Here is a 55,025-nt window from a genome sequence, read left to right as displayed (position 1 = left end):
TTCCAGGAAACTCTTTCCACCCCACCCTCCCTGAACACACAACAGAGCAGCAGTGTTGAGTTCGACAGAGACAGTAATTAAAGAGGGTAAAAATGCAGACTTATAGAACACTTAATACTAAGTTGAAATTGCAATGTCATAACAGCAAGATGGTAATTCATTCAACTTTAACCCATTTGGGAAAGTTACTTTTTTTGTAACTATAACTTCTTTACATTCTCTTAACTGTTCAAGCTAACAACTTTATTGTATACTACTGCTTCTTATAAGAAGTAAATCCAGGGACCATTCCATTTTATCTTAGACATATCATTTACTAGTTTTCCAAGCATGACAGAAATGGAAAAATATATATATTAGAACAAGAACAATTTTTGTTAATTTACATAATTTGTGTTCTTCCTGTGCCTGATTCTATTAAAATTAACAAATTTAAGTTTAGTCTTATGCTTAAGGAAAAAAAAAAACCTAGTGAGACTCATTTACAAAGTATACAAGAATATAATTTTATAAATCTTTCCAGTGTTTGCTATAACTACGTTACATGAAATGTTTCCCTTCAAAGAAACTCAGAAGGATAGCGCTTACAAAATGAAACAAAACTTTCCGTGTTCATCTCTGGCAAGCAATGAACAAATACAATTTGCTTAGGAAAGATCTAGAACTGCTGCCTCCGGAGCAGAAACTACCACTAACATGCTGCTGTATAAAAGAGTCTTGGTGAGTGGCTCCTATCTGGGACTTCTTCCTCTCTTCTCATACCAGTGAATCCATTTCATATAAAGCATAAGAGAAACCTAAAGCTTTGCAGAAGTGAAACTCAGCATGCTCCACCCAAATACTTCTAAGGTAACCACTCTAAAGCAAAAATGGCAGAAGTCATTTCTTTTATCCCTGCCTCCCAAAAAACAAACCCCACAAAAGAACAAAACAACCCAAAACCCAAAGGCAAATGCTGTTGCTCAATCAATCATCACATGGATTTAGAGGCAAAAAACATGACAACAGCAATAATTCAAGTAAAGTATATGAGAAAATTTAAACACGCCACTTTCAAGTTAAGACAGAAGTGAAGGGGAGCTATGATCTTTATATCAGAGTCAAAAAGCTTAGGCATTATCACCAAATGTTAATTCACTTTACAGTCATCAATGAGACTATTGTATATATTTTTGCACCTTGCACTTGTAAAAGCAGATAAAATATTTAATATGTAATTTACATTGTATTTTACCAGCTCAGCATACAGGATGTATATAGATTATATCAAAGTGTAGTAGACAGTTAGGGGCCTGTGCAAACCCTGCAAAAATAGTACTTCAGGTATCTGCTAATTAAAAAAAAGAAGAAGAAAACAAGACATTTTGCCATTTAGAAGGGATACAATTCAAACTACCACAAAATACAAAGGACTGCAAAAATGTATACCATTCCAACAACATATATAAGTTATTAAATAAAGATTTGATTTAAAAGAATATAAATGAAGCCTTTAAGTAGGTCTTTTCTACATGCATATTATTTCTTATTAAAGAAAAAAATATGTAAAAAGGCCATTGGTAATTGCTTTGTTAACATTTGTAGAAAATGCCAATTCTCTGGTCACAAACTCCACTAGGTTTAGCACTTAAGGTCTCTGCAGTTATAAACGTAATTTAAAATACTGTTAATTCTGTAACTCCATCGGTAAAATAATGTGACTTGGAATATGGCAGTCTTCATGTTGAGGGCAATGATCCACAGTTTGTTTTTTTTTTACTTTCTTAGGGGTGAACAGTTATCCAGAAGAACAACACCCTCCGCCAACGCTCTGGGCTTGAGGTTCATCATCAATGATCTGTACACCTCGCCTTGCAGCTCCCGGCTGACTGGAGCCATTGCCTTTTGCCCTCTCATCCATTTGTGCAGTTTCTATCATTCCTAAGAGAGGGAGAAAGCAGACATCATTTAGGACCACAACTGGAGTCTTCTGTTTCTCTAATTTCCGTTTACTATCATGATAGCGGACTTTCAACCAACAAGGAAACTAAGTAATAGCAAGGGTATTTGTCCAGCTGCATCACAGCCACAGTGACATCACCAGAGAAAACAGGTTTTTGATCCGAACAAATGACTGTATACAAGGGCCATCCTTAAGATTTTCCAAGTATACTTAGAAATATGTCAGCTCAGTTCAGTTCAGTCGCCTAGTCATGTCTGACTCTTTGCAACCCTATGGACTGCAGCACACCAGGCCTCCCTGTCCATCACCAACTCCCTGAGTTTATTCAAACTCACTTCCATTGAGTTGGTGATGCCATCCAACCATCTCATCCTCTGTCGTCCCCTCTCCCCGCCTTCAAAATATGTCAAAGAAGGTCAAATTGTTCCAAGTACAAGCAATATTTAGGGTACAAGATTATTCTTCAATTAATGTAAAACTTTTAAGCAAATAACATTTGAAAGAACCAGAGTTTAGGATGAAGGAGGAAGAAGCTGGAGGACTCACACTATCTGGTTTAAAGATACAATAGAAAGTTGCTCTAATGATGACAATGAGATACTGGTGAAAAAAGAAATACAGAGTCAACAAAACAGGTCCAGAAACAGACTCCCATACATATGGTCACTTGATTTTTAACACATGTGCCAAGTTTACTGAATGAAAACAATCATCTTTTCAAGAAATAGTACTAGAACTGGACATTTACATGTAAAAAAAATGAAAGTTCAATCTGTATCTCCCACCATATGTGAACATTAGTAAGAAATTAATTTCAGATCTAAATGTAAAACAAAATGTCTAGAAGAAAACACAGCAGGAGGGGCTTCCCTGGTGGCTCACTGGTAAAGAAGTAGATCCCAACGCAGGAGATCAATCCTTGATCCAGGAGGATCCCGCCCGACTCAGAGCAACTGAGGCCACGCAGCACAACTACCGAGCCTGAGCTCCATAAAGCCCGGAGCCACAGCTACTGCAGCCTGCGGGCCCCTGAGCTGGTGCTCCACAACGCACAGAGCCACTGCCGTGGGAAGCCCGCAGAGCCCAACTAGAGAGTGGCCTCTGCTCTCCGCAGCTGAAGAAAAGCCCACACCCAGTGAAGAGCCAGCATGGCCAAAAATAAATTAACTAATTTAAAAAAAGGAAAAAATAGGAGGGAATCTCTGTAGAAGAAAATCTTTATGACTTTGAGTTAGCAAAGATTTCTCATGTAAGACACACAAAAAATGACTCAAAAGAAAAACTGACAAATCAGACCTCATTAAAATTTAGATCTTTTGCTCTTTGAGAAACAGTTAAGAAAAATGAGAATACAAGACACAGACTAGGAGTAAATAGTTGCAAAATACATTTCTGAAAAGATGAGCAAAGAAAAGAGAGTCCTTAGAACAGAATAAGGGTTCTAAACTTGGGTCCAGAGACCAATCTTGAACAATGGTTTCCAAATTGAGGTATATGGGACAATTCATTGAGATGAAATTAGAAAACAGTTTCCCCCAACCTTTCAAAATTTCTATTTTTTTAATATGTTTTACAATATACAAAATACATAAGCACTTGTATATGTTCTGTAATTTTAAAATAACATATGGAGAATATTCAATCTTTTTATATAAAGATGTCATATAAAACATTTACAAGCCACTGATCTAGAACCTCAGTACTCAAAGTATGGTCTGTGGACAAGTGTCATTAATCCTTGGCTGTCTGTTAGAAAACAGAAGTTCAGGCCTACATGAGACCAGCTTTATCAAATTACAATTTTAACAAGATCTCCTAGTGACTGATATGTACAGCAGTGGTTCTCATATTTTAGTATAAATCAGAATCGTAAGGAGGAATGATTAAAACACACATTTGGAGAACCACCTCCTAGAATTTCGATTCAGTAGGTTTGGGGTAAAGCCCAAGAATTTGCACTTCTAATACATTCTCAAATGATGCTAATGCTGCTAATTAGGAGACTACATTTAGAGAATTACTATCCCAGGTGAACTACGAATGATCTTCAGGTTTACATAAAACTAGTATTTACTCCAAAGTTTGTGTATATGTACATTTTTCTAGAGAGAAAACCATCATTTCATCATGTTCTCAAAAGAGTCTGTGATTTCAAGGAATGTAATTTGACAAAATCATCTCAATCCATTATTCTACAGACTAGGGTTTTCCTAAGTATAGTATGTGTTCTATTGGTGATATGAGAAATGACTTTCAGGTTGTATATGATAAACATTTTCCTTTCTCTCTCTTTTTTTTAATATGAAAAAGCACAAACATACATAAAAGAAAAACATAATGAAAATCTATTATGTCCATCACACACTTTCATCCATACTTGGCAATCATCACTACCATTATTTTTAAATCAAATTTATGCGCCAGACATATAAATTTCATTCATAAATTATGATTTCTAAAGATAAAAACTTTAAAAAAATAAAAATTATTTTCAGGCATAATCACAACACTATAATTATGCCTAACAAAATTTACAATATTTCTTAAGATCATCAATAGTCCCAATCGTTTCATAAATGTTCTTTTTCACTAGTTTGTCAAATTAGGATACAAATAACGTCCATCCACTGCAACATGTTGTTACATCTCTTAAATCTTTTATTCTGTATATTCCCCTTCCATTTTTATTTTTAATGGTATTGCATTTATTTTAATATGTTTAGCAAACACAACACATCCATACACCTACTTTTACAAAGGTCAAGAAAGAGTTCCTCAATTCCTTTGTTCTGTTTGGCTGAAGTGTGATAATGTTTTGCTCCCACAGATTCTGCATACCTTAAAAAGAAAAGTAACATCAGTAATTGCTGTAAAAAAATGTTTCAAGTTTTTGACACAACTGCTATTTGAACTTTCTTTTTTTACAGTAGCACTTTTGGTACTTATTACCAATTAACTCAGGTATAGTGAAATTAAAATTATATACTGGTTAATATCTCTATATATTGAACCAACTTTTAAATAAGAATATATTGCAAGACTTGAAATTTTTATAAATTAATTTGCAACCCAAATATTTGTTTTTGTGACTCGCTATTTGGCCATGGAAGTTTCCTTTTGCATCACTTTTATATTTTTTACTGAAACCAGAAAAAGAATTGAAAGTGAAATATCTTTAAATGTCATGAAAAGTCTAGAAACTGCCAATGTAAACACACTTCATTGAATCCAATAGCTCAATCTATATTAAAAGATTTGAGTAATAACTAAATGGTAAAGAACACGGTGCAAGGATGAAGACTTCTTACAGAGAGTGACTGATGGAAGGAAGAGAAAGAAAACACTTACGATTCTGCTTCTTGAATGGAAACATGTCTCTCCTTCTCCAAGTCTACTTTATTACCTAATTGGAAAAGTAAATGCCAGTGTTTAACACTGATTCATTTTTATAATGAAATTAAGCTAATTCTAAACATACAAATTCTATTTTGATCCCATAGAAAAATAATGCAAATCCCCACCAGACTTCTCAAAGTGTCTTGAAACTATCAAGTGAACTCCTATGACATGAGGGTTGATCTTGACTGTCAAGGTGAATGCCTCAACCTCCCTCAGATGGCTCAATGAATATCCCTCCTGAAGCTGTGGCCTCGGAGAGAAAAGACCTCGCCCAAGGAGATGAGCATTCTTTTTGATTTAGAGTATAAACGGGATTAAGATTTACTAGGGAACTCTAAGAAAAAAATCTATGATTTTTATCCAAGTCTAAGTAAAGTCGCTCAGTCGTGTATGACTTTTTGCAACCCCGTGGACTGTAGCCTACCAGGCTCCTCCGTCCATGGGATTCTCCAGGCAAGAATACTGGAGTCAGTTGCCATTTCCTTCTCCAAGGGATCTTCCCAACCCAGGGATCGAACCCAGATCTCCTGCATTGCAGGCAGACGCTTTAACCTCTGAGCCAGCAGGGAAGCCCCGAGTCTAAGTGGTCCCCAATCAACTCAGAGATGCTCAGTAATTAAATAAGGCCACCTTATTGCTCATGAAAATATATTAGGCTAGCCTTTGGGATCCTAAGAATACTTTGGTTTTCTGGATGATATGAACTGATTAAAGAAAGCATTAAAATGTATGGCTTTTGAAGTACTTCATCAGTGCAAGGGAACAAACTGTACTGTTTGTTTTAAAACCATCAGAGAACTTAGTATATGAACACCATGCAGATTTTAAATTACTGAAAACAAGTTTGGCTTTCCCTAAGCAATGGAACCAAACTCAAACTATGCTACAAAGCAACCAGAATAAAAGTGAAGAAACTTCAAAATGCAGATTCCTTATTATATACAGGCTAGAGATGAAGGTAAGAAGGCTGGACTGAGTGCTAAAGCCAAGGGAAATAACAGACAGGAAAGGGAGAAATACACTAAGAAAGGACACGTTAAAGAAATATTTTCATTTCTATTATGACCTGTAGAGGTAAAAAAATCGGAGAAGGCAATGGCACCCCACTCCAGTACTCCTGGCCTGGAAAATCCCATGGACAGAGGAGCCTGGAAGGCTGCAGTCCATGGGGTCACTGAGGGTCGGACACGACTGAGCGACTTCACTTTCACTTTCATTCACTGCAGAAAGAAATAGCAACCCATTCCAGTGTTCTCACCTGGAGAATCCCAGGGACGGGGGAGCCCGGTGGGCTGCCCTCTGTGGGGTCACACAGAGTCGGACATGACTGAAGTGACTTAGCAGCAGAGGTAAAAAGGGAAATCCTGTAAATAAGGTCATTTTTTTCTTGGAACTTTAGAGCATCAAGAAGACAATTTCAGATAAAGCACTGAACTAAGCTCCCAATGAAAGATGCAATGCTTAGACCTGAGAGGTACAGGCCCAGAGGTTTTGTATATAGAAGACCTCAAATAATCTGAGCCCCTAATTATGTGCAGCCTCAAGCAACATCTGACATGGTAGCCTAAGGCTGAGAGGGAAGCACATATGCTAAAGCTCAAAAGGTCCTAACAAATTCAGTACTGAACTCTTCCTTGTTTGAACAGTTATCAGTCTATCCCAGCAAGAAAACACATATTAGTTCTGATCTCCCACATTATTCTGTCAATAAAATTTTTAAGCTGCTAAATATTACAGCCAATATATCCAACAGTCACCAGCAGAGTAAGTTGTTCTATGCCATGAAGAATGCAAAAGGCACCACCTAGTGGCAGATGGTTCCAACAAACAGGAACAAGATTCTGCCACAGTAAAAAGGTAAAGTTGGCTTAAAGCTCAACATTCAAAAAACGAAGATCATGGCATCTCGGTCCCATCACTTCATGGGAAATAGATGGGGAAACAGTGAAAACAGTGTCAGACTTTATTTTGGGGGGCTCCAAAATCACTGCAGATGGTGATTGCAGCCATGAAATTAAAAGATGCTTACTCCTCAGAAGGAAAGTTATGACCAAACTAGATAGCATATTCAAAAGCAGAGACATTACTTGTCCAACAAAGGTCCGTCTAGTCAAGGTTATGGTTTTTCCTGTGGTCATGTATGGATGTGAGAGTTGGACTGTGAAGAAAGCTGAGCGAACTGATGCTTTTGAACTGTGGTATTGGAGAAGACTCTTGAGAGTCCCATTGACTACAAGGAGATCCAACCAGTCCATTCTAAAGGAGATCAGTCCTGGGTGTTCTTTGGAAGGAATGATGCTAAAGCTGAAACTCCAATACTTTGGCCACCTCATGCGAAGAGTTAACACATTGGAAAAGACTCTGATGCTGGGAGGGATTGGGGGCAGGAGGAGAAGGGGACGAACAGAGGATGAGATGGCTGGATGGCATCACTGACTTAGATGGATGTGAGTTTGAGTGAACTCCGGGAGTTGGTGATGGACAGGGAGGCCTGGCGTGCTGCAATTCATGGGGTCGCAAAGAGTCGGACACAACTGAGCGACTGAACTGAACTGAACTGAACTGAAAAAGGTAAACCGTCTCCTATAGAAAAAGGAAACTTTTGTTGAAATTAATGAAAACCCTCTGAGTTGGTTTGATAGAGCTTAAATGTCTTTTTTTTTCTTCCAAAATCTGCCAGAATTACTAACATCTACTTTTTAAAAATGAGGCTAGGGAAAGTAGACAATCACCTTATTGCCTCAAATGAATATTCAGGGAAAACTGAGACACTGCTTTATTATTTAATAACATTTAGACTTAACCAACTTTAATAAAGCCGGTTATTTTCTTTTTAAATTTTCTGCCTCGCCACCGTGGCTTGAAGTATCTTGGTTACCCAGCCAGAGACTGAACCTGGGCCACAGCAGGCAAAGCGCCAAGTCCTAAACACTGGGCCACCAGGGAATTCCCTAAAATCGGTTACTATTATAATTGCTAACTATTTTAATAACACAATTAATATTTTAAACAAAAAAAAATCCTTCTACTAAATAACTACTGTTTCTCTGAACAGTTAAGTGCTCATGATGGATTAACAGCACAGGCTAAGTCACAAGACTGCCTGTCAGTGACTGATAAGTTCAAGACCTTTGTAGCTCCTACATTCTTTTGAAGGCAAGAGAGCTAAAGTTGGCAGTTTTGAGGCTTATCTCCCTGGTAGCTCAGATGATAAAGAGTCTGTTTGCAGTGCTGGAGACCCAGGTTCGATCCCCAGGTCAGGGAGATCCCCTAGAGAAGGAAATGGCAACCCACTCCAGTATTCTTGCCTGGAGAATCCCATGGATGGAGGAACCTGACAGGCTACAGTCCACGGGGTCGCAAAGAGTCAGACACGACTAAGCGACTTCACTTCACTTCTGTTTCAATACTATTCTGTGGCCACATTGGGAACTTTCCAATAGGCTTAAAACACCTGAAAACAAGAATAACCACCAAAATAAGCACCTACTTGAAAGCACTATATACTTTCTGAGGGCTGAAGCCACTGGAGAGGAAAAGGCTATCCTGCTAAGAACACTAAAAACTTTTTCTTCTTTTAAAATACCCATTTTAATAAAGAACATGGAAGGGATATACCCATTACTAAGAGCAGATGGCTAATAGCAATAAAGAGAATTTTATTTTGGTTAGACTGGATGGAATGTGGCGTAGTGGAAACTTAAATCTGATAAACTTTGCTTTAACTTCTGGCTCATTTCAAAACTATATGATTTGGGGCATATTACTTCACCCCTCTTAGTTTCACTTTGTACAAATGTAGCTAATAAACTTTCCAAGGTTAATGTGAAAATAAGATATAATGTAAAAGGCCTAGTAAATAGTACACATGCAATGGAGAGTAGTTATTAAAATCAGCCATATCCATCAGTGGATGATCAAGTGAAAAATCAATAGTTATGAGAGACTTAAAGCCCATGATAATTAATATGTCTTATCACAATCCTGACTGGCTTACATAATCCTTTACCCACCCCACCCCCCAATTTAGTTAGGTTTCCTTTTGCGTTATCCCAGCACCCTCTCCTTACCTCTTCACAGCTTTTACCATAATATACAATAAGAACTTGTTTTTCCTCTCTCACCCTACATGATAAGCTCTGGGACTACAAGGACCGTATCTATTTTTTAACTTATTCACTGTATTACTCTCAAAGCATGGTACATGGCAGCAAGTAATACATACTGCTGGTTAAGGATATGGGCCTGAAGCAGCAGACAGGCCTGAATTAAAATCCCAGGCCTATCTCTAAGTACTATGTAGTCTGGGAAGTGTCACGCTCTCTAGGTCCATTTTCTCATGTGTAAAATGGCAATGGCAACAATACCTTCTTGCAGTGTTGTCAGGAGGCTTAAATGAAATAATAAGGATGTTCTTAGAACAGTACCTGGCATTCAATAAGTGGTAAGTAGTTATTAAAAACTATATGTTTAACAAACATACAAATGTTGAGAACAGACTATTAACAACATATTCTATTAAATAGAGCAACCATAGCCAAGAGTGCTGATCAATGGATTAACTAAAACTAGAGGGAAAAGTCTCTACTAGCAAAGTATGGAGTTCTCTATTCCTGATTTACATATTATCAGTGGTTTAGATAAGGACCGAGAAGGTTATCTAATTTACACATGGAAAAAGCTAGTAGATTACAAATATGTCAAACATAAACATTCAGAAACATATGGCAAGTTGAAATTCTGACACTTAGGTTTATATAACAGTTATGCAGGAAGACAGGGAAAGCCTAACAGAAGAGCAATACTTATAAAAACGGAATTCTGATTTTTGTTATAATCTACGTAAAAGACAAATTAAGCTGACATGACTGCTAAAAACCATATGCAATCTTAGAGATAATAATCTAAAGAAAAAAGGAACCAGAAAGAAATGCCAGAAGTCCACAGAGAGAGTTCTAGAGTTCTTTTACTTTACCCATTAAGAATATTCCTCCACTGTAGTGAATCATGGTCTACTTTCATCTTTGGAGTCAAAGTTACCTTTGGAGTCCTTAACTCAAAAATATGTATAGTTAAATGTAACAAGAATAGATTCAAGGGATTAGATCTGGTAGACAGAATGTCTGAAGAACTATGGATGTAGGTTTGTAACACTGTACAGGAACCAGTAACCAAAATCATCCCAAAGAAAAAGAAATGCAAGAAGGCAAAGCGGTTGTCTGAGGAGGATTTACAAATAGCCGAGGAAAGAAAAGAAGCAAAAGGCAAGGAAGAAAGAAAGATAATCCCAAATGAATGCAGAGTTCCACAGAATAGCAAAGAGAGATAAGAAGGCCTTCTTAAATGAACAAGGCAAAGAAATAGAGGAAAACAATAGAATAGGAAAGACTAGAGATCGCTTCAAGAAAACTGGAGCTATCAAGGAAACATCTCATAAAAGAATGGGCACGATAAAGGACATAAATGGTAAACACCTAACAGAAGCAGAAGAGACTAAGAAGAGGTGGCAAGAATACACACAAAAACTGTACAAAAAAGGTCTTAATGACCCCGATAACTAGAACTGGACATCCTGGAGTGTTAAGTCAAGTGGGCTTTCAGAAGCATGACTATGAGCAAAGCTAGTCGAGGTGACGGAATTCCAGCTTAGCTATTTAAAACCCTAATAGATGATGCTGTTAAACTGCTGCACTCAGTATGTCTGTAAATTTGGAAAATCCAGCAGTGGCCACAGGACTGGAAACGGTCAGTTTTCATTCCAATCCCAAAGAAAGGCAATGTCAAAGAATGTTCAAACTACTGCACAATTGCACTCATTTCGCATGCTAGTAAGGTAATGCTCAAAATCCTTCAAGACAGGCTTCAATCGTACGTGAACCGCTAACTTCCAGGTGTGCAAGGTGGGTTTTGAAGAGGCAGAGGAAGCCAGAGCAAACTGCCAACATTTGTTGAATGATGGAGAAAGCAAGGAAGTTCCAGAAAAACATCTACTTCTGCTTCATTGACTATGCTAAAGCTTTTGACTGGGTAGATCACAAGAAACTGGAAAATTCTTAGAGATGGGACTAGCAGACCACCTTACCCGTCTCCTGAGAAACCTGTCTGCAGGTCAAGAAGCAACACAGCCGGACATGGAACAATAGACTGGTTCCAAATTGGAAAAGGAGTACGACAAGGCTGTATTCTGTCACCCTGCTTTTAACTTATATGCAGAGTAAATCATGCAAAATGCCAGGCTGAATGAAGCACAAGCTGGAATCAAGATTGCTGGGAGGAAATATCAACAACCTCAGATATGCAGATGATACCCCTCTAATAGCAAAAAGTGAAGAGGAACTAAAGAACCTCTTGATTAGGGTGAAAAAGAGTGAAAAAGATGGTTTAAAACTCAACATTCAAAAAACTAAAATCATAGCATCTGGCCCCATCACTTCATGGCAAATAGATGGGGGAAAAGTAGAAACACTGACAGATTTTCTTTTGCTGGGCTCCAAAATCACTGTGGATAGTGACTGCCAACACAAAATAAAAAGACACTTGTTCCTTGGAAGGTAAGCAATGACAAACCTAGACAGTGTATTAAAAACTAGTGACATCAATTTGCTGACAAAGATCTATGTAGTCAAAGCTATGGTTTTTCCAATAGTCAGGTATGGATGTGAGTTGAAACATAAAGAAAGCAGACTGCTGAACAATTGATGCTTTTGACTTGTGCTCTTCAAGACTTTTGAGAGTCCCTTGGATAGCAAGATCAAACTAGTCAATCCTAAAATAAATCAACCCTGAATATTCATTGGAAGGACTGATGCTGAAGCTGACACTCTTAATACTTTAGCCAACTGAGTGAAAAGCCAACTCGCTGGCAAAGCCCCTGATGCTGGGAAAGACTGAAGACAAAAGGAGAAGGGAGTGGCAGAGAATGAGATGATTAGATAGCATCACCCATTTAATGGACATGAATTTGAGCAAACTCTGGGAGATAGTGGAGAACAGAAGAGACTGGCGTGCTGCAGTCCGTGGGGTTGTAAAGTTGCTTAGCGACTGAACAATAATATGACAAAAACACAGCTTAAGTCACTGATTTTAATTACACTGTAGTTGCCAAACTCTTTTATTTTCTAAAATAATCTTATGATGAAAAACTAAAGGTCAAGTTGAAGGAAGGCTGGGAGACTCAAAAGCCCTACATGTTCAGGGTTTCCCCGCTGCTCCCCAAGGGCATTCCTTGAATTACAGATGTTTGAATCTCCTGAAAGATCCCTTCCAAATTCTAAATTACTCTAAAATATTAAATACTAAAATACCATTCTTTTCTCATGTAACTTTAAAATGAAAATTATTCATTTACTATTTTTTAATAAAGTATTAAAGAAACAAAGGACATTTTAAAAAATTAATGACACTTACCTACTATACATAAACAGATCTCATTTCCCAACATTTTCCGTAATTCTTTCACCCAGTTTTTAACCTGTGTATACAAGCGTAAATATTAAAAGAAATCCTGTTACAATGACTACAATTACAACACCCCAAAATGCAATGTTGTGAAAGTACCTCAAAATTCTGTCTAATGGTCCACAAATTTAGTTATTAGGAATGATTCACTATCAGTTCAGTTGCTCAGTCGTGTCCGACTCTTTGCGACCCCATGAATCACAGCATGCCAGGCCTCCCTGTCCATCACCAACTCCCGGAGTTCACTCAGACTTGCGTCCATCGAGTCAGCGATGCCATCCAGCCTTCTCATCCTCGGTCGTCCCCTTCTTCTGCCCCCAATCCCTCCCAGCATCAGAGTCTTTTCCAATGAGTCCACAGCTGGGTATTGTTTTTGCTTTGGCTCCATCCCTTCATTCTTTCTGGATTTATTTCTCCACTGACCTCCAGTAGCCTATTGGGCTCCTACTGACCTGGGGAGTTCCTCTTTCAGTATCCTATCATTTTGCCTTTTCATACTGTTCATGGGGTTCTCAAGGCAAGAATACGGAAGTGGTTTGCCATTCCCTTCTCCAGTGGACCATATTCTGTCAGACCTCTCCACCATGACCCGCCCGTCTTGGGTTCCCCTGTGGGCATGGCTTAGTTTCATTGAGTTAGACAAGGCTGTGGTCCTAGTGTGATTAGATTGACTATACAGGATCATTTATATTGCAAATCACACTCACTCACTCACTCACACACACACACACACACACACACACACACACACACCCACCCACCCACCCAATAGAAAGATTTCTCTCTCCATCTACATGTAAGTATAAAGAGAAGCACCTCTAATTACAATCTTTCATCAATCATCCACAAATCTAAGCAAAGCTGTTCACCAGAGCAAAAGCATGTCAACTCTAGCATCTGATAATAGATGCTTGTATAGAATCACATTGGATTGAAGAAAATATGGGCTTGGGAATTCCCTAGTGGTCCAGAGGCTAGAATTCAGTGCTTTATTCTCAGGGTCAGGGTTCAATCCCTGGTCAGGAAACTAAGATCCCACAAGCCACAAGATGCGACCAAAAAAAACAAAACAAAACTAAAAAACACACACATACACGAGCTTAATTAAGTCTTTTATACCCCAGCTGGTTCCAAAAGAGAGGGCACGGGAGCTTCTGTGACAAACATTTAGAGGAAAAACAAAACGTACAGGAGTAGAAAAAGAGCAAAATAAGTTTTATCCTTTGGTGTGTGGTAGGTTTCTTCACTCGGCACCTCTGGTATTTGGGCCTCGACAGCCCTCTGCTGGGAGGGGCTGTCCTGTGCAGTGAATGCTGTTTGGTGGCACCCCTGGACTTCCACCGACTAGACCCAGTGTCACTGCCAGGTGCGACCACCAAGGATGCCTCTAGAGATCGCTATCACCCATGGATAACCACTGGACTGCAAGGGAATCCCTAAATCTAACCAATATTCTTTTTAATTGTTATTCATCTGCGGTCAGATTCCCCTCCACAGGTATTCTATTGATTAACCCATACACTCTGTGATGAGTTAAAGAGGGTCAGAAATTCTCTGCCAAGAGTCTATTTCTCCTCTCTCTGACTCTGTTCTAGCCTAGTCTCTTGCTTTGACCAAGAGAAGGTGGCAGCACTAATGCCATGCCAATTCCAGACTAAAGACTTAGGAAGGTCTGGCAGCTCTCTCTTGGGATCTGGTTGTCATATAAGGTTTGGCTGGAATACAGAATGAGAGCATGTGGACAGAGTACTGGAGAACAAGACACCAAATGGAGTGAGAAGGCACACAGAGGAAAACCAGGCCCTCTTGGATCCAGGTCCCCACCAAGCCAACCCCCAGCTCATGCAGCTGTCTGAGTGACTCCACTGACACCACATGGAGCAAAGGATTTGTCCAGAAAAAAAAGAGAGTAAAAATCACTCAGTCCTGTCCGACTCTTTGCGACCCCATGGACTACACAGTCCATGGAATTCTCCAGGCCAGAATACTGGAGTGGGTAGCCTTTCCCTTCTCCAGGGGATCTTACCAACCCAGGGATCGAACCCAGGTCTCCTGCATTGCAGGTAGATTCCTTACCAACTGAGCCACAAGGGAAGCCCAAGAATACTGGAATGGGTAGCCTATCTCTTCTCCAGGAGATTTTCCAGACCCAGGAATTGAACCAGGGTCTCCTGCATTGCAGGCAGATTCTTTACCAACTATCAGAGAAGCTCAGGCAACCCTCAAAACCGTGGGAAATAATATGTTGTTGTTTTAAGCCATCAAATTTGGGGTGTTTTGTTATGTAGCAAGAGATAACTGGTCACTTTTCAACCTAAATGACTCCACTTTCTTTTAATCAATAAAATACTTAAACCATTTCTTTTCATGCAAAAAAGGCAAGAAGGGATAGAAGGGATAACAAACAGCATCCCAAAGATAAAACATTGTAAAATATCATTAAATCTGAAAGCTACCTATTTTCATTTTTCTACTCCTTGGCCTAACTTTTGCAACATGGTATTAATAATCCAAAGGCTAACTTGTATATCTGCTTCATCCATTAAATGCTAGGAAATAAATAAAAATAAAGAAACAAAAAGGGCAAGTAATTTCAAGAAGTACAAACCTGTAACTCAAGGCAAGAAAAGCTTCGCCTTGGAATTACCCCCTTGAGTTACATATCCTTTCTTATTCCCAGAAAGGGTTTCAAAAGATCAAATAAGTAAACTGTCACAATCCTAACTGTGATGAGTATTCAGAGGTAAGTTTAATGGTCACTCGTTTTTGGTCCCAAAAACTTTATAAAAATGGAAGTGCTTTAAAATAAACACTGCGTAGATTTTCCTTTTAAAATCAGTACTGAATACTCCAGGATACCTAGTGAGGAGAAGAGCTTAACCTTGACTTAGTTCTTCTTTTACCTCCCCATAATTATGGACCCCACCTGTGCAGCCACACCAAGTTTTCAGGTGCCCAGTGTGTACAGAAAAAAAAGTTCGTGATTTTTCTTTAATAAGGAGAAAAAGAAGGCGTCTATATTTTTCTGAAGCTTTACTTCAGATTATTTCCCTTTCCTAATATCTGAGAAAACCATATAATAAACTATTAATAGATGATATCCATATTGTTAATATGAATTAAATATGCCATTAAAAAATATGACTGGTCATCATTTATGCACAAACTAGAAAATCCCATGGACGGAGGAGCCTGGTAGGCTGCAGTCCATGAGGTCGCTAAGAGTCAGAGATGACTGAGCGACTTCCCTTTCACTTTTCACTTTCCTGCATTGGAGAAGGAAATGGCAACCCACTCCAGTGTTCTTGCCTGGAGAATCCCAGGGACAGGGGAGCCTGGTGGGCTGCCGTCTATGGTGTCGCACAGAGTCAGACACGACTGAAGTGACTTAGCAGTAGCAGCAGTATACTTTTAAAGCCAAGGCTAATCACAGACATGTTAATGCAGACCTGACCAATCATTATTGCTCTATTAAGTCATTCACCCATAAGTAAGCAAGATACCTTCTGGAAAGAATCTTCATCTGTTATATCATAAACTAAAATAGCTCCATTTGAATCTCTGTAGTAAATTGGACCCAATGCGTGGAATCTCTCTTGACCTGCTGTATCCTAAATAAAGCAACGAACGTTTATTAGACCAGAAGAAAAAATATATCTATTATTTAAACTACAGTGAGCTTCTGATTAATTATACACTAGGGTATAAAGTTATAGATAACCCCAAAACACTGTTAAAAGAAACAAGGTAAAAAAATTTTTAAGTAAAGTTATAATTAATATTTAATGTTTTACTGTTTTGTAAAGGTTACTTCTCCTCTCCCCAACCCTCCTCCTCAGCAATCTTTCCCACCCTCGCTAAAAAGCCAGTTCAGTTGCCAAAGGGCTGGAATGACCACAATGCAGTGATGCCTTACTGCATTATCCTTGCTCTAGTCTCCACCAGCCACTCCCTTGGAAGATTAGGACATAGAGACGGGGGGATAAAGGCCAGACAGCCTGTCCACCTCTTTTTCTGAAATGGAATCCCTTGAGTTCACCCTTCTCCAGTGGAAAAGTTATGACAGCACTATTCATGTATAACAAGTGTATTCAAGATAAAATTCTTAGCCAGATTTTAGGGGGAAAAGATGTTTAATTAAAAAAAAAAGATTTTGGCTAACCCTGAGTTAACTAAAAAAATAAAAATCCAGAAATTCAAATTCCTATTTCTTAAGCCAATTAGTTATTAGAGTATGAAGAATAGGTAAAGGCCTTCACTCATACAGCTGAAAATGTTAACTTACCCATATAGCAAGATTTACTCTCTTCCCACCAATATTTAACTTCTTTGTTAAGAATGATGCCTAAGAAAACAGAGATATACATTAAATGATGTTTCACATAAAACTTATCCTAAAAAATATAGATGAATGAATCACATCATATGAAACAAGTTATCTGGGAGAAAAAGTAATTATTGAGTTTTTATTAATAACTAAACACTGTTTCCACTAAAAACAGAACATTATTTTTATTCTAAGAAAAAGATATTTTGTTTTATGAACACAAGTTATAAAAAGTACCCAAGAGCTGGTAATTAAATGTTTTCTTAGTTTTTTTCCCCTCATTAAAACATTTTCTTAGCATTTAATTTGATGCCACCTTACCTACTCATTATAGAAAGAGTCTAAGATTTCTAAGATGAGATAAAAGAAATATTTACTGGTGTTTACTTAGCTGTATGAATACCATTACTACTGGAAAGTTTCCTGCCATTATTTTGCAATTCAATTATTTAAACTAAAGCTAATAACTGTACCAGGTACTATCACAGAAATGAAAGAGAACAGTTCCAGCTTTCAAAGAGCTTATAGTTCCACTGCAAATATTAAAATGTAAAGATAATGGTTAAAATGGAGGGTCTTGCTAAGTACACTATAAAGAAAATGCTGAGAAAGGAGTGTAAAGCTTGCCTGGGTAAGTCACAGAAGGCTTCAGAAAGAAAGTAATGAGCTCCTCTTTATGAGTAGTAAGGGTTTTTCGTGACAGACAAGTGAAACCACTGAAGCCTGAAATATGTTAACTCCCCACGCCACAGGAAACTCCAAGTTGGTCTGGTGTATGCCAGAGATGAATCTCTAAAGTTAGGAAAAGGTTGAATCAAAAAAACCTGAAACTCCGTATCTAAAGGTATGGACTTAACCTTGTGGGTCTCAATAAAAGCTGTTTCAAGACTGGCACCCCACTCCAGTACTCTTGCCTGGAAAATCCCATGGACGGAGGAGCCTGGTAGGCTGCCGTCCATGGGGTCGCTAAGAGTTGCACATGACTGATTAATTTCACTTTCATGCACTGGAGAAAGAAATGGCAACCCACTCCAGTATTCTTGCCTGGAGAATCCCAGGGACGGGGGGAGCCTGATGGGCTGCCGTCTATGGGGTCGCACAGAGTCGAACACAACTGAAGCGACTTAGCAGCAGCAGCAGCAGCAGCAAGACTCTAGACAAGGTTTTTACTTTTTCTTTTTAATGTATACTACAGTCAGGTATATTTGTGGACGGCTGTGTATTGCTCGGAGAAGGTGATGGCACCCCCACTCCAGGATCTTGCCTGGAAAACCCCATGGGCGGAGGAGCCTGATAGGCTGCAGTCGATGGGGTCGCAAAGAGTCAGACACGACTGAGTGACTTCACTTTCACTTTTTACTTTCATGCACTGGAGAAGGAAATGGCAACCCACTCCAGTGTTCTTGGCTGGAGAATCCCAAGGACAGCGGAGCCTGGTGGGCTGCTGTCTATGGGGTCGCACAGAGTTAAGACACGACTGAAGCGACTTAGCAGCAGCAGCAGTGTATTGCTCTGTATCCCCTTTGTGTATTCACAGTGCACACTAAAGAGTCCGCCAAAAGAAAGACTGGCGAATTGTATTTATACAAGTATTTCCCAAACTCATTTGACTTCTTTTTCCCTAAAGAAACACCTAACTCATCCAAAGAAGTAAATGTTAGGAAATAATATTGTTGACAATGAACAATCAATGAAGGGTTTTTAAGCAGTGAGAACATATAAAATCTGTATTTTTAAGAGAATGACTATGACAGGAAGAAAAGACAGGACTACACTTGGAAGACAGGAGGCTATTTTAAAGCTGGAAAGAAAGGCATAAAGGGCCTGAATTAAATGCATGAAGATAGAAAAGAAGCGGATAAAATCAAGACTAATTGAAGACGGAATATAATCAGAAACCTGAGTCAGTTGACATGTTTAAAAAAGGAACAAAGAGCCAAGTTCAAAGCTATGCAGAGATGATCACATTTAAGTGTATCAATACAAAAGAAAGTGCAGAGATGGAAAGTAAAACAGATAAAAAGGCTAGGATGGTCAATTCTTGATAACTGAAGGAGAAAGAACGTAGATTTCAGGAAGGACTTTCTACTGTATATATACCAAGGAAAATTAAAAACTAAGAAAAGGCCACTAGATTGAATGATTAACTAAGGAATCCAGATACAAAGGAATCACAAACAGCAGAGGTCAAATCCAGGAATGTCTACCTTCAAGATATTTTATTAAATAAAACATAGGTTATATAGAAAAGGGCATAATATTTAATTCAACGGCAAAACAACAAAGGAAATAACTTAGAAAATGAGAAGACCAAATACATGTTATATACAATAAATATGAATGAAGGAATTTTTCCCACTCACAGCTTAAGGGTTAAGAATATCAACTTTGAAGCAGAACTTTGGATTTTAATCTCAGCTTTGCCACTTATCAGTTGTGTAACTTATTTGAACTCAACCATCTGCCCTATTTCACTATCAATGTTATATAAAGAAACTCAAAATCTGACTCCTATACAAATGTTTAAAGTAAACTTAAATGCCTCTCTCTCTTCTTTCAAACATATTTAAAGTTAAACTGATCTTCCCTCCAAAATTGGCTTTCCATTTTAACATTAGTATTTTGATCACATTCTCCAAGTCACTGAGGTTTAGCATCTCAGGAATATCATCATTGAATATTCTTCCTTCCCTGTCATCCCATAATCCAAAAAACTGATCAACTCTTGTCTTCATATTTCCTCTGGAGTTCTATGACCACCAGTCTCATATTAAGTCATAATATAAATACCTTTGGTCTCACCTCACACTCTGGTTCTCTAGTCTACACGCCACATTATCTTGCTCAAACCCTAAATATTCTATTAAAAACAAAAACAAGCAAACAAACAAACAAAAACAAAAAGCCCTTACCACATCCACACCTGAGTTCTCCAATAGTTATCACTTTACATTAGTATACTTGAACTATATCCTGCTGGCAGCTAATACCATAAAAGCCTTTTGTCAGGAGTTTTGTGGGGATTTCTCCGCAGTGGGGAGTGAATTATAGCTGGGAAAGCTCCATCATTTCCTTTCTACCATTCCTTCTGAAACTTACCATCACTTTCCACAGTGAGTTGAGAGACAGTGCTAAGTCTCTCCTAAGGAACCATGTATGTATAGAACAATTTTATGGAAAGAGTGCTCATCAGAGTATTGATTCTTTAGAAAAAGAAAGAAAATGGAAAGAAATAACCTAAGTGTCCATCACTAGGCAATTCTTTAAAAAATATACAAGTGTACCCCATCGATATGGTGAGACACTACACAGTCACTTCTAGTGCTATTGCTAATACCAGCTAACAGTGAATGCTTACCTGTCACCAAGTACTGTGCAATGCACTTTTCACAGTCATTCATAAGCTTCTCCTTTATGAAAGTCAGGGAGCCCTATTACAGAAATAAAAATCTCAAACCCTTATCTTTGTATCCAAGGACCTCTACCATTTGTCCACACCTATCTTTCTAGAAAGCTTCCAGTATTCATAGAGTCTATACTATATATTCCCTCCAATCCTGTTTGTTCATAAAATTCCTCTCTATCTTGGGCCTATTCTTTATTCTCTATCTTAATCTCATCTCTCCAAGACCAGTTCATAGACCTATAATCTTTGAATTTTTAAATTGTCTCATACCACCCATACAGCCCACACTGGATTTCTCCATGCAGCAGAACTTTAGGGAACCTAATCTTACAATATACAGCACATACCACCTCATAAAAGTTATTTTTTCATGGGTATAAGTATTCTGTTAACTAGATTACATATTTTTATTTATTTAACACTTTCACACTGCTTACAATGGAATGGGCAGTGTTTTAAATACTTTTCAGTATTAATTCACTTCTTGTAAAACTCTGTGATTAGATATGGTTATTATCCAAATATTATAGAAGTGGAAACAGAGACAAAGGAACATTAAGTATCTTGTTCAAGGTCACAAGCGACAGAGCAGGATTTGCACTCTAGGCGGTCTGGCTCCAGACATGACTCATACTCACTGTGCTGTGGTGCCTCTCAGACTGGGAGGTGAACGAACACTTCTCTAACAGAGGGGGCGGGGGGAAGCACAGTGCTGCCCACAGCAGACTTGCAAATGTTGTTACTGGAGATAAATTCATCTACACTCTGCCTGGTAGAATTCAATTTACATAAAAGATATTTTTCAAAAGTTTCCCTATAAACCAAATTATTTTAACTCAAATATGTGATGCACCAGGAAAGCAAATTATAATACGGTACTCACTAAATCTTTTTTTTCTGCCTTCATAACAAAAAAACTTAAATCCCTCTCTATGGAAAGAGTCCTTCTGTAATACAAATCATCTCATTTTATATAAATCCTAAATTCTTAATATTTCATAGATATTTTCTTAAAGAACAAACATCTTCTGTTTTAAAAACAATTATAGGTAGGTGAGAATAAAGCTGAAAGATTTTACATGACATCAAGATAGCAGCCAACGATCAGAAGGTTGAAACCTCTTTTTTCTCCCCCCAACTACCTCCATGAGGCATACTTAATTTGGCCAAGCTACTGAGATACCACTCGTGGTTATGTAACAGAGGTTCTTAATTCTGTTACATGGTAGTAAAAATGGGAGGGAGGTATAATCATGGACTGCTTTCAGAATCAGATAAAAGCCATGAACCCACTCAACACTCAAGAAAACTGTTTATATGCACTTATCAAAATATCCAAAAAAAATTTTTTTTCACACACTTTCCTAAGGCAACATCTCAGTGAAAGAACCCCATTGAGAAAGAGAAGGGGAGAGTGGCATAAACAATGTCAATTCAAAGGTTTCGAGGAATATGGGAAGGAAAAAAATAGTACATACCATGTGTCACCACGCTTCATCTTTCTCATTTTATCTTTGTATTAATAACAACCCTGTGAAGTAGGCAATTAGCCCTATTTCACAGGTGTGAATCCGAGACTTAAAGAAATACAGTGACTCCCCCAAGGTCAGACAACTGAGTCAGGTACCGCAGTGGGCGGAAGGCTGGCTGACTCCATAGTGCTTTTACCACTGCACAAAGCTGCCCATTCTAGAACACAAACACGTTCTTAACCTGGCTTTCCTCCACTCGGACTAAGTGCTCCTAGACACCAACTCATCTCCCAAAATACTCTCAGGGTAGCCACAAACAATGAGAATCAAAGCAATGGTACATTTCTCACTTTAATCCTGCAAACTCTGAGTTGTATGTGTTTGTGTGTGTGCGTGCACTCAGCGTGCTCAGTTGCTCAGTCATGTCCGACTTTGCGACCCCTGCAGGACTGCAGCCTGCCAGGGTCCTCTGTCTACAGAATTGTCACCAACAAGAATACTGGAGCAGGCTGTCATTTCCTACTCCAGGGGCTCTTCCAGACCCTGAGATCAAACCCATCTCTCTTGCACTTTCTGCACTGGCAGGTGGATTCTTTACCAGTGCACCACCTGAAAACCCTGAGTTACAGCATCACTATTTCTTCTAATTCCAAAGATTTCATCTTCCACATTTTCAGTGCATTAAGAGACTTACCAATCTTATTAGACATCTGTCATTCGCACCTGATGCTTATTTACCCAGCACTTTATTTGAAGTCACGGTGGTTATTTTTTTAATCTGTATTTTTAAAAAATGCTTATAGGTGAGATATAATAAGAATAAATTGCATTTGCCAAATGAAAGTCTTTCCATAACTGGTTTCATTGAAGTTTTAATGTTTTTTTGTTTTTGTTGGCCAAACTACTTGTTCTTTTGGCAAAACAAAATACCTAGTGCAGTACAGTAACAACTGTAGACAAATACTCGACTGTCTTTATCTAAATTCAATAGACTTTCCAGTTACATTATTTTTGCTACAGTTACAAACACTGTTTCCAGCTTAAGGATTTAAAGTATCTATTGGGAGTTCCCTAGTGGTCCAGGGGTTAAGACTTGGTGCTTTCATTGCCAGGGTCCTTCCCTGATCAGGGACTAAGATTATGCAAGTGGGGCTGGGAGGGGCGGGGCTAATCCACGACTACTTTCAACTGAAGCCAGGGACATGAAAGAGTTCAGTCAGATAACTCATAAAATGAGTCCTCTGTAGCAAGGCAATAAAAATGAGCTACCAGAAGAACAAGATGAATTTCTACAAGGTCAAAATCATGTTACAGCATATAAAGGTAACAAATCAATATGTTATACAACTTAAGCTTATAAAATGCTATATATCAAATATTTTTAATTTAAAGAAACAAAGAAAACTAAGCTGGGTTCTTGAATATCTCATTTATCTTTAGCTTCTATAAAGAGATATTATAATCAGTTTAGAGTCCAAGTAAATACTTTGAAGAGTCAAAAAGTCACTTCTAAGGATTAGCTCAAAACATAACAGCAGAAAATAAAAGTTAGATATAGAATAGCTATATGTTAGACATTCAAAGCAATAATTCAGAAAAACTCTTCTTTAAAAAAAAAAATCATCCACCCTTCCATAGCCCACATATATCTAGTAAAATACTGAGAGGAAAAAGGAAAGATATCTACTATGGTATTTTATAAAGATATTGTAAACAAATTGGCTGAATCTTCTCAGTGGTTTCCAGTACTACCTTAGAAGGTCTTTCAGACATTTGAAACATTAATCTTATAAACAAGGAAATTAAGATTCCTAGCTGAGTATAAAGCTAACTGCTAGAATCTGAACGCCAAGTGTTGCTCTGGAGGTTAAGGTGTATGAATAATTTTTTAAAAAGTAGCTGACTTAGCTTAAGAAAAAAACAGTACACTATCACTATACATAGGACCTCAGAAATCTAACCTACATGTTCGTTTTCTCACTTACAGCACTGCTTTGCTAATCAAATGGCAGGCACCTCCCTAGACTTCAGGAGGCAGACAGGTGGAATTCCAGTTAGAGTTCTAAAAGGAAAAATGATGAATGGTTCTGATTATGAAAAATGTTACTTTTTACACACAAGACTAGTTCAAAGTGGTAAAAGGCATTTAAGTCAGAGTGCACAGTCTTACAATAAGGGGGAAAGGGAGTTTCAGCTGAAGAAAAGGAAGTGACTACCCAAGAGCACAAGTACAGAGAGAAACAAAGACAACTGAAATCACACAACCATTTAAGAATAAAGAAGAAAGTTAATAGATGGTAAAAATATCTTTCTCATCTTTACTTTCCCCGGCTGGCACAATGACATGTAACAGGTATGAAATAACAATTCTTGAATTTAACTGCTTAGGTTCAACAATTCCAGAGACAAAGCAATAAGTCCCTCACTCCAACTGTCTTTCTTGTCTATGTCAAGTTTAACACAGCCCAAAACAATGAAGAAATCACAGAAGGACACTTGGGGACTTTATATAAGCTCAAGCTTTCTTGGTAAGGCAGCTAAAGGATCTTGAGTCCTCGGAGAGCTCACCTACAACATTACTTCATAATTATCAATAACCTAGGAGGAGGTCTTTGACCTCTATTTGTGTAGATCACAATAAACTGTGGAAAATTCTTCAAGAGATGGGAATACCAGACTACCTGACCTGCCTCCTGAGAAACCTATATGCAGGTCAGAAAGCAACAGTTAGAACTGGACATGGAACAACAGACTGGTTCCAAATAGGAAAAGGAGTACGTCAAGGCTGTATATCATCACCCTGCTTATTTAACTTATATGCAGAGTACATCATGAAAAATGCTGGGCTGGAAGAAGCACAAGCTGGAATCAAGATTGCCAGGAAAAATATCAATAACCTCAGATACGCAGATGACACCACCCTTATGGCAGAAAGTGAAGAGGAACTAAAGAGCCTCTTGATGAAAGTGAAAGAGGAGAGTGAAAAAGTTGGTTTACAGCTCAACATTCAGAAAACGAAGATCATGGCATCTGGTCCCATCACTTCATGGGAAATAGATGGGTAAACAGTGGAAACAGTGTCAGACTTTATTTGGGGGGGGGGCTCCAAAATCACCGCAGATGGTGACTGCAGCCATGAAATTAAAAGACGCTTGCTCCTTGGAAGGAAAGTTATGACCAACCTAGATAGCATATTCCAAAGCAGAGGTATTACTTTGCCAACAAAAGTCTGTCTAGTCAAGGCTGTGGTTTTTCCAGTGGTCATGTATGGATGTGAGAGTTGGACGTGAACAAAGCTGAGCGCCGAAGAATTGATGCTTTTGAACTGTGGTGTTGGAGAAGACTCTTGCGAGTCCCTTGGACTGCAAGGAGATCCAACCAGTCCATCCTAAAGATCAGTCCTGGGTGTTCATTGGAAGGACTGATGCTGAAGCTGAAACTCCAATACTTTGGCCTTCTCATGTGAAGAGTTGGCTCATTGGAACAGACCTTGATGCTGGGAGGGACTGGGGGTAGGAGGAGAAGAGGACGACAGAGTATGAGATGGCTGGATGGCATCACCAACTCGATGGACATGAGTTTGAGTAAACTCTGGGAGTTGGTGATGGACAAGGAGGCCTGGGGTGCTGCAATTCATGGGGTCGCAAAGAGTTGTACACAACTGAGCTACTGAACTGAGGAGGAGGTCTGCAAAAAAGGAACAGTACTAAAAACACCAAAGCACGGCAAATGTTACAATTTTTAAAAATAAAAAAAGTGACCTTCCAGAAATGTCAAGCCTAAACAAACTCCAGAATGGATAATAAACAAATATATATGTATGTATAAAAATATAAAAGCGAGCAGTCCCTCAGACTGCATGAGTTCTCAAAATAATTCATGTCAAATTAATCCCATTACCTTTCTGTCTGCGTTACCCTGAAAGAAACCAACAGAAATTAAGCACCATTTATTCATTCCCAGGTGTTGCCAGTGTGAAAGAATCTGTGTTGCAGTGAAGGAGGCACAACAGACACCAAGTTCAATCCATGGGTGGGGAAGATCCCCTGGAGGAGGAAAATGGCAACCCACTCCAGTATTCTTGCCTTAAAAATTCCATGGGCAGAAGACCCTTGTGGGCCACAGCCCATGGGGTCACAAAGAGTCCGACATGACTGAGCAACCGAGCACACACACACACAATTCACTCAACAGCTAACATTCATTAAACACTGTGCCAGGAGGTTTACATACTGTGGTTCTCTAACCCATATAAAAATCTTATCGTTGAGATTCTACAATTTCATAGATAAAGACCTAGCTTACAAACATTAGAATACCCTGCCAAAATCATGATAGCTAAAAGGCAGAAGCCAAAACTTCAAACTACCTTCAAAGTCCTGTTCCTTTTTACCATATCAGATAGTCTCGTACTGCAGAAAAAAAAAAAAAAGCATCTTGTCTTCTGCAAGCATTTGACAAAGTATCTCATGATATCCCCTACAGGCAAGACTGATGTAGCAAGGGGAAAAAAAAACAGTTGTAATGCTAGAATAGCCATTTTCATTGAAAGTTTCATGTCCGCTAGGCAGTAGCCCATAGCAGTCAGTCTTGTTTTCTGTTTCCATCATCATTAGTATGTATTAACACTCCATTTGAGACTGTTGCGCAGTCACAAGGAAGGAAGGCTGTGGTCTGTGTTTGGTCTGGGAAAAGCCCCACCCTTAAAAGCAGAGACATTACTTTGCCAACAAAGGTCCATCTAGTCAAGGCTATGGTTTTTCCAGTGGTCATGTATGGATGTGAGAGTTGGGCTGTGAAGAAAGTTGAGTGCTGAAGAATTGATGCTTTTGAACTGTGGTGTTGGAGAAGACTCTTGCGAGTCCCTTGGACTGCAAGGAGATCCAACCAGTCCATCCTAAAGGAGATCAGTCCTGGTGTTCATTGGAAGGACTGATGTTGAAGCTGAAACTCCAGTACTTTGGCCACCTCATACGAAGAGTTGACTCCTTGGAAAAGACCTTGATGCTGGGAGGGATTGGGGGCAGGAGGAGAAGGGGACGACAGAGGATGAGATGGCTGGATAGCATCACCGACTCGATGGACATGAGTTTGGGTGAACTCCGGGAGTTGGTTGATGGACAGGGAGGCCTGGCGTGCTGTGATTCATGGGGTCCCAAACGCTCAGAGTTGGACACGACTGAGCGACTGATTGAACTAGACTGCGAGTCTAAAGAGAAACCCACCTCTGGCCCTGTGTCACTAGATTATAGAGACTTGTGAAAGGCTTTGTGCTTGGTCCCAGCTCACCCTTTTCTTTCAGTCTATTAATGACTGATGAGAACACTGAAAACAATCTTACCAAATCTTCAGGTGAAAAGTTAAAATGGGTGCCTAATACAGCAGTAGAGATCATGCCTTATTTTTATGGGCACGGCCAGGACCCAATCTAGTGCCTGACCCACAGTAGCTCCATCAATGTTTCTTGAGCTACAGAATCAAAATTCAAAAGCATATTAACAGGCATTAAGCACTGGAGCAAACCTATCAAAGCCGACTTTAATGGGTCAAATACATTGGAGGCTGGCAAGGAAGAGAACTACACAATGAAAGTAAAATGAATTTGAGGTATGTAGTCTTCCTTCCTCACTCTCTCCCTGTAACTCTCTTCCTTCCTTTAGGCAAAAAATCTAAGACAGCAGGCCCAATATTAACCAGTGTGGCAGCCCCAAAACTCATAGGATCTTTTCAACTTCAGAGTTAGAAAAGGATTCTCCACAGGGGAGGTGATAGCCTGCACTTCTTTGCACAGTTCAAACCACACTAAGAGTAATTTCTACAGCTTAAGCTATCAAATTTTAAGAAAAGAAGGGAATGATTAAATACCAAGTATCCAGAAGAGATGTCAAAATAATGATATGACTTAGAGGAGATCTAGTAAAAGGAACCAGAACTGTTTACCAAGAGAAGACAAAACTCAAGGGGATGTATAGCCATCTTCAACTATCAGAAGGGATGCCATGTATGACTAAGATTCAGAGAGCAGGGAAACAGATTTTGTCTCTAGACGCAGGAAAACGCAGGAAAGTAATCTGTCCAAAAATGAAACACGCTATCTCAGGATACATTGTTTTCTACCTTCTGGATCAGTTCATCTCACTTCCAAGCTGTTCAGACTGAAGTAGAAAATCACTTGACTGAAATATTAAACGAAAGACTGAAATAGTAACCATGAACTATCTTAGGTTCCTTTCAGTCTTTAAAACAGGAATGTTTGAGAGTGTACTTTGCAAGCAAAACACAAAGTATTTTACAAAGATAAGTAGTAGATAGTTCCTTTTGCTAAGTAAAAAGGGAAATTTTCTCTCTCACATCTTATGATGCATTAGTTCCTCTCCATTTGGAATGAAAGGCATACAAGAATCTCTATGGGTCTCATTGAAATAAAATTTCTCTGAAAAGATTGTTTAAAAAGATGAACTGATATCCAAGAGAAGGAGACTGTATATAATGCTATTTCCATATGTTGGTACACAGCAAAAGCCTCAATTCTAGAACACAATCCAGATAATGTTTGTGATAAGAGTTACATGCTATGCTTTGATACTAGAGATCTATGTAGATTGCAGAGGTTTCCTCTCAGATATTTAAAAAACCTTACCCAGCTAAAAGCTTTGAGGATATTTTTGGAATGTATAATGTAATTTTTAGGCTGAAGGGCTAAATTATCTTTCTAAAAAATTAAGAGCTCAATTAAAATGGTCTTCTCTTTTCTCTAAGATCTGTAGCACAAAAGAAATCACTAAGGGGTGGTTTACCAACATCCAGAAACAGTGCTCCAAAATTTTAAATCTAAACTGGATTCAAATTTCAGCTTGAGAACCAAAACTTGTAGCAATATGATGACCAACAAGTTACTCAACTTAACCATGCCTGTTTCAGCATCTGTATAATGAGGCTAATAAAACTATCCACCTCACAGGCTGTTATAAGAATAGAAGAAAAGTAAAATACTCAGCACAGTAAGAACTCACTAAATGTTAGCTATTATTATTACTTTACCTTAGTAAATTTTTAAATTTCCAACTGATCACAGGTATTTACCCTACAAATTTCCTTTATCTCTCTAGTAACACTCAACCATAATTATTAAAATTGTGTTAAGTGATCTTGTACAAAAATGCAAGGAAAAAAAAGCAAAAACCCACCCAGGTTCCTGACATTCACTTTTTCAGATCGTATGCTTTATAAAGAAGTAAAAACAGAGGAGTAAAAATAGAACATGGGATCAGAGCATCTTTGGAAATTGTAGAGTCAGTAGTTTAATAATAGTATCAAACATCTAAAGTCACAATAATTAAAAAACTGCATTCTATCAAATAGTGTCCATGGACTTACACACTACACAATCACTAATTAAGATCTATTGTGGGGTAGTAATTATAAAGATGGAGAGCTTACACTGGGCCAGGTCCTACGTGTTATGTATATTTGTCCTGACAACCGTACGAACTATATACTATTATTATGGCCATTTCAGCAGATCTAGAAACACGGGCACAGATAGGTTAATTAACTTGCCCCAAATCACAGCTAGTTAAACGAATAGAGGTGAAGGCAGATCAGGGCGGACTCATTGGGTATTTCTGTTCTAACACGTGCAAACTGATTTCATGCCCAATTAATGATTACATTTTAACACTTTTCTGACTAACAATGATGTATCTGCAAATGAAAGCTGGCCGTACATTTACAAGCAAAGAAAATAAACAGCAGCAGTAAAGCTGTTAGCTTCAGGACCAATTGTTGCCCAGTATTCATATGAGGTTTCCATGTGAATATGGGTCGACCTGCATCGGTGAATATAAGTGACCCACAAGTCAGACCCACGCAGGCTGCAATGGAACTGCGTAACCCTCACCAGCAAGCGGTCGTTTCAAAATCCCTCCAGAGCGAAGAGTCTTGCTAACCGGCACCTTGTTCGAAGACAGCACAAAATGGAAGTTGCCCAAACACTTAGTCATCAGTAAGTGTTTAAAGTTACACATCACCTAGTTCGCAAAATCAAACCGGCAGCTAAGTTCCTAATTCCGAAAGAAAGAAAAAGGGCTGACGCCCGGTTGACTGACTGCAGGGTGAAGGCACCTAGGGCTCAAGCGGAAGCGAGTCAGAGAGGAAACACTAGCCCCCCGACGGGGACCCCACCACATGCGCAGCCACTCTGGGGACCCCGGGGACTTTTCAGGGCCCTTCCACTTCTCTCCCGAGGGCCTGTCCCGTCTCCGGGCTGCCCCGACGACGCGTGTTCCCAGGGCGAGACCGCAAAGGCAATGCGCAGGCGGAGGGGACAGGCCTGGGATCTGGGCGCCCCGACCCAAGGACCGCGGTAGCAAAGTCTCCTGAGGCGCGGAGGCGCCGGGCCCCAGAAGCGCCGCCCCCGCGCCCCGCGGCCCGCACCTGCAGGGTGGTGATGTGCTTGTCGTTGAACTTGTTCTCACAGTAGCGCAGCACCAGCGACGTCTTCCCCACGCAGCCTTCCCCCAGCAGCACCACCTTGAACGAGTAGGCTCGGCCCGCCGCCGCCCCGCCGCCGCCGGCCGCAGCCATCCCGTCGCGTCCCCGCCGCCCGAGCCCTAGCGCCGCGCCGAGGTCCCCACAGCCGCCGCGGCACCTTCACAGCCGCGGCCCGCGCAGCCACTCCGCACCGGCGCCCCCCGCCCCGGGCGCCGTCCCCACTGCCGCCTCCGGGCGAGGCCTGGAAGCGCCGAGGGAAAAGTCCGATAGTGAAGGGCCCCGGGCACCACGTCAGGAACCTGGGGAGAGGTTAGGAGCGCCCGCTCTCCGCCTCCCTCTAATGGCGTCTCCTTCCTCCTACGTCACACGTCGGGTCACGTGACGGCCGCGGCGGGGGCGGGCCCCGGAGCGCGCCTGGGCCTGGGCGGGGCCTGCGGGCCCCAGCAGGACCCCGCGGGCCAGCTCCTGCGGAGCTCGGCTGTCTGCAGGCCGCCGGCTGTCTGCGGGCCGCCACCTCTCTGCAGTTCGTGGGAGCCTGCGTGCAATGAGGAATGAGGAATTTGAGGCGAGCCCAGCTCAGGTGAAATGTTCAAGTACACAATATTCTCATTCTTGCCCAGGGATGTTCACGAGGCTAATGACCTCATCCTTCCGGAGGTCCCGGTAAAACGATTTTGCCAAGGTGCCCCCTCAGTATCTTGACAGTCTTTCTCTGCGGGATCCCAAATCCTAACTATTGAATGTCTTTCAGTTCCCTAGACCACCTGGACTCCTTAAATTTCAGTGTCTCACCTTAAACCAGAAGGTTTCCCGGACCACCCATCTTTTTCTCTGTCATTTCATCTCTCTCCCCACCGGTGTATCTTCTCTAGCTCAGCTTACCATACTTCGTGGAAATTACTATGTTCAGTATTTGTCTTTCCTTATTAGGCTATAGACTTCTTAAAGGCAAGCACTGTGTGAAACTTGCCCACCCTTGAGTTTTTGACCCCAGGTGCGAGACACATTACTAGTATTCTATAAATATTTGGGAAGGAATGAATAAATGATACTTCTTAGGTCGTTATGCCTTGGTTTCCCATTTTTTCCTGTCTTTCATGAAGCTTTTTCCCCCATGAAACTGACATTCCATGTTGACTCCGCCTTAACAAACCTGTCTGATTTGATGATTTCCTCCTGTGCCTCCCCTTTCTTTCATGAAATAAGTTCTTCCGAGATACCATAGCAGTGTTTCTAAAAGTTTACAACCAGAAACCTGATGTCATCAAACATTGTTTTTCATGAGACTCCTCTTCCACTTCAAACCAGATAATCCATTCATTGATTCAATGTAAATATTTGAAGGTGCCGCCCATATGCCAGGCACTGTGTTGAATAAGATACAATGCCTTGTCATTAAGAACTTACTGTTTAGCAGGAAAAACGGAAACGGTCATTATTCAATTGAATGGTTTCATCTTTATAAAGCAGTTCTGAGTATTTGCAAATGTATATGGGGACCCAGGGGGTTTCCAGGTGGCGCTAGTGGTAAAGAAACTGCCTGCCAATGCGGGAGAGGCTAGAAATGCCGGTTAGATCCCTGGGTGGGGAAGATACCCTGGAGTGTGAACTGGCACCCCACTCCAGTATTCCTGCCTGGAAAATTCCATGGGCAGAGCAACCTGGTGAGCTGCAAAGAGTTGGACACGACTGAGCACACCACAAATGATGGGGACCCAGCTGGTTTAGCCTACTATGGAAAGCTGCTACCATTGGAAAGGTGTAATCTGTGTTAAGAAGGGAGGCGAGCTCTGCAAGCAGAAAGAATAGCATGACCTACAGCCTTGAGGTACAGATGAAACACAAGTAAGATAAGAATGCAGATAACTTCAGAGGAGACTAGTACAGAACCCAAGAATCAATACTGAAAGGACCTTTCAGCAAATGAAGGGTTTTAATTAAAGAGGTTGATATAATCAGATTTGATGTTTAAAGGATCTCTCTGGCTATAATTTGAAAAATGGATTGGAGAAAGATAATACTGCTTCAATTTATTTAGAATCAGCCAATAAAGAAACCTTATGTTTTTATAAAATATCCTCATCCTTGCCTCTAAGGATGTATTCTCTACTTCTCTCCACATTCCTGCTCTCAGAGTCTTTGGATATTCATGAGTTGTTCCAGAATTTGGAAGAGACTTCATTTTCAAGGGATGGATTCCATTGTACATTCTGAATTTTTAATATTGAATTGAAATTTACCTCTCACTGCCTACAATAAATTGTTCCTCATTCAACCTACACAACATGTATCTATTCTCTGTGAAACATCTTATATTAATACACGTGAAGAAAGTTGCATGATCTTCCTTTAAGCCTTCTCTTTTCAGTATAGCCAATTGTTTCAACTACTGTTCAAATAATATGGATCCCATATCATTTAATAGCTTAATCATCTTGGAATCTAAACACAGTAGTTTGTATTCATCACTGAAAAACAATGAAAACTTTATTGTGAAATAATTTGTCTAAAAATAATTTGCCAGTTTTAGCTTACAGTGGGGTTTCAGGAATGTTCCCAGATTGCGATAAGTCAGTTTGGCACAATTTTGAGCACAGAGTAGGGAAATATAGATGTAAATTGTGGCAGGTTGGTCATGGCCCTTCGAAGATATCAGGTTTGAATACCTTGCGCCTGGAAATGTTACCTTGTTTGGACATTGTCAGGTGCTACAAATGTAATCCAGTAAGACATGAGTTCTGCCCTCATCGAGTTTACAGCCTACTGGAAACCACAAATAACTGAAACAGTTACAGTAAACTTTGGTAAGTGCTCTATGGGACAAGTGCATGGAGCTATGGAACCATAGGAACACTGACTAACCCAGCTGTTCCACAAATAAGTCAGATCAAACGGGCACATCCTTTATCCTCGGTTTTCTCAGTATTTCGGAACTTTGACTCAGCTGGCCACTCTTTTTTGTGGCGTTTGTGCCCCCGGTGTCTTCCAGGTTATCACAATCTTCCAGTTTCCCCTGGTTGATTAGCTGCATCTTTTCCATCCTTTTGCTTGCTTCTCCACCTATGTGCGAGGGCATGCTCTGTCACTTCAGTGTGTCTGAGTCTCTGTGCCAGTCTCTAAGTGTTAGTGGGCTTCCAGACTCAGTTCTCGCCAATAAAACTCTCTCTCTAGTGACCTCACCCAGTCCTTTGGCTTGAAATATCTACTGCATATTCATTACTCTTCCATGTACGTCTACCACTCCTGATCACTCCCTTGTGCGCTTGACATGTATGTAGGCAACTCCCATTTAACATCGTCCCTCAAATGTCAAATAGACATATCAAACACCATATGTTTAAAATAGATCCCTCAATTTCTCTCCAAAAGTTGTTTCTTCCCTGGTTTTTCCTGTCTTGGTAAATAATTTTATTTACTACAGCTAAAAGCTAGTTAATATCTTTCTGTTTTCTCTTAATCTTCGCATCCATCCACTATACCTCGAAAAACAGATTTTTTGCTTCTTTTTTTTTTTAAATTGGAGGATAATTTCTTTATAATGTTGTATTGGTTTCTGCCATGCAACAACATGAATCAGCCTATATATATAGCCTCCCTCTAGAGCCTTCCTCCCTATCCCACCCCTCTAGGTCATCTTAGAGCATCTGGCTGGGCTCCCTGTGTGAAACAGATCTTGCATTCATCAATTCTCCATCTCTACCACCCTAGTGAAACTGACAATCAACTCTTTTTGTGTGTGTGTGACTACTACAATAGCCCTCTAACATGTCTCCCTGCTTTTGGTTGTTGTTTAGTGTGTTCGACCTCATGGACTGTAGCATGCCAGCCTCCTCTGTCCATGAGATTTCCCAAGCAGGAATACTGGAGTGGGCTGACATTTCCTTCTCCAGGGGATCTGCCCAACCCAGGGATCAAACCCACAGCTCCTGCATTGGCAGGTGGTTTCCTTAGCACTGAGCCACCAAGGAAGCCCCTCCCTGCCACTGCTTTTTGCCCTGTTACCCACTGCAATATATTCTTCAAACAGCTGCCAGAGTAATTTAAACAATAAACTGAGACTTCCCTTGGGGCACAGTGGAGAAGAGTCCACCTGCCAGTTCAGGGGACAAGGGTTCAGTGCCTGGTCTGGGGAGACTCCACAGGCCTGTGCAGCTAAGCCTGTGTGCCGCACTACAGGGTCTGTGCTCGAGAGCACACGTGCTGCAACTGCTACACCCTGTGCCCCTAGAGCCTGTGCTCCACGAGAGAAGCCACTGCAATGAGAAGTCCTCGTACTGCAACTAGAGAGCAGCCCTGATCGCCACAACTGGAGAGAGCCTGCGTGCAGCAACGGAGACCCAGTGCAGCAAAAATGCGAACACAAAAATAAACAAAAACCGCCCTTGACTGAAAAATAAAACTTACACAACTTAAAAATAAACAGACTCAAATTCTTTACCATGACCTATAAAGTCCCCGCGTGATCAGGATGTTGCCTGACTTTCCACCTTCATCTCATACCATCTGCTCTTCCTATCATTATGGTAGGAGGGTCTCAAGTGCTTCCATTCTGATCTTCTTACAGGCCTAGTCCTCATCTGCCTCCAGGTTCTCGTTTGGAGCAGAGAAAGATTTATTGCAGGGCTGAGCAAGGAGAATGGTTGACTCATGGTCAAAAACCCCCAAACTTCCCGGTGGTTTTCAGGGAAGTGTTTATAGGCAAATTTGGAGTAAGGGCTGCAGGATGTGTGACTTTCTTCTGATTGGTTGACGAGGTAACAGGGCACTACTCCAGGAATCTTGTCATGAGCCGAAAGGTGCCATCCTCCACCTGGGTGGGAGCCTTAGTTCCTGGTTCTTTACCAGTAGCGCCACCTGGGAAGCCCTTAGTTCTGGCAAAAGAACTCAAAGATATATACATGTATGGCACCCCACTCCAGTACTCTTGCCTGGAAAATCCCATGGACGGCAGAGTCTGGTACGCCATGGTCCACGGGGTTGCTAAGAGTCGGACAGGACTGAGCGACTTGACTTTCACGTTTCACTTTCATGCATTGGAGAAGGAAATGGCAACCTTCTCCAGTGTTCTTGCCTGGAGAATCCCAGGGACCGGGGAGCCTGGTGGGCTGCCGTTTATGGGGTCACACAGAGACACGACTGAAGCGACTTAGCAGCGTGTGTGTGTGTGTGTGTGTGTGTGTGTGTGTGTGTGTGTGTGTGTGTGTACTATATATATATATATATATCCCTTGATGAGGAACCAGGACACTGACCATCCTGCATTTTTTTTTTTTGGTTGACTGCTTCTTTTTTGCTTCTGCGTTCCCTCACTTCTCTCACCAGTAACTGTTTGAATCTGCTTTGGAACTCAAAGAAGGTCTAGGAGGCTGAAGCCTTTTTTCCTGCAAACAAGAAACAGGGGACACAGAAAGGATCTGCACCCAAGAGGACCACACAGCTCAGCTTCAGTACTTTTGTCACACTCCTAACATTTATTTGTGTCCATGTTTATAAGCTCCATGAGAACAGATACCTTGATGATTGGCACACCACTGAGTCTCTGGGGCCTAGCACTGTGCCCAGAATGTAACAGTCACTCAATAAACATTCGCTGCATGAATTGAGGTAGGATAAAATTGTGATACTTTAATCTGTGGGAATTTCCCTCTAGTATTTCCATGAGCCATGAGGCATCCTAGGTACCAAGGAAAGATATAGACAGCAGAACATAGTACAACAAAGATTTTAATTTTAAAAATCATTTATTTATTTGATTATTTTCGGCTGTGTTGAGTTTTCATTGCTGCATGCAGGCTTTCTCTAGGTGCGGTGGGTGGGATCTACTCTTCTTTGTGGTGTGAGGGCTTCTCATTGTAGTGGCCTCTCTTGTTGTAAAGCATAGGCATATGTGCCCTGCATTACGGGTGGATTCTTATCTACCGTATCACCAGGGAACTCTGGTTTTCATTTTTCGATTTTGATTTTCAGAAGACCAAGCCACTGTTATTTAAAGAGATCTTTTTTAGTAGAATATATAAGCAATTAGAGTAACTGCTTGTGTTTGTTGCTTAGTTGTGTCCAACTATTTGCAACCCCATGGATTCCAGCCCACCAACTCCTCTGTCCATGGGGATTGTCCAGGCAAGAATACTGGAATGGGGAAAAAAAAGAATACTAGAATGGGTCGCCATGTCCTCCTCCAGGGGATCTTCCCAACCCAGGGACTGAACCCAGGTCTCCCACACTGCAGGCAGATTCTTTACTACCTGAGTCACCAGGGAAAGCCAGGAATATTAGAGAGGATAGCCTATCCCTTCTCCAGGAGATCTCCCTAACCAAGGAATCAAACTGGGGTCTCCTGCATTGCAGGTGGATTCTTTACTAGCTGAGCTACCAGGGAAGCCCAGAGTAATGGCTTGATTAGTAATTATTAGTGAAGGACAATCAGAGGAAAAGCAAGGGAGTTAGACATTGGTGAGTATTCCTGTGGCAGATACCGATGTTTCTCAAATATCCCAACCCCTTCTGTCTTGCCTTCCTCTACTATAGATATAAAAGAGAAACACTTGAATTAATAGTCTTTGAGTTATAATAGTTATACTACACCTATGAGACTCAAAATCATATACTAAAAATTGCAGAGCAGTAAGTTAGAAAGAGTCTTGAATAAGCATTCTGATCTTGAATTTCCTATCTCTGGACTTCTTCTTGAAGAAGACAAATACGTAATTTATATAATCCACTGTGGTATGATTATTATTTGTGACTCAATATATTCATAAGGATAGCATCCCAAAGAATTTTTGGAAATCCAAGAGCAAAGAAAACAAATTTCTCCCTTCCTAAAAAAAGCCAAGAAGGTAACAAGCTTTTTAAAGTTCACCTGTGTCTAGGATGGACCAGGAGCTGTAGAATAGAGGTGGTTGTATCCAGTGTCTAGACAGAAAGCCTGAAATAGACGTATCCTTAATGCCAGGTTTAAGAGAGTCTTCAAATGTTTCTATGAGCTACAGAGAAAAATTGACAAAGAATTGGACTTGGAGACAGGGTGATTGGTCATCCCAGTTTGCCCCAGATTCAAGCACTGAGAGTCCCACATCCTGGGAAACCCCTTATTCCTGGACCAACTGGAATGGTTGGTCACCCTACTTGAAGACACCCTGTGGCTAAGACAAGGAGGACACAGCAGCACTTGAGGGCCAAGTGGCTATGAGAATGTGGACGGGTGACAAATGGCTGCATGTCTGGCTGATGATAACTGAGACCCTGATGCCCAGCATCTCCAGAGTTCATAGTGTTACCGAAGCTGTTGCCCCAGAACCATACCTTGCCCCTCCCTTGGATGGAAACCAATTACTCTTACCTAAATGTCAGGAGGAGCCTACAAAAAGAAAAACAAGGATTGGTTGCAACCAATGACAGCATATTTGACTTCCGGTAGACCTTGATCTTCATTATACACTCACTGTAATAGCATGCTAAATGACACACCCACCAGCACCATGACAGTTGACAATTGTCATAACAATAACCAGAAAAGTCCAAAGACTGAAAAGGAGTGTTGCATCAGTTCCAGATTCCAACCACACCTGTGTTCACAGGTAAGTCATGAATATTCCTCCCTCTCTTTCCAATGCACTCCCTTTTACCTCGACTCTCCTGTACAGATGGTGTCTCTGCCCACATTGTGTTGAGAAGTTGATTTGCAAACTAAGTTCCTGCTTCTCCATTCTTTGGCTATAGCATAAAGCTTCTGCTGCTCCAGTTTCAGCATCAGTTTTTCATTTTGGCTGGACTGGGTCTTTGTTGCTATGCACAGACTTTCTGTATTTCAGCATCAGTTTCTTTGTTGGCTATGCAAACCCAAGCAGAAAAAGAAGCCGAGACAGTGGCTCTCAGCTTGGGCTTGTTGTTGTTCAGTCACTCAGTCAAGTCCAACTCTTTGCAACCCCATGGACTACAGCACACCAGGCCTCCCTGTCCAGCACCAACTCCCGGAACTTGCTCAAACTCATGTCCATTGAGTCGGTGATGCCATCCAACCATCTCATCCTCTGTCGTCCCCTTCTCCCACCTTCAGTCTTACCCAGCATCAGGGTCTTTTCAAATGAGTCAGTTCTTTGCATAAGTTAGCCAAAGTATCAGAGTATCAGCTTCAGCATCAGTCCTTCCAATGAATATTCAGGACTGATCTTTAGGATGGACTGGTTGGATCTCCTTGCAGTCCAAGGAATTCTCAAGAGTCTTCTCCAACACCACAGTTCAAAAGCATCAATTCTTTGGCACTCAGCCTTCATTATGGTCCAACTCTCACATGACTACTGGAAAAACCATAGCTTTGACTATATGGACCTTTGTTGACAAAGTAATGTTTCTGCTTTTTAACATGCTGTCCAGGTTTGTCAAAAATTTTCTTCCAAGGAGCAAGTGCTTAATTTCATGGCTGCAGTCACTATCTGCTTTGATTTTGGAGCCCAAGAAAATAAAGTCTGTCACTGTTTCCATTGTTTCCCCAACAATTTGCAATGAAGTGATGAATGCCATGAACTTAGTTTTCTGAATGTTGAGTTTTAAGCCAGCTTTTTCACTCTCCTCTTTCACTTTCATCAAGAGGCACTTCAGTTCCTCTTTGCTTTCTGCCATAAGGGTGGTGTCATCTGCGTATCTGAGGTTATTGATATATATCTCCCTGCAATCTTGATTCCAGCTTGTGCTTCATCCAGCCTAGAACTTCACATGATGTGCCCTGCAAATAAGTTAAATAAACAGGGTGACAATATACAGCCTTGATGCACTCCTTTCCCTGTTTGGAACCATCTGTTGCTCCATGTCCGATTCTAACTGTTGCTTCTTGATGTGCATAGAAGTTTCACAGGAGGCAGGTTGGGTGGTCTGGTATTCCCATCTCTAAGAATTTTTCACACTTTGCTGTGATCCACACAGCCAAAGGCTTTAATGTAGTCAATGAAGCAGAAGTAGATGTTTTTCTGGAATTCTTTTGCCTTTTCTATGATCCAGCGGATGTTGGCAATTTGATCTCTGGCTCCTCTGCCTTTTCTAAATCCAGCTTGAACATCTAGAAGTTCACAGTTCACATACTGTTGAAGTCTGGCTTGGAGAATTTTGAGCATTACTTTACTAGTGTGTGAGATGAGTACAACCGTGTGGTAGTTTGAGCATTCTTTGGCATTGCCTTTCTTTGGGATTGGAAAGAAAACTGACCTTTTCCAGTCCTGTGGCCACTGCTGAGTTTTCCAAATGTGCTGGCATATTGAGTGCAGCACTTACACAGCATCATCTTTTAGGATTTGAAATAACTCAGCTGAAATTCCATCACCTCCACTAGCTTTGTTCGTAGTGATGCTTCCTAAGGCCCCTTGACTTTGCACTCCAGGATGTCTGGCTCTAGGTGAGTGATCAAACCATTGTGGTTATCTGGGTTATTCAGATCTTTTTGTATAGTTCTTCTGTGTATTCTTACCACCTCTTCTTAATATCTTCTTCTTCTGTTAGGTCCATACCGTTTCTGTCCTTTATTGTGCCCATCTTTGCATGGAATGTTCCCTTGGTATCTCTAATTTTCTTGAAGACATCTCTAATCTTTCCCATTCTATTATTTTCCTCTATTTCTTTGAACTGATCACTTAGGAAGGCTTTCTTATCCCTCCTTGCTATTCTTTGGAACTCTGCATTCAGATGGGTACATCTTTCCTTTTCTTCTTTGCCTTTAGCTTCTCTTCTCAGGTATTTGTAAGGCCTTCTCAGACAACCGTTTTTACCTTTTTGCATTTCTTTTTCTTGGGGATGGTTTTGATCCACCTCCTGTACAGTGTTACGAATCTCCATCCATAGTTCTTCAGGCACTCTATCAGATCTAATTCTTTGAATCTATTTGTCACTTGAATCTATTTGTCGATCCCTGTATAATTGTAAGGGATTTGATTTAGGCCATACCTTAATAGCCTAGTGGTTTTCCCTACCTTCTTCAATTTAAATCTGAATTTGGCAATAATGAGTTCATGATCTGAGCCACAGTCAAATCTGACTACAAATCTGAGTGGAAAAAAGCTGAGACAATGAGTCTCAACCTGGGCTAGGTCCCCAGTATTGGCCCAATCAATGAATTTGGTAAAAATAGGTCCCCTCAAATACTGATACAACCCAGGCAACCCAGGCAGAATGTGAAGGACAGTCTGAATTGATCAAGATTACTAATAGTGATATTCCATTTCTATTATCTAGAAGTCAAACAAGTAAGTTCAATTTTAGAAAAATAAAATTTCTTGTTTGTGGGCAAAAACTTTGTACCCTCTGTAGAATAAATGACTAATCTGAATACAAAGAGAGGAGTAAGAATCAGCCAAGGAATGAAATAAATATTCAGATCTCAAGACACAGCATGCCATTAAACAAGCACCAGGAATCAGATGAGCATGGTGAGAAATGAATGTAAAGAACTAAATAAAATCATATAGAACCTGGAACTTCATGCTAAAAATGTGGGGCTTTATCATAAAAAACACTGAGAAGTTCTTTAGGACAATGTGACACAAAATGTAGTCTGCAGACCATCAGGGTCATCTGGAAGCCTGTTGGAAATGCAGATTCTCAGATTTTCAGTCCCCACTTTTGTGACCCCCTGGACTGTACAGTCCATGGAATCCTCCACGCCAGAATATTGGAGTGGGTAGCCTTTCCCTTCTCCAGGGGATCTTCCCAACCCAGGGATCAAATCCAGCTCTCTTGCATTGCAGGTGAATTCTTTACCAGCTGGGCCACAAGGGAAGCCCAAGAATACTGGAGTGCATAGCCTATCCCTTCTCCAGGGGATCTTCCCAACCCAGGGATCAAATCCAGCTCTCCTGCATTGCAGGCGAATTCTTTACCAGCTGAGCCACAACGGAAGTCCAAGAATACTGGAGTGGGTAGCCTATCCCTTCTCCAGGGGATCTTCCTGACCCAGGAATTGAACCAGGGTCTCCTGCATTGCAGGCTGATTCTTTACCAACTGAGCTATCAGTTGGAAGCCCAGAGCATGCTAAACCATTGCTCACTCCCACCCCCAACCTCCATTAATTCAGAATTTCTGGGGGAATCTGAGTTTTAACAAATCCTCCTCATGATTCTTATTCATACTAAAGTTTATACAGCACTGATTTTAGGAGACAAGGTTAAGCAAAGTGAGAGAGACAAGAAGCGATTGAAGTCTTGTATTTCTGGCTTAGGCAATTGGAAAATGGTGATACCTTTCACCGAAATAAGGAACATACTGGAAGAAAAAAATGTCATATTCTTTTGGTTTGGGGCATTTTTATTTTGAAGGCTTGAGAAGTTCCCAAATAGAAATACCCCTACCTGCTAGCATAGGAGAGAGATCTGGGCCTGAGGCAAGGATGAGTGAGTCATCTATACAAACAGGGAAATTGACCACCGGAGTGAATGAGATCCTGCAGGGGGAGTGTGTAAAAATCAGCAGCCCCAGGGCCTAGGACCAAACCCTGAAATCAGACTTATTTTTGGCTGCACTGGGTCTTCATTGCTGTGCACGAGCTGTCTCTAGTTGCAACGAATGGAGGTTACTCTCTAGTTGCGGTACTCAGGCCTCTCATTGCAGTGGCTTCTCATGGTACAGAGCATGAGCTTTGGGGCACACAGACTTCAGCAGGTGTGGCACATAGGGCTTAGTTGCACGTGGAATCTTCCCGGACCAGGGGTTGAACCCATGTCCGCTGCATTGGCAGGAAGATTCTGAACCACTGGACCACTGGGAAAGTCCTGAAAGTATTGACTTTTTTTCTTTTTTTTTTAGAGCTTGGGCTCAGTAGTTGTGATACACAAGCTTAGTTGCCCCATAGCATGTGGGATCTTCCTGGTGTGTGTGTGTGCTAAGTCACTTCAGTCGTGTCCTACTCTGTGCGACTCCACGAACTGTAGCCCGCTGGGCTCCTCTATCCATGGGATTCTCCAGGCAAGAATGGAGTGGGTTGCCATGCCCTCCTTCAGAGGATCTTCCCAACCCAGAGATCGATCCCACGTCTCTTACTTCTGCTGCACTGGCAGGCAGATTCTTTACCACTAGCGCCACTGGGAAGCCCTGAAAGTATTGACTTTTAAGGGGTGGGCAAAGGGCTTCCCAGGTGGCTTAGTGGTGAAAAATCAGCCTGCAGTTCGGGAGACACAGGTTTGATCCCTGGGTCGGGAAGATCCCCTGGAGAAGGAAATGGCAACCCACTCCAGTATTCTCGCCCAGAGAATCCCATGGACAGAGGAGCCTGGCGCACTACAGTCCATGGGGTCACAAAGAGTCAGACATTACTCAGCAACTAAACAATAGCAAAGAGGAGCCTCAAGGGATAGCCAAAGGAGTAAAGGCAAACTAGGAATCAATGTTAAGGAGAAGAGAATGTCTTAAGAAAGAAAGAATCTTTAAATGCCTTGAAGAATTCAAGTTAAATAAGGACCTGCAAATGTCTACTGGTTTCTGTGCGTGTGTGTATGTGTGCTCTCTCAGTCACTAGCTCCAAGGTAGCAATTAGAGAGCTTGGTTTAACAGTTTCAGTAGAATGGTAGGGGTTGAATTAAACTTGTAATGCTCAGAAACAAACTAAAAATGGTGGACATAGTTCAGCAGTTCTCAACCAGAGGTAATTATGCTCTCCAGGGGACATTGGCAACATCTGGTGACATTTTCACTACTGATATTTAGTGAGAAGAGGCTAGAAATGAGACTAAACCTTCTAAAATGCACAGCACAACTCCCCTTCCCTGTCCCAATGAAGAATTATCCTGCCAAGGTTAATTGGCAGGATAATTATAATAATGCCAAAGGTCGAGAAACCCTGCTTTAGCCTAATAAAGTCTATATACTTTTGTGGCCTATCATAATTAGAAATCTCCTGGGTGTATCAGGGACTTCCTAGGTGGCACTAGTCATAAAGAATCCACCTGCCAATGTAGGAGATGCAGGTTCAATCCCTGGGTCTGGAAGGTCCTCTGGAGTAGGAAATGGCAACCCGCTCCAGTATCCTTGCCCAGAAAATTCCATGGACAGAGGAGCCTGGTGGGCTACAGTCCTCAGGGTCACAAACAGTCAGACGCAACTGAGCACACACACATGCATGAACGCTGGGTGTATTAATATTATTGAGGCAAACACAGCATTCCTGAACAAGCAGTAAAAGGATGAGAAACTCGGGACTTCCCTAGTGATCCAGTGGTTAAGACTGTGTGCTTACAGTGCAGGGGGCAAGGCTTCAATCCCTGGTCAGCAAACTGAATTCCCAAATGCTCTGTGGCAAAAAAAAAAAAAAAAAAAAAAACACAAAGAAAGAAAAAGAAAAGAGAGAGAAACTCAAGAGTTCAGAAAACTCTTTCCAATGTTGCCACTATTATCTATTGTCTTTAAAATCATCATTTAAGTGTTTTCTCAGCTCCATTTCTTCATGTAGAATCATCTTATATACCCAAGGTATTTATAATCCTCCATGAACATATTTTCCTTTAAGCAAGTGTTACAGGGACTACATTCTTATTCTAATGAGGTTTCTCCTTAGGGACAAAAAGGGAATTCAAACGCACCTTTATAACCGATTATAGAAATTCTGGTATAGATGCATGTTTCTGTATAGCTGAATTTCTACAAGTGCAAAAAATCTGAGTTTATTGTGCAATCATTTGACAAAGAATAAGTTGAGTATGAGGAGATAAAGTGGAGAGAAAACAGGAATACAAATAGAAAATAAAGGAAATGGAGGAAACAAAGTAGAGAGATTATTCCTGCAGCTGCCAGAGCTGAGGGAGCTGAAATTTGGAATGTGGCAGCAACATAGGGATTTTCAATATAGCCGTCTGACGTCCTCTCCTCTAGGGGCTAGAATTGTGTTTATCACATTTTTTATCTCCAGATCCTGGAATGTAGTGCTTAATTCATATTTACTAATTAAAACAAGTGAATAAAAAAAGCTAAGCTTATAAAATACTGAGGTTGGGAAATGCTCTTGGACATATGGGGATTTGTTAAATAAAACTGTCAAAAAATTTTTCATTTTAAGAATCTGTTAAGAATAAGCAGGGCTTACCTGATGGCTCAGCAGTAAAGAATCTACCTGCCATGCAGGAAAAACCAGTTCAATGCCTGGGTCAGGAAGATCCTCTGGAGAAGGAAATGGCAACTCACTCTAGCATTCTTGCCTGGGAAATCCCATGGACAGAGGAGCCTGGCAGGCTACAGTCCATAGGTTCACAAAGAGACGGACAGGACTTAGGGACTAAACAAAAACAACAAAGAATAATTAATCATACAAAGAAAAATAGCGATCATCTACCGCGAAATTTCTGTGAATTAAACGCTTTTGTTTCTCTCCTTGCTCAGTCGTTAAACAACCTTTGTTGAATGCCAGGCAAGCATTTTTGCCTTCATAGCGCTTGTATGTGTGGCAGGCAACACAGAAAACTACCATAAGGTGTAGTGGCCAACTCGGCATTCACACTTTCTTCTCCTTTTAATGAGAGTCTGTTCCTTGTTCTTGTATCCGCTCTCTCCTGTGCAGCCCCTGAGCCTCTAGCTTCCAGTTGGTCCTCATCTCATTTCTCTACGGTTCTTTCTAGCTTTTAGAGGCCATAGTTATGCATGTGAAGCAGCAATTCACATGCCTCTTCCTAGCAAACAGAAACTGAGCTATAATTGTAAGCACTGGGCACAAGAGGGCACTAGCAGCTCAGTGAGATTTACCAGGTTGGCCGAGTCCTGTCAAGACTGATTTTGAAGTCAATTTTCTCCTGAGTTGTAGAAAACAAGAAAATTCCAAGGGACATATGGGCTAGGGGAGGGAGAAGAAACAGTTTCCAAGCCATTTATCCCTCAGATGCCAATGGTGAGTAAGTGTCAAGAAATTTTACATATTCCTGTCAAAGAAGGAATTTAAACCAAAACTTTCAGATTCTCAGAACTTATCAATTTATAGTAAAAATATGTAATCTCAATAGTGAAAAAGGGAGAGCAAACAAAGAAGCCAAACAATTTAAAAGTAATGTGCTTTTTATTTTTCCATTTATAAATTCTACATGTATTTTGAAATAAACAGAGCATGCTGCTGCTGCTGCTGCTAAGTCGCTTCAGTCATGTCCGACTCTGTGCGACCCCATAGATGGCAGCCCACCAGCTCCCCCGTCCCTGGGATTCTCCAGGCAAGAACACTGGAGTGGGCTGCCATTTCCTTCTCCAATGCATGAAAGTGAAACGTGAAAGTGAAGTCGCTCAGTCATGTCCAACTCTTAGCGACCCCATGGACTGCAGCCCACCAAGCTTCTCTGTCCATGGGATTTTCCAGGCAAGAGTACTGGAGTGGGGTGTCATTGCCTTCTCCAAACAGAGCATGACGTTGTATCAAATGGAAATTCATGTTCAACATACTTGGCAATAGAACTATGTTCTAGCAATGTGTACGAAGGTATCTAACTGAAAAGGTTCAGTTAGAATGGTAGCAGTTTGAGTCAGTCTCACTTTTTAAAACTAAATATCAGTAGTTAAATGGAACTGGAAATTCTAGAGATTTGTCCACTTGAACTAGGCCTAAATGACTATTCTATCTTGAGAAATAAATCAGTGTAGAGATAGAAAAGCCTCTTAGAGAAAGTGTTTTGTCCTGGTGAAATAATTTGGCTGAGAGTTCTTATGGGAGTTTTGTGTTGTTGAGTTTGGAGAGCTTTTTGATAGGTGCAGACTGTCTAATAGGAAGTTTGTAAGTAGTACAGATGTATACGGAGGATTATAGCACTCAGTACTACTTGCTTGAGTGTTTTCTCCTCTTGGCCATTCATTCCTGCTTTGTATGGTCTCATTTAAAATTTCATCATTCCTCCACACCATTTCTAAATGCCTCCTAGTGTGTATCATTGAAGATCACAATTGCCCATTTGCCTATCAGCACTTAAGCTGTAAGCTCTATGGTAGGAAATACCTGTCTGCCTTGCTCTCCATTATCTTTTGTGACCAGATTAATGTCTGGAACATGAGAGATACAAAGAAAGCCTGACCAAATCTCCCAAAGACCAACTCTCTCAGGCCTTCCTTTTCAATATATATATTTTTTGCATTTGCACAAACCTCTAACTCCTTGAACCTCTGTCTGCTGCCAACCCCCAACCTCCATTTGCATAGAGGTCTCTCTCTTAAATCTTTTAGATTAAATTCCAATCATGTGGATGGAGGGTAGAATTCCATGAGAGAGGGCAAAGAACAACTGCTGAGGAGGGAAGAGAAGCTATACTGCAGAAAAACTCACCCTCATCCCTGCCATCTCTCTGTCAGCCTGATCTTGGTCTCTTCATCCCCCTACTTCTAGCTCCCTCATATCCCCAGACTCCTCCAATATGTTTGGACTTCTCTTTGAGCATCTAGATTCTCTCTGACCAGCATTCTTGGTTCTCTTATATCCTTATTTTGGGTTGGCAAAGAAGTTCGTTCGAGTCTTCCGTAACATCTCACAAAAAACATGAAAGAACTTTTTGGCCAACTCAATATTCCCACTGCGTCATCATAGAACACTAACCTTCAAGTTAACTTCTAGGAAAATTTTCTGAGCCACCTAGACTTTGTGCATTAATACAAAATCATAGGCATCAAGTTCATCTTGGGCTACCTGTCAGTTTCTTTGCTTTTCTGGATTCAGCTTCTTCCCATCCTCTTTTACTACTGTTGCAAACTCTCCTCAGACTACCTCTGGCTTTAATTTAAATTGTCCACAGTATCTCCTTAATATCTTCTTAGTGTTAATGGATACATAGTGATCTCTCTTCTTTTATTCCTGATACTGGTTATTGTACATTCTGTTTTTTTTTTTTTTTCCCCTTGGTCAGTCTGGCAAGAAATGTATTAATTATTTATTTATCTTTCTAAGAATCAGTTTTGATTTCATTGATTTTCTCAGTTATTTTTCAGTTCTTAATTTTACTGAATTCTAATCTTTGTTATTTCCTGCCTTGTGCTGAATTTGCTCTTTTTTCTCCAGTTTCTTAAGGTAGAAGCTTAGATTACTGATTTAAGATCTTTATTTATTTATTTTCTTTATTTTTCAGAATTTTGGTTGTGCTAGGTCTTCTTTGTGGTATATGGACTCCTCTAGTTGAGGAGCTCAAGTTTACTTGTCCCAAGGCATGTGGGAACTTACTAGCTCCCTGACCAGGGATTGAACTCATGTTCCCTGTACTGCAAGGTGGATTCTTAACCACTGGACCACCAGAAAAATCTCTTTATTCTTTTCTAAGTATTTATTATAGCCACATTCACAAATTTTAACACCATATATTTTCAATTTCACTCTGTTAAAATATATGCTGTGCTGTGCTTAGTTGCTCAGGTGTGTCTGTCTCTTTTGCGACGTCATGGACTGTAGCCCGCCAGGCTCCTCTGTCCATGGGATTCTCCAGGCAAGAATACTGGAGTGGGTTGCCATGCCCTCCTCCAGGGGATCTTCCCAACTCAGGGATTGAACCCAGGTCTCCCACGTCGCAGGCAGATTCTTTACCAGCTGAGCTACCAGGGAAGCTGCATTAAAAAAAATTATTTCCCTCGTGAGATTTCCTCTTTGATTCATAGGCTATTGTGGAAGGCAGAATAATGTCCAACCTCTCCCTGTCCCCAACCTCCGAGATGTCTATATCCTAATTTCTGGATCCTGTGAATATCTTAGGTTACATGACAAGGGAATTAAAGTTGCAGATGGAACTAAGGTAGCTAAACATCTGACCTTAAAATAATGAGATTATTCTGAATTATCCAGGGAGGCCCAGTGTAACCACTGTGCTGTGCTTAATCACTCAGTCGTGTCCAGCTCTTTGTGACCCAACAGACTGTAGGCTCCTCTGTCCATGGGATTTCCTAGGCAAGAATACTGCAGTGGGTTGCCTGCCCTTCTCCAGGGGATCTTCCCAGCCAGGAATCAAACCCAGGTGTTCCGCATTGCAGGTGGATTCTTTACTGTCTGAGCCACCAGGGGAGCCCTGTAACCACAATTCTTAAAAACTTCTTAAATTCTTAAACCTGTAACCACAACAATTCTTAGAAGTGGAAACAGGAAGCAGAAAATGAGATGTGATGAGAAAAACAAGATCAGAGTGATATGACCCACCACTACCAGCTTTAAGATGTAGGAAGGGGGATCAAGAATCAAGGAATGCATCCAGCACCTCCTCTCCATGCTCCCGCGGTGCTCTGTTTACATTCATAATTTTGTGGTTATATAAGGTACGGACCTAACAGAAGCAGAAGATATTAAGAAGAGGTGGCAAGAATACAGAAGAACTGTATCATTCATGACCCAGATAATCACAATGATGTGATCACTCATCTAGAGCCAGACACCCTGGAATGTGAAGTCAAGTGGGCCTTAGAAAGTATCACTACGAACAAAGCTAGTGGAGATGATGGAATTCCAGTTGAGCTATTTCAAATCCTGAAAGATGATGCTGTGAAAATGCTGCACTCATTATGCCAGCAAATTTGGAAAATTCAGCAGTGGCCACAGGACTGGAAAAGGTCAGTTTTCATTCCAATCCCAAAGAAAGGCAATGCCAAAGAATGTTCAAACTACCGCACAATTGCACTCATCTCACACGCTAGTAAAGTAATGCTCAAAATTCTTCAAGCCAGGCTTCAGCAATACATGATCCATGAACTTCCAGATGTTCAAGCTCGTTTTAGAAAAGGCAGAGAATCCAGAGATCAAATTGCCGGCATCCGCTGGATCATTGAAAAAGCAAGAGAGTTCCAGAAAAACATCTATTTCTGCTTTATTGACCATGCCAAAGCCTTTGACTGTGTAGATTACAATAAACTGTGGAAAATTCTGAAAGAGATGGGAATACCAGACCACTTGACCTGCCTCTTAAGAAACCTATATGTAGGTCAGGAAGCAACAGTTAGAACTGGACATGGAACAACAGACTAAATAGGAAAAGGAGTACATCAAGGCTGTATATTGTCACCCTGCTTATTTAACTTATATGCAGAGTACATCATGAGAAACACTAGGTTGGAAGAAGCACAAGCTGGAATCAAGATTGCCGGGAGAAATCTCAATAACCTCAGATATGCAGATGACACCACCCTTATGGTAGAAAGTGAAGAGGAACTAAAAAGCCTCTTGATGAAAGTGAAAGAGGAGAGTTAAAAAGTTGGCTTAAAGCTCAACATTCAGAAAACGAAGATCATGGCATCTCGTCCCATCACTTCATGGCAAATAGATGGGGAAACAGTGGAAACAGTGTCAGACTTTATTTTGGGGGGCTCCAAAATCACTGCAGATTGTGACTGCAGCTATGAAATTAAAAGACGCTTACTCCTTAGAAGAAAAGTTATAACCAACCTAGATAGCATATACAAAAGCAAAGATATTACTTTGCCAACAAAGGTCCACCTAGTCAAGGCTATGGTTTTTCCAGTGGTCATGTATGGATGTGAGAGTTGGACTGTGAAGAAAGCTGAGCACCGAAGAATTGATGCTCTTGAACTGTGGTGTAGGAGAAGACTCTTGCGAGTCCCTTGGACTGCAAGGAGATCCAACCAGTCCATCCTGAAGGAGGCCAGTCCTGGGTGTTCATTGGAAGGACTGATGCTGAAGCTGAAACTCCAATACTTTGGCCACCTGATGTGAAGAGCTGACTCTTTGGAAAAGACTCTGATGCTGGGTGGGATTGGGGGCAGGAGAAGGGGACGACAGAGGATGAGATGGCTGGATGGCATCACCGACTCAATGGACGTGAGTTTGAGTGAACTCCAGGAGTTGGTGATGGACAGGGAGGCCTGGTGTGCTGTGATTCATGGGGTCACAAAGAGTCAGACATGACTGAGTGACTGAACAGAACTGAACTGAAGGCACCGTAATTAAATGCTCAGGAGCTTGTCTACTCACTATCCCATAAGCCTCCTGACATCAGAGGCTGTTTCTTATTTATTTTTTATGCCCAGTGACTATGATAGTGCCTGGCACACTGTAGGCATTTAAAACTATCTTGTTAAATCAACAAATAATTGAAAACCATTTACTGATAATGTGTATATTGTTTGTTTCACCTCTTCACAGGGAGACAAAAATCTTTCACAGGCACAGATTTTATGAGCTACGTTAGTTATTATGATTGAATAAGAAGGAGGTGAATCTTGGCTCAAAGTTAACCATTCTCTTTTTCAATGGGATCCCTTAAGATGCTCTGAAGACATCCTAAAAAGATGTCTTTTCCATGTACCTATAATTGACCCCAGCGTGGTTTTCATTTGGAAAACAACTTGAAGTAAACTGTGGGGTTGATATCAGTAATAGAATCTTTACTTCTTCCATCCTTGTGTGCTTTTTTCACATTTAGGAGCAAAGGAACTTTTAGCAACTATTTTCAAATGTTGTAACTATTAAGTTTTAAGAACATCAGGGACTGTTACAAAGAATCTGGTTACTAAGTCAAAGCTGTCTTTCTGCTGTTCTGGAACTCCCCTTCCCCTAACTGAAACAACTAGAAAAAGTAGCTGGGGAAGTAGGGGAAATAGGAAACAACTAGACAACAGTCAGCGCAGGACTGTGATCCTTCAGCAAAGGGAAACAAACTAAGTGAGCACGAGGAAGGCCCTGACTTTCTCCCTAAGGACAATTTTCATCACAGTGCCAGAAAGCCTCATTAAAATGAGAAGATAGAGATTAAAGTTCAGGGAGGCCAAGATAGCTAAAGAGTTGGACACGACTGAGCGACTGAACTGAACTGAAGATAGCTAAAATATGTGGGACGGTGACTCAGAGAGGAAGGTACTAGAAAGAGAACCCCAGAAATGTTCACAGATGTCCCTCCCTTGATTCTTTTAGACTGAATTCTAGTCTTGTGTGTGAAAAGGAAAACTCCATGAGATTGGGCAAAACACTGCTGAGCAGAGAATGTTTACAGAGGATCGGTAATGCAAGAAAATTCCTAGAGCTCGCCCAAGCCTTGAGATGATTCTAGTGCCCATCAGACAGAGTGAAGAGACCTCATTGAATAAATGGGTAGATCTCAGAGGTTCCATCTTAGCAGTGGAGCTAAACTGGTTCTAAATAAAGGTTTCAGTTCAGTTCAGTTACCCAGTCGTGTCAGACTCTTTGCGACACCATGAACTGCAGCACGCCAGGCCTCCCTGTTCATCACCAACTCCCGGAGTTCACCCAAACTCATGTCCATTGAGCCAGTGATGCCATCCAACTGTCTCATCCTCTGTCGCCCCTGTCTCCTCCTGCCCTCAATCTTTCCCAGCATCAGGGTCTTTTCTAATGAGTCAGCTCTTTGCGTCAGGTGGCCAAAGTATCGGAGAGGCTACACACACACACACACATACCTAAAACACACTTAAATTCAAACGTCAAAAAATGAGGTTGAGGACTTCCCTGGTGGTCCAGTGGCTAAGAGTCCATGCTCCCAATGCAGGGGGCCTGGGTTCGATCCCTGGTCAGAAAACTAGATCCCACATGCTACAACTAAAGACCTCCATGCGGCAACGAAGACTGCCGATCTGGTGTAGGGCAACTAAGACACAGTGCAGCCAAATAAATAAATATATAAATATATTTTTTAAAAAAGATGAAGTTGACCTCAAAGTAACTTAACTTTCTGCCAGAACAAAATCTAACACTCATCAAGAAATACTGTAAAACTTTTAAAGGAATATAATTTTAAAAGTTGGGGAGGCAGATATGGGAGTTTGGGGAGGTAGAAGCTGCTAGAATTTCTGAGATAGAACTTGAGAGTAGGGCATGGCACAGAGAGATGTCTGGAGAACAGTAGAGGAGTCTCCTCAAATACCTGAGTACTGATATGCACACGAGTGAGAGGAATCTTAGAAACTGTCACGGAAAAGGAGTAAGCAAAACAATTCCTGGCGTTCACACAGGGCAGAGAAGTTTGTGCTCACACCAGTCACAGACCTTGTCCTATACAGGGCATTAGGTACAGCCCTCACGAGAGTCAGGCCTCAGGAGTAAGAATAAAAAGCCCAGAGCAAAGTCTTCTCTGAATCCCCTGCTTAATACTAAGCCTCACAAGGATGAAGTTGATCCTCAAGTAGATTGAACAAAATCAGTACTCTAAAAAGATGACTCTTGTGCACTTTTGGTGGGAATGTAAAACGGTACAAAATCTGTACTCACTCCAGGTAATCTATCATCTCTGTGACTCTTAAATTCAATATATATAAAGTATTGTCTCTATTCTAGTTCAGTGACCTTTTTGTCTTTTCCTATTACATCACATTGATTTGATAGCATATTTATATTAAATAGTCAAATTTTAATGACTTTATTGTTCTTATTTCTTATAATTTTCTTGGCTCCCCAATAGCATTTACTCTTTCATATAAATGTTAGGAGCATTTTACCCAGTTATGTAATAAACATGGTTGGAATGATAATAATATATTAATTGGGGGAGAAATACTATTTTTATGCTAATTTTTGCCATCTACAAATATAGTATATTTCCCACTTCTTTAGGTCTAACATTTTTATATTACTTTATAAATTTCTTTTCATATTTTTGACCAATTTATTTCTAAGAATTCTATAGTTTTTCAACTATTATGAATAAAATGTGGAATATTTTTCTCATTCTTCATTCCTACATGCTTGTTACCAAAAATTAAAAGCCTAATTAATTTAATATATTGTCTTGATATGTAGCCACCTTACTAACTTCTCTGACTAATAGTATAATTGATTAGTATTTTATTGGTTAATAAAATAAGTATTATTTTATTACTTAAATAAATTATCACTAAAATAAATTTCACTGGATCTCTTAGGCACTCTTTAACTATTCTAGGCACTCTTTAATTGTCATAGTAATGAATTACATTGGTACATTTCCTAATGTTCAGACACATTACATTCCTGAAACAAATCTTGTTTGAACCTAATTTTTATTTTTTTGATATATATATATATATACATTCTATTTACTAAATTTTGGAAGAGAATTATACATTTGTAGTTGTGAGACAGGACTATAGTTTTTTCCTCCATAAAATAATATATTTAAAATTTATTCTCATGTCCTAAAATAAATTGAAAATTTTCTTATATAAACAATAACTTTAAAAAATGGAACAGAATTATCTGTTCTTAAAAGTTGAGAATCCATCTCGTACTGGAGTCTTTTTTAAGTGGTAAATTTAAAAAAAATCATCTTTAATATCTCTTTTGTAAAGACTGTAATTTTATATAAAATACACATATTTGGTAATTTATATTTTGCTAGGAAATTATCCATTTCACTCAAGGCTTTCAAATGTTTTTTTTCAGATTTGTGTAATTTATTTATTTGGCTGCACAAGGTCTCAATTGCGGCATGTGGGATTTAGCTCCCTGGTCTAATTAACAATGTTGTGATAGTGTGAACAGTGAAGGGACTCAGCCATGCATATACACATATCTTGTTGTTATAGAATTGCTAATAGTGTTCTCATAATGGTTTTAGTCTTTGCTGAATATGTTGTATGCCTTTTTTCTCATACCTAATTGTTGTTCTCTCCCATTTAAGCAGACCTATAACTTTATCTAGTTTATTTTCAAAGAGCCAGCTTATTTGTTTCTTCTATTGTTTTTGTTTCCTGTTTCCTCAATTTCAGCATTTAAAAAAAAATTTTAATGTTATATTACACTTTCTTAATTTTTTAATTTCTTAAGATAAAGACTTAATTCCTTTATTTTTATTTTTTTCTTATCTAGTAATAAATTTATTTAGAGAGAAAGATTTCCTTCTAAGTTCGGCTTTTGAATGTTCCCTACATTTTGGTGTGAAGTCTTCTCCTTTTCATTGCTTCATAGTTTAGAAATTATTTTTGATTTACTCTTTGATCCAAAGGTACAGAAATTAGTGTATTTCTTAATTTCAGTGAAGTTACATTTTCTGTCATTTCTATATATTTTCCTCTAATTTTTATTGGGTTATGATTAGAAAAAAGTAGGCAGCGATATCTTTATTTGTTTTTTTAATTTGTTAAATTTTTCTCTGTGGGCAAGTATGTGATAAATGTAACATTTCCAAGGAAATGAAATCAATATTGTGTATTAGAGGAACATAAGATCCTTTATATGGGCTCCCCAGTGGCTCAGCGGTAAAGAATCTGCCTGCAGTGCAGGAGACACAGGAGATCCAGTTTTGATCCCGGGCTCAGGCAGATCCCCTGGAAGAGGAAATTGCAACCTACTCCAGTATTCTTGCCTGAAAAATCCTGTGTGGACAGAGGAGGCATGCTACAATCCAAGGGGTCAAAAAGAGTTAGACACTGAGCACTTAAGCATGAAGGTCCTATATATAGCTATTTAATTAAGTTAATTGATTTACTTAGCTTTCCTAGAATTGATTTTTAAGAGGGATATAGTTAAGTCTTTAACTAAATATCATATTTTTTATCATGCATTTCTAATAGTTTTGATTTACATATCTGATCACTCTGATGCTGGGTGCATAAACATTTTTAATTATATCTTTTTCATAAACTGTGTCTTTAAAAATTACATAATGTCAGTACTTTCAACT

The 55,025-nt window shown here is 40.3% G+C and overlaps 1 protein-coding gene across 1 annotated transcript; it reads right to left on the bottom strand.

Moving 5' to 3' along the window:
* Nucleotides 1-292: 292 nt before the first annotated feature.
* RAB21 (RAB21, member RAS oncogene family) lies at nt 293-30,590 on the bottom strand. Its single transcript, XM_068970820.1, has 7 exons — nt 30,441-30,590; nt 17,085-17,144; nt 16,303-16,410; nt 12,749-12,812; nt 5,291-5,345; nt 4,692-4,780; nt 293-1,920 (listed from the first exon to the last, which is right to left on the bottom strand). Exons 1-7 carry the CDS (start codon nt 30,588-30,590, stop codon nt 1,778-1,780), a joined length of 669 nt encoding a protein of 222 aa, XP_068826921.1. The 3' UTR covers nt 293-1,777.
* Between the last annotated feature and the right edge of the window lie 24,435 nt (nt 30,591-55,025).

Source organism: Capricornis sumatraensis, chromosome 4 (genome assembly GCF_032405125.1).
Source record: "Capricornis sumatraensis isolate serow.1 chromosome 4, serow.2, whole genome shotgun sequence".
In the NCBI taxonomy this organism is placed as follows: domain Eukaryota; kingdom Metazoa; phylum Chordata; class Mammalia; order Artiodactyla; family Bovidae; genus Capricornis; species Capricornis sumatraensis.
Note: the sequence above shows the minus strand (reverse complement) of the source record. Positions and strands in the feature narration are given on the sequence as shown.

Coding starts and splice junctions, on each gene's coding strand:
- RAB21 (XM_068970820.1), bottom strand. CDS start 30,590: ATGGCTGCGGCCGGCGGCGGCGGGGCGGCGGCGGGCCGAGCCTACTCG. Junction 4,781..5,290: donor TCCATTCAAGAAGCAGAATC/GTAAGTGTTTTC, acceptor TTTCTTTTTAAG/GTATGCAGAATCTGTGGGAG. Junction 1,921..4,691: donor CTTTCTTGACCTTTGTAAAA/GTAGGTGTATGG, acceptor TCCCTCTCTTAG/GAATGATAGAAACTGCACAA.